Consider the following 72089-nt stretch of genomic DNA (forward strand, 5'->3'; position numbering starts at 1 on the left):
GCCAAACTCATAATCAAGCCGTTATTGATTTGTTCAAGCATCTCCTGTTTCACAATATTCCCTCTATACCTGATCCATGGTACTTAATACTTGTTTTGGATTTGTTTTTCTCCTCTTGTTCGTCACAAATGTTTCAAATTACCAATATTTCCTATTTCTGCATATCTAGGAGAATTCGCCTGAAGTGGAAAGGATGGCTTTAATATGTCAAATTTCTCTTACCAAGTGGATACCACAGTCAATATCTTCTAAGATTGTAAATCTGTTTACGGTGCCTTCTATTCCAGAGGAGATTGTTTTTTGGGCAATTCATCAAATGACAATTCAATACGGTAATTTGAAAAAATGCTATGTTGTTGTCAAACACTGTGCTCTGTGGCAGTCTACCGGATTCTACATTCATTGTAGGTCTGTATGCAAATAGTTTTATCTGTCTATGGCTCATGTCATCACAACACTCAAATACACAGAGTGGGCTCTGAAGCATGTGGCAACATGTTCTTTCAGTTCCCTTACTCCATTGCTTGTTTAAAGTATTTCTACATTTTGTACAAAACCCATAACAGTATGGTGAATTTATGCATTTTACAGTGATGATTGAGAATGGATCAATCACAAGCATTGCATATACAATGCAAATTGAAAGTGGAAAGAAGCCACAGGGTATATTTAAGTTATTTTCTACATATATTTCAAACTGATTGTGGCATTCAGAATAGAGTCCCATGCCCATGCCTTTGCCATTTCAGCCCGCATAGTTAAAACAATTAATTTTTTAAGGAAGTGACAATTAATTGGAAGGAAATACAACAGCACCACTATGTGTTGCAACCCCATGTCATAATGGTAATTCAAATAAGCTCTAAAACGATTACTTTCTGTACAGTGCTAATTAAAGAACAAGTATCTCCGTGCTTATGCCATCAGAAGGCTTCAAAATATGGAACTCCAGCAAGAGGCCTTAGAAGTGAATGGTTGCATCTTAAATACAGGTCCACTGACAGCCACTTTTGAAAGATGCAAATGTATTGCTGCTATTTTGGTTATTATGTTCAAATGATACATATTGTTTTAGATTTGTTGAAATTTTGTAATTTCACATTTTAGATTCACATTTTAGCACCACATACCAGTACCAGATGTCCCTTACAGGTTTTGTTTCATTATGTCTCTTGAGGAAAAACTGTTAAAAACTGAAACAGCTCTACACCAACCAGCTACTTAACTATTAAGCCTTTATTTGTACAAGGATTTAGAATTTCTGTAAATGCAGCAACTCTGCTATAATGCCGAACTCCTTCATCACCATCATAAAAAGGTGCGAGTGAATCCTGGGAAAAGACAATGTGAAACGTTCTTTTCCGCTTATTGCATTACGTTTTATGTTCTGCTGGGTGGAAAATATACAAAGCCAATCATCAAGATTTTTTTACAATATGTTTCATGACCAACACCACCTTTGCAGCACACTCATCATCTTAAGTTGGTATTAGTGTTTAGTTTAATTAATATTGTTTATCCTATTTTCTCTTACAGGACCGGAAATTGAACCATATCTAGATCTGATTCTCAGAACGCTCTTTCCTGTAATGAAGACTGCTTCTACAATCAACCAGAAATATTGGTTTAGCCTTGGTGTGCACCTGCGCTGGTGGAGCGGTCGGGTTTGGTTTGATGGTTGGGAGAGTGTTGGGACAGGACACCTTTATTAAGTTCACTTTTGTAACATTTCCTGAGAGCACCCTTCATGCAAAGAGATGCAATTTCTTATGTCTGATTGGTGCAGAGAATAACAGTCCCTATTCATCCCATTGTTTTCAACAACTGATTACTTATCTGCATTAAACTTTCATTTGTGGCACAAATCAGAACTCAACTGCAACAATGGTCTGCATAATGTGTAACTCCACTACTTTCTAGTACATTTGCCAATTGGACTGGCATGCTGAGCTGCTGTGTCAAGTTTGCCATGTAATGACTGGAACACATCTCTAGTCTGTATAGTGCACCTCTGGGAAAAACCCTATTCTTTTCAGTAATAAAAAACGAAGGGCTTGATTTAGAGTTCGGTGGACAAGTTGTATCCTATTGTATGTGTAATAAGAGGGACGGGCTATCCCATCACGTTTGTGATGGGATACCCATCTGCCACAGCCTGAATCAGGCCTCATGTTGGGAACTTACCTCCCTAGGAAGTGGAGCATTAAAACCTGTAGAAATTGTACATCATTTCCCAGAGGTAATTGTTCACTTCAATTGCACAGACATCTTGTTGCAACCTAGAGCTCGCACAATTGCAAACTAGTCACCGTGTTAAGTAAAGATTTAGACTGGTGTAAAGCATGGAGTAAATATATTTTTACAATTTTTGCCTCTTGAAAAATAAAGAATGCAGGAAGCAAGATTTGCTCCCAACTAAACATTTTCAATATTAGGACAGAAAAAGGGGCAATGTGATTTCACACGTTTTGCTATGCTTAATATAGGAAATTGAATGAATCAGTGTTTATTTAGATGTGAGATTAAAACCAGTGTAGTGTCTTCCTGCCTGATTAGCAGAAGAGTGCAAAATCATTATACCACTTTTTACTCTGGTGATATCTGAACCAGCACTTCTTTGTTAACCACATAAAATGATTCACTAAATTACTGATAAGGAATGCTCGGATGCATCATCTTTTATATTTTTACATACTTTTTTTTATTTTGCCAAGAGGGCAAATATCGTCATACAGTAATAACTTGTGCAAAATCTGATTTCTCCACTCTTATTTCATAAACAACAAAACTGTACAAACTAAATTGCTTTGTTGCTAATTGAATGTAAAAAGTACTCTGGTGACACATATTCTGCCTTTCCTTCATTTTAGTTCAATACAATGAGTTGCAGTAATGTGGAATTATTACCATATATTGTCTAGAATGCTTCAAAAGTGCAATAGGATGCATGATCGAAATGGATACCATTACAGTATCTATGAGAGTCATAGAATACCTATGTGAATTGAGTCTAATACCTGCTATAAATCATTTCCTATCAGCAGACGCATTGCACTGTTTTTGCTCAGTATGTCCTATGCACTACCAGACGAGGTGGTACCTGTGTAGATTAATGCAACACTTAAGCCTTTGAACTTAACTGTAATTTTTTTATTTTTGTGCAGTCATTGAGATGTTATCAGGCCAGTTTGCTTCCAGTGTAGACACTCCTCTAGTCACACTTTTCTTTGAAGCCTACTCAACCTGTAAGGTATTTCTTCTTGAAACCATCCCCAGTCTCCAGGAGGTGAGTTGGTAAAGTGGGGAAAGAAGAGAGTGCAGTGGATGAAGGTTTAGAGCTGTTACGTTTTGTGAGATAACTGATGCATACACATTGACTGCCCCTTCCTCTGCCTTTGCATATATACTTCATTTGATGAAATACAAAAAAATATGAAATTCATTCTCTTGACCCAGACTTGTGATCTCTATTTATGTAGATGAATAAAATGTGTAAAAACCTTTATTGTACCCGACCAAGTATCAAATTCCTATCAGGTCAGATATATAAAACAAAATCAAAGCTAAACCATGCTATAATACTTAAGTATTAGGGAACAGTAAGTGTAATAGGTATTTTTGAAAAAGAAAGTGACAGAATTAGATTCTAGGGCAATTTAATAAATTCGCAGCAGCAGTAGTGTATTTTCAATGTCTACCACAACCTGTCCATGAATAGGAGCCAGGGGAAATATTTTTTTTTTAAAGAGCTGGGGAGAGGGAGAAAATAGAGAGAGTGGGTGGGGAACCCTCATCCAAATAAGACAAGAGCGAAACAAATTCATGGATAACATTTCTATTTTAGAGAATCAGTTTTGTCTATGGGAATATTCTGCCAGTGACAGAAACCACTACCTTTGCATGACAGAATCACTTCCTAGTGAACAGATGTCAAGTGCAGCTGCCTCTCCAGGGAACCCTCTACTTCCACATGTGGCTCATCTTTTCTTAGTAGTTAATGTCTAGTGTGTGGAACTGAAAACCTGGTGTAATTTATCTTAACAGGTCTGGGGGCAGGTCATCACCACTCTGGGACATTTGGCCTCCATTCTGCCAGAGGAGCAACTAGATAAGGAGCTTCCTTGGTTGGTCAATGAAGTTGAAAGGCTCCAGCCCCAGCTGCCTGCTGATATGGCATTTCGTTTGCTCACGGTGAGTGTGACCTTTATTTGCTGTCCATGCTTGCCACTTCAACCAATCCCAAATGATCCACTCATAATGAACACTGTATCTCATAATGAGAGATTCGCTGCAATGAAACACTACATTATTGAGAAATGAGGGTTGAATACAGAACTACAGGATTCCATTGGTGAGTTAGTTACACCACAGGTGGAGTTGTGAGATGGTTCAGGCCTCCATCATGTGTACATTGGGCCAACATATTGGCATTCCGCTCCCAACAGTACCAATGTTGTGGGTATCAGAAATTTTGGGATGTAGGAAAAATGTATGATTCCAAGTTTGCCCCTTAGGTAACCCTGAGAAATAGAACCACCACACCTATTCGGACAGTAATTCCCCACTATTTGACACATTCACGCCTGGTAATTATTTCAGTTTTGAGCTGGTGTATTGTTTTGGGAGATGAAGGGATTACAGGGAATATAGTTTTCCAACATTAATTCCAAATACTGAACCAGCTCAATTGTGATTAGTACACAATCCATGAAGGCAGCCAGAGAAGCAAAATGCACATTTGTATTTGTTACGTATGGAATCGGGATTAATAAAGGAGAAATGTGGACCGAAGCAATTGTGCTAGATTTTAAATAAACATCAACAGTGCTGAAATTTGCTTCACCTGTTGTTGTGATACTGGGTAAGTAAAATTGGTTATAGAAGTGAAATTGAGCATACTGATGCTCCATCTTGATGCGTTAATCATAACAAAACAGCAGATCTTCAGTCACTAAAGCCCTGACATAGGTCCCAAGCAGTAATTGGGCTTACTAAAGCCCTAGTGACCTCTTATACCAAACAGTGTGCCATTGCATTTTCTCTAGTCTGAGAGGCTGCTTACACCCTGTGAAATACAAGTACATTTACAAATGACCTTCACTAAGGAGCCCCATGACTTTGCATTGCACTCCAGGTGACCGAACATACAGGTAAAACAGTGAAGTCTTAAGAGGAGCACTGGAAATGTATCATGTTGGTAATCAATAATGTGTTGGAATTATAGAATACTACTTTTAGTTGCTATAAAAACAAATATTAGCAAAGGAAAGAGTCCGTAGTTAGAGACGTGCAAACTGTATTAGCTGAAAAAGCTAGAGTGACGTAGACCTTGGTGGACACACTATTAGAATTATTACGTCTCCAATCTGCCAATTTTCATTTCCACAGAACTATTGTTTTTAAGGCTTGAGAATTGTAGATTAATGTTGAGGCTCTAAGTGGAACAGTTTCTGCTAGGTCTGAGCACTTACAGTTAAAAGGACAAGATGTTCAAATTTTCTTACAAGTCCTTCTTTTGACAGTCTCCACTTGTAATAAAAATTTGAATACCAGCTACAAACATAAAAACATGACAGAATATTGTTGTATGGCATATTGACCATATACATAATTTGAGGTTGTTCCCCCAATGAGTCTTACAAGCCTTCATTGCAGGTGATCATTCTCCTTATTAGCATCTGTGTAGCTAAATGATGTGTTCCTAAAACTGCTTTTAGTCGTCACCCATCTTCTGTGTTGCAGCTCCTGCCTCCACGTTGCCTTTGATTCTCATAAGCGAACACTATACTTTTAGGCTCCTCTGTACTCCCATGGTTCACAGTGTGCAGGGGTGCAAGAGGGACATTGAGCAATCCTGGTCCACAACTGTTAAGAGTGAAACAGATGTTGTACCTGCGCGCTCTATACTGCTGTGGCATTTTATTTGTGCTGTGTTTTAAAATGTACTCGCTCCGCTGGCATCGCGCCTTAAGAGCTGTGAAGGGCTCAGTTAATCGCGCTGTTCTTCCTACTGTCCTAGGGTCGTATTCTTAGGCCGGGGAACTAGCTTAGGCTCACCTGCATTTTAATAGGAGTTTCACCCGCTCTTGGCGGGATACAGGTAGTTTAGCGGGTCCGACCGCCATCTTGGGTTGGGGCGAAGGCTAGGAGCACTCCGGGCGCCATCTTGCTGAAGGCAAGGGACGCTGGAGGCGGACTTCCGCTCGGTCTAATACCTTATAAGGATGGAAGACCAAGGGCGCAAGAACTAGGATAACCAAGAGGATCAAGACCAGGAAGAATAGGAAAAGGATTTCTAAGAGGACTAGGAAAATAAGGAGGAAAACCAGGAGGAGGGAGACCAGTAAGAGGAAGAAGACCACAAAGAGAAAGCGGAGGCTAGGAGGTCCAGAACAGCAGCCACCACCATGACCACCATGAAAAACCTGAGGGCCAACACCAGGATTGCTAGGAGTAACAGCACCAGAGGATCCAGAGGACCAGGAAGAGGATGACCAAGATTAGCTGGACCATGAACATAAGGACAATGAAGATCATGAGGACCAGCAGGACTGGGACCAGAAGAATGAAAAGATTGAAGAACACCAGGGCAAGAGCACCAGAAGAACAACTAGGAGGGACACAGCAATAAGCACCATGGTAAAGATAATCCTTTTAACAGAAGTAGGATCTCAGGAGGATAAGGGCTACTTATGGCTAATGACCAATACCTAGAAGACCAGGACCAAGAATATGTAGATGAAGACCAGGAGGATGATTTTGAGGAAAATATGAGTTGACAGAAGGGAAAGAAGAATAAGAGGATGATCAGGAGGAAGAGACTTAGAAAAAGGAGAACGTGAAAATCAATACGAAGATTAGGAGAACTATTAAAAGGAAGACCTGGTAAACCAGGAGCATGAAGAGGAAAACCTATAGGTGGAAGACCAGCAAGAGGAGAATGACCAAGAGGAGTAGAGGGACCAGGACAACCAGGAAGTCCAGGAGCACTAGGATTACCAGGTCCACCAAGAGGACACAGCCATCAAGGGAATCACAACGGGACACGCATCAGGAGAACTAGGGACAGGAAAAGCAAAGGCAGAATGATGATTTGAAAAGGAAAGAGAGATCAACAAAACTGATGGGTACCATTAAGACCAAGACCAGCAGGAAGACCAGGAGCAGGAAGACCAAGGCCATGAAGGAAGGGACTAAGATGGCCAAGAGGATCTAGACAGTGCCATAAGAAGAAGGAGTAGCAGACAACCAAGAGAACTAGAACCACCAAGAGAACTAGAACAACCAAGGCAAGGGCCATCATCAACAGTGGCTAAGAATACAGGGCCTACGATGACAAGTGAGTCTAGGCTACATGTGTTAGGGCATGCCCCTGTTAACTGCTGAACATGTTCTCTTCTGGTTCCTTGATGGACTAAAATCCAACATCTGACTCCAACAGATAACCTCTACAGAAATCACTACGTGGATCTGAGAGATCTTAAGGCACTGTGAGTCAAGAAAACAGAGCAACCAGGAAAGAAAAAAATGGACATAAGCACGGTCCTCTGTCAAAATCTACTTGTGGTCATATGTGTTTAGAATTAGTACACAAGAGAGCTCATTCGCACACCAACTCACTCTTGCATTCAGACAGAATTTACACTTTGAAGTTTGTACTTCACCACTGACCATCATCCTTTGCACACACTGCCCTTTGGCCTCATCTCAATTTTCTTATCTCCTTGCAGACCCTTGAGTTATGCATCAAGGCAGCTGTTACTAAGAGTTGCAGAGCGCTGAATGGAACTGTGCCAACCGTGCTTGCCGTCCTGCATCACCTGGTAAGTATATACATGAGGACAAACAAAGTATTTCAGTGGGAGGCGACAGACATTTCCTGTGTAACATATTGTAACAAATAAAGTTTCTACCTTAATCCAATTTATAGTAGGAGTGTTTTTAAAGGGCAACATTTGGGAACTCTCTTGCATAAATTATTAAATTATAATCCATAAAAATCCTATGTGATCCAATTTGCTTCTAGGATGCAAAGAAATAAGACAATGGATATAAATCTGCCAGTGTTGAGAGCTCCTCTGCAAGAACCACCCATAAGTCTGCCTCCCGGCAGCTCTGGCTCTGATAATAGGTAACAGAGGAACAGAGTGACAGGGAAAGGGAAGGGACCCAGGGGTAACACCAAGGATGGAGACCTGAAAGAAAAAAGCTGTACCCAATAACAATGGTTTACAACAGATACATAATACTAACAAAGCTTATCTCGGAGGTTCAATTGTCCAGTTAGACTTTACTATCTAACATATACTGGACTCTTCATGACATTCCCAACAACAGTACACCCAATCTTAAATCTATATATTTAATAAAAATAAGGCTCTATCATATGCATTTGATTAATGCCATCAATCAAGGAAATTCAGTATTTATCCCACTAAGGTTCCTAAAGTCAATATGTGCAGAAACTACCCCACAATTTAGTTCAAATAATGCAAATACACAACATTTCTGGAATATCCTTACAATCCAAACCCCAGTCCACATATAAGAAGGCCCTCTGTAAACAGGTGCACAACTTGACGGCCATAAGTATAAAATTCCAAATAGCAATGCTGGCACGTGGAATCTGGAATGAATGGGAAACAAAAGACAAGCATCTCTGATGAGGGCCAAAGTGCGAGAACTGAATGCCGGTAAAGAAAAAAAAATTAAGTGGTACAGCAGAAACAGCAAGTGGCGGCGAGAACAGAAAAAGGCCCTAATGAAGCCACTGACAGAAACACTTGCTCCCCACTCTGCTGACTAGAGACCTGGGACGCAAAATGGGCAAAAAGTGAAGCAAAAAAGGCCTGCTCTGAAAAGCATGCAACCCACTATGCTGGCCAGACACCGTAGGACGCAAAAGGGGAACAGCTTTACCGTCCCCAGAGATAAACCAAGATGAAGGGTAACAACAGCCTTCGTCTTGATTACGTTGAATAGCCGCCACTAGTGCAAGCTTTGTTAAAAGCATTAAGTACCACTACCTTCTGCAATCTCGCCAGACTTCTGAGTCTACAAACTATCCTAAAACCATAGGAAACTAAGGCATCCATCTTAGAGTGGTATCTGAGAATTTGCACTTCCACTAATATCGGGCACCCTGAATATGCTGTATTCCACACAATTAATTTTACTGTAGCGTGGTATGGATCATGGCCCCACAAGTCCTGACAAACTCCTATGCTATCATTCCCCCACTGGAAGTTATTTGCTGTTTGGATGTATGGGATTGGCTTTCAGATAGCCTAGCTTCCATTATTATTTATTATGGCTTTGTTATTGGCAGATCTGCACACCCTCAAGTGGGGTTTCCGATGAAACAGAAGAGCCATTCAAGTTGTCCACGGCTATTATCCTGTCACTGGGTGAGTTGGTCATAAATGTATGTATGTATATATTTGTGATACTGCAAGTATATATTGGCCTTTACTAGGGATCAGGTCCTCAGTAACATTAATTTCTGTACACTGCCCTGCACGTAACTTGATCGTCTTAAAATATACTATTGCTTCAGTATTTATCTCCTCACCCAGTACATTGGTTGGCTTGCTACTGGAATATGGTGCCCAGTTTAATATATACAGCTATAGTAGTCACATGAGTACCATGTGCTCGTAAGATCATAATTAAATGTTGCAGACCATTAATAACATACCTCCTGGACATGCGTTGAAGAATGGCCTTGATGGGCTGCTCCCCGGCGTTGAGTTCCTTCTTGCATAATTTTATGTTGTGTTATTTTTCAATTATGTCTATTTTTTCTTTTCACTTTACTCTTGCAGCCCATTCTCACTCTAGTGAGGTCCATAAATATTTCGAAAGTAGCTTGATGCAGATAGGTGCAGAGTCCCGTGCCACAACATTACAGCTGCTCTGCAAGCTCCTTTCGGAAACTGGTAAGACTGTCAGTGGGTGGGTGGCAGTGTGTGTTTTAGGCAGGGAGAATAGTTAAAGGGATATAATGCTTGTCATAGAATCCGGAGCCCTAAGTTGCATTCCCAACTTACTCCCTTACTTGTCCAACATGGTGCAGCTATAAGCTAAATACTTACATTTTATATTCTTCAGCTACATTAACTGCCAACTTTTCCTGGTAGAGCACTGCAATTTACGAATAAAGTCTTGCTTACATCAACTTCAATTATGTGAATCATGGTGAAGAAATAAAGGAGTGCCACTGTTTTCTTTTCGGTTAATTGTTCCCATTGTGAGCCATTAATGGGACAGGGACACTGTGAAAACCGATCCTGACATAGACACTGGACAGGAACAAAAAGGGAAATAAAATATGGAGCAGGTCGACACAGACACGCTCAGTGGTACATGATGACACAGACTTGCACGGCGAAACAGGAAGGCATTGATAGCCCCATGGGGCTCACAGTCACAGACTCACAAACCAAAACTGAAAGACAGGACCCTCAGGGTGGTAATCACAGTTGATAGTTGAAACTTCACTACTTATGTATTAATCTTGATCTTAATAGACAAAGTCAATATCTATGTGTTATGAACATTTGGTGTATGGCTTTATTTAATAGATTCAGATGGTGCCTTTTATCTGGATGCTGTCCGTCACGTGCTTGAGGATGACAATCGCAAGGTACCATCAAGCTATTATACGTGTGTTAAAGCACTTTCATAATTAGCAACTCAATCTAATTAAGTTATGCAGTTTTTGCATAGTGCAGTAGTCCTACTTACATGGACTCAGAGCTGTGGTTTGCACACCACAATCTGTTGACTTTCTCCAAGGCAAGTCTTCAGTGGAGGTGTTGGGTCATGCAACCTCCAGCCATTTCTGTCAGTTCAGTGTGTCTTGTGTTCCATTGTCTCCCTGTCCAAGTGGACATATCCCAGTTTTCCTGCCCTAGTCTGTGTCAATGCATTATTTTCAGACCCAATCCCAGAGGTTGCTGATCTCTAATTGTTTAATAAATGTGTGTTAGAAGAAAGTTTGTGTATGCTGTTAACATATGTGGTCTGTATTTCACATTGAGTTGATCTGTAATACCCCTCACTGAGGAGGAGAATGTTGATGATCAAATAAGGGGTTTTGAAGTTCAGAATATTAATATCTCCTCAAATCTTTAACAAGCGTGGTGTAAAGTATTTCAAATGTCTCTACCAAGATTAATATTTGGGCTATGTCTCAGCGAAATCTCACCAAAAGTGAATCGATAATACAGGATAATATTCAATGTGCACGTTTGAAAAGTCTGATTGTGATATAAAAGATGTATTTTATGTAGAAATTGGAATATATGTGACTTTCTTGATGCCATGTATGTCCACAATGTGCCTAACTTCAGTGCCATGGAGAAAGCAAGTAACTCAGTATCAGAATCACCATGTTCAGCATGTTAGCAAGCACAGGACATAGGCACAAAGGAAAATCAACAAAGCTGTTTTCTTTTGATAACGAACAAAAGGCTGTATTGCCAAAACTTTGTCTCTATTGGATTCTCTTTGAGAGGTGTATTGGGTTTGTCATTTTTAACATCAGGGCACGATATAAACCAAGTTATTCTTAGATATTTTTCAGATTAAACCAGGAACATTAGAGACAGGACTCTGCTAGGAATGTTAGAATCACAGAAATCAAGCATGGATGTATTCTTTGGCAGTTGAAGCCATTGTGGCCAGATTGTGCAAATATACAGCGTACAGAACCATGTTAGGGATGTGAATTTTAACGCAATGCTGGATACAGGAGACTGTGACTATTTACGGTCTTGAGCCAAAACGACTTCTCCAAAGTGATATTGATCAACCAAACAACAAGGTGTGGGACAATGAACTCTAAGTACTGCAACCCATTTGTTATCTGCTATCTGTGTTGGGATGTCTGCTCAATCTTACAGGTGGAGTTAGACAGCGGCCATCATTCTTCCCACAGACAAATCTAGTTTTTTTTTAATTCCCTCAGCAGTGGAATCCACAGCCTATTGAATTCTCATTTGCATTTTTGTAATCAATATCAGGTCCTGAGAGCTTTTTTGTTGGTTGTAACCTACCTAGGCATATTTTGCATTTTTTTTAATCTTTTATCAAATCTCAGGCACCTATAGAAGGTGTAGCCCACCTGGAATATTTGAATATTCCCTCAATCACACTTCAGTCAGACACTCTGTAAAAACAGTTTAATTAAATTGACTCTAGTTTCATTCTCAGAGTGTCATAATAGCCCTTTTTGCAACATACTTTAAAAGGTTGCATCCAGGTACTGGCTTTCCACACATAAAAATGTATATCTGTCTACTCTGTGGACAAAAGGAAGGAGAGAATGCATGGTTTTCTCACACTCCCTTGCTACTTTCTCACTGGAATGTGTGATTTTCTCCTATTCATACACCAAAAGGGTTTCTCACTAACCATGCCTACCTTTTTTTCTCAATTACAGGTTATTCTTGCCACTTTAAGTTTAATGTCCAGTTTAACAGCCAAAGGTTTGTATGATGTGAACGGAAGAGCTGTGATGGATTATGTGCTTAAAAAAAACAGCCTCCTTATCAAAGAGCAGGTAAGTGGCAGATGCACATATTTGGGGAGGTGAATGTGTTAGGGTACAGCAACAGTAGTCAGCACACAAGAAATAAGTGGACCTTTTAGCCCCCTTGTGTCCCAACGTAGTTACTTTGCCATATAATATACATCAGCAGTGTCACATATTTGCCCCTGATGGTGGAATATAGACCTCATGTCCCTCTCGTTAGTTCCCATAGTCTCACCTTGACATTCTATGTTCTTCATTTGAGCTTGATGTTCCCCACTTCCACTCCAGTGCGTCTTTCTCCCTCCGTCACTTTTATGGGTGTCCCTTATCCATTTGTCTGCTTACATTTGCACCTGAAATTCAGCAGCTGCCCATCAGTGCCAACACTGTACCTGCCTTTTCTTCATGTCTTGCTATTCCAGGGTGCCCATGATGTGAACCAAACCACTCAAGTGAATTTACTTATAGCTTTCACTTCAAGAGTCATTCTTCCAGTATACTCAATCTATGGTTTTTCCATTATTGTGAAAAGTTTAACCTAGTGTACCCTTACTATTGTGGGGTCTGAGTTAGTGATGTCAACTGCAAGTGGAGTCGTTGTCCCGAAGTTCAACTACTGCAGCTGGTTTGATTCGTACTGTGGACCTTCTGCCAATTTTATAACTTTTATCCTGCTCTTTATGTTGTGCAAAATCGTCCACTGTTGTGAACAACAAGTTTCAGAAAGTGGTCTGATAATATCCTTTAGTTATTCTCTTTCTCCTTCATTGCCCTCCTCTTCCACAGGCCTCATGTATGATTTTGTATTGGGCACTTCTTCTGTTTCTTCTCTTTTCTTGGACCATCTCAAGTCCTTTGGGCACTTACACGTTGATCCTATCTCTAGTAGCTGGAGGAAACGCCTGTCATCTGACTAGGGGCCAGGAATGGGTATTGAATCAGTGCTCTTCACTGGTGCTTGTGGGGCTGAAGTGATATGTGGCAGCATGGGCAATGGCAGGTGGCATGGTGTCTGAAAGCTGCAGTATTCTTGGCTTTGTCAGTGTCTCTGGGAGAGTAGGCCACAGTGGTTTATGGTCTCACCAATTCCTCCATAACAGCAGAGGTGCCATGACCTTCTTGATCACTGTGAACCAGGAAGGACTTCCTCAAGCTTGGCCAATGCATCCATGTTACAGAGTAGTTGTACCAAGATGCACAACTCAAGTCCATGCTCAGTAATATGTGTGGGGATTGGGCACCACTGATGACGTCTGGTATCCATCTCCTTGGGGCCTGACCATAATCCAGAGTGTCTGCAGTCCATGCTTAGTCTTACTCTTGGGTTCCCATTAAGCTCAACTAATAGATGAGCCAGACACTGTCCATAGTTTTTTTTACCACAGGCCAGAGGCATCATGCCAGGAACAATTCAGATGCCTGTCCTTATGTTGCATCGCATTGTAACAATGGTGCTTGAATACCTAGATCCCATTTTAGTAACCAGATGCACATGTTGACTGGCATGAGTGCAAAGAAATAAGATGCTCAGACACTGTGAGAATGGGACTCGCTCCATACACGTCTCAACAGCAGTGCTCCCATGCAGTACATAGGCCTACCACACAATCCAGCCTAAGTGAGACAACTGGCCCTTAGACTTTGCCGGGGCTAACTGGGAAATTTCTTGGGTGATTGGGGAAGGCACATGGGCATTCAGCGAATGCACTGATAAGCTGTGTTTTTCACTGATAATACATTATCTAGTGGGCTCCTTCCTGTTATATACCCCGCTTTATCGTTGAAATGCCTAACAGGGCAAATTACCAAATCCTACACAAAGTAGCACAAACATACTTCAAATCAGTATTTCATATCAACACTGCCTCCCAAAAATGCAGATCCCGGTTTTGTCTTATTGAGTGTAAGAAGTACCATAATGTAGCACATACTTCCCCATCAAGCAGCAAGGGGAGGCCTCATGGGGCATCACAATATTTGTAGTGAGCAAGAGAGACTACCTTGTGGTGCCAGAGGTGTAATGTGTCAGATGTAGTGCCCAGTGCATCAGAACCTTACATATTATAAGTGAGTCCACCGGTATTTTCACTGTATATGAATGCTATACACTTCTCCGCCAAATGACAATACACTTTTATTCTCTGTAGAGCGGAGCATGGGTGCATAACCTCATTTATAAATTTTTATTTACATGTTTGCGGCTAGTGGTTTTCATTTCACATTTGAATTTAAGCCAAGAGGTTCTCTCTGTGCTTACAACCTTGATTTGAAAATTGTGATGTTTTCACTCTCAAATCTCTTGACCCTCCATGAGGAGAGAAAACACAGTGAAAATGATGTGAAAATATATGTTACTTTACTTCTCTTGCTTTTCCACATTTTCACAGGGCATTAGTCACATGGATCCTGAATCTGATGTTGAAGAAGAGACCATCCACATCCAAATCTTTCAGCTCCTCAATAAAATTGCATTACGCCATAAAAATACTGACGAGGTAAGTGAGAAGGGTGTGAAATAAGGTGAGTCAATAAACTAGAAGTGTACAAAATATAAATTGCAGAATGTCCAAAGACTCCTCAGTTCCCAGGTTATCTTCATTATCCTCTAACTCACATAATAGCATGTTTTAGTAAAGCTCTCTCTGCTGCATGTTTGTATGTGGGAAATATGCGCATAGTGATCTGAACCATGAATGCATGTTTAAAATGCATTCCTTTTTCACCCAAGTCGTTACCATGATTTGCCTTCGGGAAAGCACTGGACTTTGGAATAGTATTTACTATTCCAACTCCAGTCTGTGCAACTGTAGGGAAAGAGTTGGACTTAAAGTACAACATTAGTCCAACAACGCTTTCCTTCAGGGAAGTGGTTGTATTGGCTTGCTTGATAAAGGAATGCATTGAAAAGACACATTAGGGCACGTACAGCAATTACGAGTCTTGCAGGGCAATGTGTTGGGATCTTAAATACCTTAAAAACATCTTGTCTTCCTGCCAGAAGCTGCAAGAAAGACAGTGGTCCAGTCTTTAATCATGTTGAGACTGTATTACTGCATTGTTCTGTATCGCGGAGTGTCACAGACATGATGAAGAAGACGACAGTGGGTGCAGAATATGGCAGCTTGGCTGCTATTTCATCTGCCTAGACACTCACCATCAGCCCCAGCTCTACCAATGCTGCTCTGGCTTCCGTTAAGGCATTGGGTATATTTCAAAGCCATGTGCTATTGTCACAAGATTCTCAATCATAAAGGCCCTAAATATCTTCACCTCTGATCACACCTTATCTTCCTAGAAGAAATCTGAGATCAGCTGATGCCTCTCTTGCATCTATCCCCAGAATCAAAAATGCTCACATTGGAGGCCATTCCTTCAACTACTTGGCAGGCAAGATGTGGAACTCCCTACCACTTTGGCTTAGGCAAGAAAAATCTGAAATACGATATCGCAAGAATTTAAAAACATGTTTTTTCACGCTAACTTAGATTAGGGGAATTCATATTCTTACTCTGTATAATAGGACTGATACCCCAGTGCTGGGACACGCAGCTGACGCAGCTATGCGCTTTATAAATCTCATTATTATTATTATTATTATTAGTGGTTTGGACCAAGTTGTTAAGGCACAGCGTGATTTGAGACGCGATGTAAAGTCTGTTTCCTCTGCTGCAGGGATAGAGCTCTGCTGTCCCGTGCAGTCCTCATTCCCAGCATTTCCGGCATTCATAGAAGATTGTCGAATCCTACCTCATTTTTTTTAATGAAGCAGGTTTTCCAAAATAGTCTAAATAGCCACTTTGAAACGAGATTGAATGGCACATCAATCACATTGCAAAACATAGCTACTCAATCTGCATCTCCTATTTGCTACTTGATACATCAAGCACCAATATTTCATATCAACAGGGTCGTTCATTCCCAGCCATAGCTTTGCACACTCCGGCACATTTATAAAGATAGTTCTGTTTTGTGATTGTTATGAGGATAACAGCAGATAATGAGATCATTTACAAAGCAGCTCACTCACAGGGTTTTTGGAGAATAAATGTTGCACTCATTCTCTGCAAATAATTGCTCGGATATAGAATCATGGATTGTAGCATTGAACAGGGTTGGTGCTACATCAGTGTAATACCAGCAATCTGTCTTGGACCCCATCAGCAAGGAATGGTATCAGGAAGGGGATAATTCAAATGTAGCCCCATCTCCAGAAGACCCACCAGAAACCCTCCCACCGGGTATGACTGTTTATCTGTGGGAATGCAGCCTTATTAAATGCTAATGATACTAATAACACATTCGCTGCTCTTTCTTGCAGGGATTTTGGAAAGAGATTTTGAGCTACATGTTGGAAGATGACTATACTTCATCTGTGCCAGCACTGTGCCAGATGCTACTTGTTGTAGATAAGAAAGCAAGCATCAACTTTCATGAATGTGGTGAGTGTTAAGCATCCTACTCATTGACACAGTGGGATCTACCATTGAAGGTGGTTAATGCTTCCTCCTCCACTCCCCAGATCCCCTCTTACTTTGTCATGATCAGGCATGAGTTGAAGAACCAGTCCATTAGCTCAGGATGTGATGGTTGAGTTACTATAGAATGTGGGTGTCAATATTTCAAATAACATTTATTGCTCTCCTTTTAGAGATAGATGTGTCTGTGCTGATGTTGCTGCTCGCTGTGAGCCTTATTCATAAGGAATTAACTAATTGCTGTGCCTCAAGCCATTTGGCTGTGCCACGCTGCGTTAATTCCGCAGCACCGGGATGCTTCATATCTACAATGATATAATGGATCCCTCTGCTCTCCCAGTGCTGGTGCATAATTAGCTGCCATGCAACTATGAAGGCACCCTTGTACCATGGTGCAAGGGTGGAAGCGTCACAGGGATGATTGTTTTTGTGCACCAAGGCATATCTTTGTTTTTATGCAGTTAGGCATACCTTTGTGCACAAAAACAATCACAATAGGTAATTTCCTCTTCCTAAATGTGCTGCAGTATGCAGTATGCGTAGAAAGAGGTAAACAACGAGGAGAAATAAAAATATGTGTTCTTGTTGCACCTCCCTATACCTCCCCCGGGGAGGTGTAGCATTCTTACAGATTTCCAGGTGTACTATTTCTTGTAAATCTGGAAATGCGGCAGAAGCCTTGGGTGTTGCGCAGGAAATCTCACAGCAAAACCCATGGCACAACTGTTCCACACCAAGTGTTGCGTGTAAAGGGGCCATATTTACAAGGGCATTAAAAGCCACACAGGGTGGCTTTACCTGTCCTTGTAAATATGGAGCAGCAGGTTGCACTGCTGGTGTGTCTCAAAAAGTGATGCACAGGTGGCACAAAGGGCTTTTAAATAATCCCTATATACTTTTTGTAGTTTGCCAGACATAAAGTGACTTTCCTGTTTGTTTCAACTCTTAGTCTGGTTAATGCTCCTACCCCCTAAATGCAATGTACTAACTGTCCCAGGTTTCCACACACCATGAGGCTACTCAGGGCTCTAATGCTCCTCTTCAAACCTTGGAGTATTCTTGCTCTCCATGATGTTACTTCTGTCAAGTATGTTGATCATACCCTGCTGGGTATGGTACCTATTTATGTGTTGTTACTTTTGCCGACCGCAACAGGGATATATTTTATTTCTCCATGGAGTTATTAGTTATGATATTTGTCTCTGCAATGTTTCTGGTTCAACATTTGGGACTTCAGCTCCATACATAGTTATTGGCCCTCACTTGTAAGCAGGGATGCATGCTCAATGATGGTAAGTGAAAATAAATATTTTGACTGACTCCAAGGTTACAAAGGAGATTCGCATCTGGTGGTGAATACCTGTAATTGCTAGAATTCCAGGGTTCCAATTAGCTCTCCCCGCTCAACTTTCCAGTGGATGTGTTGATAAAGTGCAAGTGACCTGGGCAGATGGTATCATAGTCTATTTATTTGTCACTCATGTTAGGAGTCCTTAACAGAATCGAACAGGCAAAATATGTGCTTGTTCTTGCTTGCCCCAGGTCGTTAACCTTATTAGAAAATAGATATGCAAGAACATGCTCTGGAGTCCTCTTTTCTTCTGGGGTATCCGCTGTCAGAAAATGGCTCCCATTTTTCCATGGTCCTTCAGGATGTAAAGCACGTCCACGGCTCATGACGCATCCTCTCTTATCCCACTGGAGTCTTCTATCCCTCAATGAAAGCTGTAGCAGGAACCTATGCATGGCAGCTTAGGTAGCTCCTCCTCCAGCTTTCATTCCTTGACAGCAACCACTAAGGGAGGGAGGTAGACAATTGCAGCATAGGCTGTCAAGGTACTGTACACCCCTGGGCACTCCTTAGTGGTAAGGGTGCCTTTGCCAGTATTTGCAGGAATTTCAAAGCATCCTCATGACCGCTAGAGGCTCATTGAAATGCCACCCATCACCCATCATCTTCTTTACAGGTACTACTGGGTGTCTTAAGTGTGTGTGTCAGCCATGTGTCTTCCTTTGGCAAGTATTGCTCAGTAATTTATGGATTGAGTATGACATATTTTCGTTCTTTTGTACCTAAACAGCTAAAGAAATTCCAATACACAGACTCTTCATAAGATTGCTGGTGAGTGAGTATCACATTCCACCCCCCCATCATATTCCACCAGATCCCTCTTCCCAAGTTGTTTGCTGCCATTTCTATGCAACCTGCTAATAGAGATCTTAAATTCAACTCAGCTTTTTTCCTTTTGAATTTGATGGTTTTATTTCCAGTAAATTGGTTATCAGTACGACATGCTACTTGCATTGAACAGAAACAGCCAAAATGTGGTTGGTACTAAGTACTGCGTAGAGACCAAGGTAGCATTTCCAGAAGTTTTAGGCTAGAGAATAGGAACTCATGACAGAATCACTTTCTGAATTCTTTGTTGTGGGTTTTCAGGTAATTTCTTCATATCCTCGCTGGGATGTCGAAAGGGGAACTTCAGTCTTGGCTCTTCTCGCACGGCTGATTCCTGCAAATTACCCATTTCTAGCAAAACTCCTCAGAAAGAAGATCCCCCCGCTGATAACATATTTAGAAGGTGAGACCCCAAAGCATGAACCTGTGAGCACACAATTTAAACAAGTATTAATGGCATTTCAAACAACCATTGACCAATGACAAAGCCATTAAGTCTGGTGTTGGCTGCTAGCTTTTAGACCTTGTCCACTCATGTTTTTTTCACGTTTTTATAAACTTGTATTGTGGTGGGAGATGATGCCAGGTTCATACCAAGATAAAAAATAAGGTTTTGGTCTCAAAAGGTCACATTCTTAATAAATGAAAATAATTTGTGTGTGGATGTGCTCCTTGTGAAAAAGCAGAATGCCATTGTTCACAGTGAAGTTAGCCAACGGCAGAATTGGCCCATGATGTATGCTGTGGAGGAGAGAAGAGAATGTGAATGATAGGACACGTTAGACCAGCAGATGAGGAGGTCTGGCTGAAGGCTTGTACAAGGAAGTAAAAAAAGAAATAGTCACAGTTTTTCTTTGTAGCTGGCCGATGCCATACTCCAAACCGTATGAGGCAATAACTGAAACGGAGTCAGGTATCTTATTGCAAGTTCTGGGTTACTTCCGCATATAACAGAAAGGCAGTTGACACATTGGTTTGCCGAAAAAATCAGTTTAATACAAAGCTTCTGCCATGAAGCGCTTCATCTGTCAGACGCAGCCTTGATCACATAAGAATGCGGCATCTTGATTCAGTATTTTAAAGTACATTTGTGCCAAAAAATTCCATAAACATAGAAAAAAATATTTCTTCAGTATATCTAAGGTCAACATTATTTTAGAGCACTACCTGTTTTGGCACCTTTTCTTTTATTTCAATTGTGACTTATTGTAACAACTCAGTAGCACCAACTCTTCTAATGACTAAACTTGAAACAAAAACTCCTGGTGGCCTCAATACAGAAGAGATTTTGCACACACATTTATAAACACCAAACGCTCTCTCTGCGTTTGTATTAGAAGTAGGTATTAGTCAGGGTACATGGTAGGTTAGATTAGTCTACTCGGGCATAACATTGTTTGTGTGATGACTAAGGATGAACAGGGTATTTCACAGCAATTAATATGAAAGAAAATGTTAGAACTCTGGTATAACCATATGTTGCAGTTAAAAGTAATGTTTTAAATGTTGCATAATTGAATCCTACTATGTGAGAAGTTCACATGGAGGAACATTTAGAAAAGTTGGTGATATTATGTTGTTAATAAATTGATTGATACATATTTCTGTAAGGTTAGTCACCCTTGTTTTCTTAAAAACAAGATTTATATTTCAGCCTGTGTAGCAGATATCATGCGGAAGTGTTTTATTGTGTTTTTAAGGTAGAATTAATTGCAAATTATAATGTCACTTATGTGAATTAGTCGGGTAGTTCCTACAAATCTATAAAGGATCTCCACGTTTTAGACAACATAAACTAAGGGATTGGTGTCCAGACTGATTCCAGACACCCCCAAAGAATATGTTAGTATGTAGACCAGCTAGCTCACAGTGCCACTATAAGCCCCACAACCTTACCAAGTAAAGAATAGTTTCTGGCAACTATCGAACATGAGAACCCTGACCCCTCAGGGATCATGGAAACAGTACAATACTTTTTGCTTGGTCACTTGTGCTCACTTTATCTCAGAGAGATACACAGACTAAATGGTGGGGGTGTTTTCAATAAGTATTTATTGAACCAGAGTCATTCTAGCATAAAATACATGTGCTGCAACAACCACGAGACAGAAACAGATATAGACGATTACAAGCACCAATAGAGTAAATAAAAAGTAGAATTCTACCATGGTGATAAAATAGTGAATATATGCAGACATATAAATACATAAAGTTAATAGTGCGTACTCCTACGATGCAAACCCTAACTAGATGTACCTAAATGTACCTAGCATGTATGTTGGAGTATAGCCAAGAACCTCCTAGGAAAGATCAAACCCCAATACCTGTTGTGAGAAAGCAAAGGACCCCATCTTGGTCTCGAGTGGACAACCCACAAGTAATGTCAGACGACTGCTAACTGGAGTGTCTGCATGCAGGGACTTCAGCGTCTCGTGTCAGCATGTCAGCATAGAATCTTTTTCTCCTCCGGCTTGCCCAGCAAAGATGTGGTACTTATATACATGAAAGGTACCATCAGGGGTTCTACCTAGATGTGCCATGGTTCTGTGGGCATGTAAGCCAAGGATGACGATAGTGGTGACCCTTATACAGAGTTATTATGCACAAGATTGTAATCCTGCTGTGATACTAAGAATCCTCATGCATAATAAATTAGGCTAGTTTTTTGAGAAAACTACACTGCAGCACCTAACTAGGTAAAAGGTAAGGGCCAGAACTGTTATGTAGAGCAAGGTAGGACAAATGTTGGTAAAAGCTTGTGCGACTACCTAGGACTATATTGAAGTACGTTGGGTATTATAGCAAATTAAGAAGTGTTACAAAATATTTTGGTCTTTGATATAATAAAGGAGTATTTTTCTATGTGTATGTAATTTTAGAGCACATATGCACTTTTTTACTCTGAACCACAACGGCGATCCCCTATGTGATCAAGGCTTAATCTGACAGCTGAAATGCTTATTGGCAGTAGCTCTGTAATAAACTGATTTTCTGCAAACAAGTGGTGTGGTGACCTTTCTGTTATATAAGAAAGGAAACCAGAATATATAAACCTAAAATTACAACCAGATATAAGGAGCTAAGAGTGACATCAAGGGCACATGAACAACTAATGACCTTGAACTCAATTCCCAGGACAGGCTGAGCCAACAAACACATTTTGCACACTTTGAATTGTGTGAATCTACTTCTGCTAGTGCTTGGTATGTAAGCACATTGCCTTTGAAATGTTGCTTGCTATTCACTTTTACTTACATATATTTCTTTTTTACCAACTACTATTTCAGCTTCCACGGAAAGAAACTTTGACTTGGCAAAGTGGAAATGCACGCTTGTTTCAGTAAGGATGAATTGTTAATGAATGTCACACATGACGCTTGTCTCTTTGTTTTCCAAAGCCACTCATTCAGCGTGAATATATGCAGATATTAAATTCACCCCATCATAGTGCTGTTCTGCTATGAGGTTGCAATATTCTCACCATATCCCTATTATTTCTATGGATTATGATCGTTACTATGATGTTGATTATGATTGGGCACAGAGGGGGAGCAGCTGTACCCGGTACATAACATTTCCCTAATATGTAATGTTTACCAGAGGCATTAAAAACCTTATTGGCCCAAGTTGACATTCATAAAACTGGAAATTGCATGCTTACGACACCTAGTCCTACATGTATCAGAGTTTATCTGCATGTTTTACCCAGGTAAATTACAGGCTCCACAGTGATCATTGCATTACTCATAAATCTGACTGTTGTTGCACAGGGCTAAAAATGTAGCCCCTTACTGGTAATTGTTTCCTCCGACTCTTTTTATCCCCCAGGATAGTCACACTAGCACAACGTTCTTCTTTCCCTGGATTGTCACACTATCACTCTTCCCACTGCATTCCACATTATCAGTAAATTCATATTCTGCAATCAGATAGGCACATGATCCATGCTCCCTATCTTCATTTGAATTGTCACTCTGTCACTGTATGTTATTGCCGGGCCATCACACTCCACTGAGCTTCTATTGTGCTCCTGAGATGAAATTTTATGTTCCTTGTGTTCAGTCTTCACCCTTGTTAACACTAAATTTACATTCTGCTCCCTTGCTGGATACCCAAAATGTTTTTGCATTCTGCTTCTAAGTATGTGATATTGTTGCATAGTCCCAATGTGTTTTCTGTCTGCATGGCTGCACTGTTGCTCTTTTCACAATAATTTGTGGGCAGCATGGTTTTGTTGCATGTGTTTCTGTGTAAATCACGGCCACTGTCAAGGCCTCCTGTTTCTTCTCAGCACTGATATCACACCACACTATTTAAGCATTGCTGTATGTGTTCTCTGGTTCTTATGTCCAAATATAATTTCATTACAGAGGTTGTTAGCTGAAGTTTGTTTACCCTTATCTTCTCAAAATCACTGCAGACGTCAGCCGTGGATACTGCATTTACGTTTCTATTACTGCATTAAAGTCTCTCACTGTTTTTCTTGCAGTTCCTGGGGACTATCCTAAAACAAGCCCCATACAGAGAATGGCATGTCTCTTTTATGGAAGAACTCACCGAACAGATTGACAGTTTTGTCCATCATGTGAATGAGGAGGTTAGTGCTCTCAAGGGTCAGTATTGAACCATTGGAGAAGTCAATTTAACACAAAGTCGGAGAAGGGTAGAACTGTGTATTCCATTAGTAAAGGTAATTTTTATAATATGGGTACACAGCATTGGGCTTAGCCTGTTGGGAAAATCAGGTATGGTTCTCCCACTCCCTGGAAGGACTGACCTACTAAGAAGCAGATGGAGATGAACTCCCTGAGGTAATCCTCTCCACTTGAATCAATAAAAGCCACAACATTTCAGGGCTATACTCATTTCCCTAATGGATCTCCTTTAGCCAATAGGTAGTCTTCATGTTAGAGCCAATCCCCATTCAGGGGATGTGAGGCCATATTCATGCAAAAAGCAGTGGAGGTATTGTTCCTATCAAAAATCAAAGAAGAAAGGAAGGCGGGCAAAGAAGGGGGAATCTTAAGGATTATTTCTTGGTGCCCTCACACATCACTGAGGATGTAATGCTTCATAGTGGGCTTGCTTCTCATAGGTCCAGCGCTATAATGCCCTACGAGCCCCTAGAAGGGTCACTTTAGGGGAGATCTTTTTATTTTTGATGTCTGATTAGAAGTGCTTGTGTAAGGGCATTTTGTATGTGAGGGGTGATGTAAATGTGGGTACACAGTCAAAATATCGAGTTGAAAATTTCGACCTACCAAAATATCATGTTTAAAATTTCAAAGGTACAGAATATCGATGTCAAGAATATCGTAGGACAGAATATCGACCCTGAGGTAAGTAATATCGAATTCATTTATATCGATGTAAGTAATATCGAAGTTAGTAATATCGATAGCATATATATCGATGTAACTAATTTCGATGTTATTAATATCGATATTTGTATTATTTTTTTGATTTTTATTATGTATGTGTTATATGTTTTTGTTAAGTATTTAAATTAATTTTTATTATATGTGTATTATTTGTATATATTAAGAAATTTATTTTTAAGTAAATTATGTGTTTTAGTACCGGAGCGGGTTGTGGGTTTATAGGGGAATAGGGTGGGAAGTAATTTAATTGTAATTATTAATTGGCAATTAATTATTTTAATTGATACATTAATTATTTAATTGGTAATTAATGTTAATTTTTATTAAATGTTATGTTTTAGTACCAGAGCGGGTTGTGGGTTTATAGGGGAATAGGGTGGGAAGTAATTTAATTGTAATTAATTATTTTTTTATTTAATTATTAATTGGCAATTAATTATTTTAATTGATACATTAATTATTTAATTGGTAATTAATGTTAATTATTATTAAATGTTATGTTTTAGTACCAGAGTGGGTTGTGTATTTATAGGGGAATAGGGTGGGAAGTAATTTAATTGTAATTAATTCATTTTTTATTTAATTATTAATTGTCAATTAATTATTTTAATTGATAAATTAATTGTTTAATTGGTGATTAATGTTAATTATTATTAAATGTTATGTTTTAGTACCAGAGTGGGTTGTGGGTTTATAGGGGAATAGGGTGGGAAGTAATTTAATTGTAATTATCAATTGGCAAATAATTATTTTATTTGATAAATTAATTATTTAATTGGTAATTAATGTTAAATTTTATTAAATGTTATGTTTTAGTACCAGAGTGGGTTGTTGGTTTATAGGGGAATAGGGTGGGAAGTAATTTAATTGTAATTAATTACATTTTTATTTAATTATTAATTGGCAATTAATTATTTTAATTGATAAATTAATTATTTAATTGGTAATTAATGTTAATTATTATTAAATGTTATGTTTTTGTACAAGAGTGGGTTGTGGGTTTATAGTGGAATAGGGTGGGAAGTAATTTAATTGTAAATAATTAATTTTTTATGTAATTATTAATTGGCAATTAATTATTTTAATTGATAAAATATTTATTTAATTGGTAATTAAAGTTAATTATTATTAAATGTCATGTTTTAGTACCAGAGTGGGTTGTGGGTTTATAGGGGAATAGGCTGGGAAGTAATTTAATTGTAATTAATTACATTTTTTTATGTGTAATATATTTTGTAAATATTTATTAATTGGCATTCCCTACTGTTGCACCCTTTGGAGTTGGAATAGTAATTCTTCTCCCTACGCTATCCAACGCTTTCCCTACTGTTGCACTCTCTGGAGTGGGAATAGTAATTTCTCCCGGGACGCTTTCCAAAGTTGTCCGTACTATTGCAACCTCTGGAGTTGGAATAGTAATTTTCCCACCTACGCTATCCAACGCTTTCAATACTGTTGCACCCTTTGGAGTTGGAATATTAATTTTTCCCCATACGCTATCCAACTCTTTCCCTACTGTTCCATTCACTGGAGTTGGAATAGTAATTTTACCTTTACGCTATCCAACACTTTCCCTACTGTTGCACTCTCTGGAGTGGGAATAGTAATTTTTCCCCCTACGCTATCCAACGTTTTCCCTACTATTGCACCCTCTGGAGTTGGAATAGTAATTAGCCAATCTACGCTATCCAACGCTTTCCTTACTGTTGCACCCTTTGGAGTTGGAATATTAAATAATATTTTTACGCTATCCAACGCTTTTCTTACTGTTGCACCCTTTGGAGTTGTCATAGTAATTTTTAGCCATACGCTATCCAACGCGTTCCCTACTGTTCCACTCACTGGAGTGGGAATAGTAATTTTTACCCACCCGTTATCCAACGTTTTCCCTACTGTTGCACTCTCTGGAGTTTGAATAGTAATTTTTACCCACCCGCTATCCAACGTTTTCCCTACTGTTGCACTCTCTGGAGTGGGAATAGTAATTTTTACTCTTACGCTATCCAACACTTTCCCTAATGTTGCACTCATTGGAGTGGGAATAGCCATTTTTACATACCCGCTATCCAATGCTTTCCCTACTATTCCACTCACTGGAGTTGGAATAGTAATTTTTACCCACCCGCTATCCAATGCTTTCCCTACTGTTGCACTCTCTGGAGTGGGAATAGTAATTTTTACTCTTACGCTATCCAACGCTTTACCTACTGTTCCACTCACTGGAGTGGGAATAGTAATTTTTAACCACCCGTTATCCAATGTTTTCCCTACTGTTGCTCTCTCTGGAGTGGGAATAGTAATTTTTACTTTTACGCTATCCAAAGCTTTCCCTAATGTTGCACTCTCTGGAGTGGGAATAGTAATTTTTCCCCCTGCGCTATCCAACGTTTTCCCTACTGTTGCACCCTCTGGAGTTGTAATAGTAATTTGCCGATCTACGCTATCCAACGCTTTCCATACTGTTGCACTCTTTGGAGTTGGAATATTAAATATTATTTTTACGATATCCAACGCTTTTCTTACTGTTGCACCCTTTGGAGTTGGCATAGTAATTTTTACCCAAACGCTATCCAACGCTTTCCCTACTGTTCCACTCACTGGAGTGGGAATAGTAATTTTTACCCACCCGTTATCGAACGTTTTCCTTACTGTTGCACTCTCTGGAGTGGGAATAGTAATTTTTACTCCTACGCTATCCAACGCTTTCCCTAATGTTGCACTCATTGGAGTGGGAATAGTCATTTTTACATATCCGCTATCCAATGCTTTCCCTACTGTTCCACTCACTGGAGTTGGAATAGTAATTTTTACCCACTTGCTATCCAATGCTTTCCCTACTGTTGCACTCCCTGGAGTGGGAATAGTAATTTTTACTCTTACGCTATCCAACGCTTTCCCTAATGTTGTACTTATTGGAGTGGGAATACTCATTTTTACATACCCGCGATCCAACACTTTCCCTACTGTTGCGCTCACTGGAGTTGGAATAGTAATTTTTACCCTTACGCTATCCAACGCTTTATCTACTGTTGCACCCTCTGGAGTTTGAATAGTAATTTGTACCCCTATGCTATTCAATATTATTTATATTGCTTTTATGTATTTAAGATGTTACATAATGTTGTATTTAATTAATTTTAAAAATATTGAAAGTATATTTAATTGTTGTTATTTATTAAATATAATTATTTATTATTATTTATGTTATTATTTTATGAGTGTTGATGTATTTTTTAATCGTAGTATTTGTTAATATTTTATAATTATTTAAAAAATATGTATATATTATAATTAATTAAGTATATATTATATATTTTATTATTCATTTTAATTAAATGTTTAATAGTAAATATGTATTATTTATTCATTTAAACATTATAACACATTTTAACATAAGTTTAAAATATATATAAGTACTATTTACTTAATTGTATCTTTTTTTTAAAAACGATATTTTTAATTACGATATTTTTACCATCGATATTTTTGTTTCGATATTTTTGTACTTACCATGTTGTAGATAGGGTGTCGATATACTTGCCTTCGATATTCCACCGTCGATATTTTGTCTGTCGATATTTTCAGCCTCGATATTCTGTCAGAGATTCGTAAATGTGTACAGTGAAGTAAAGGGAGACTAAAACTATCTAAGAGATACCAAACTGAACTGTAATGTGATGGTTCCCTTGGTAGGATTAAAAAAATATAATTTGGTTGGGGCTAAGACAGGGGTGTGATGTACCCAAGTAGACTAAATCTGTGAGTGTGGTCATGTTTCGATGGCCTAAAAAGGTTCCACAATGATTCGTCAGGACCAAAAATATGGGGGATAGTCCGACCCCACACCTAAGACATGATATGATGCTATGGTATTCCTTTAGAAGAAAATACCTGGTTCAAAATGTTTAGAATTGATCATCTAACCTAGAAAATAAATGAAAAAATAAAGAAAACACAGTAAACAAATGTTTTGTATGTTTGGTTCAATGTGTCACCAGAATCGATTTTCCAACTCACTGTATCATAGTGTCTCTAAAGGTAGACATGTGCATGCTATTTTTGGCGCTGACCAGTCACCACAATGTGAAAGTAGTGAAAAACACACAAGTACATATAATATAACAGAATAAGCAAGTGAACATACATGGAACATACAAAATAAACCAATCTGTGTTCGTGTTACTCAGCGTATCATAAGTGATTGGTTGTCCTCCATTGTGAGTGACGGGTCTTACCCTTTGGATCAATTAATTATGCCCTATAGGTCAAAAGCAGAGGGTAGTGCTCAGCTGCTGACAGTGGAAAGAGCTATGATGGTCAGTAAAAAGAAACAGTAAATCAAGTGGACCCAAATGACTTAGTGTTAAAAGAAAAAGAAAACGTTTTCAAGAGAAGCAACCATACTCACATGGTTTCTGCACGGAGAGCACAAGAGACCTACCCTCCTCTGCTCGCCTGGCTCAAGACTGAGCAGAGGAGAAGACCTGTCATTGAAGGTACGGGCAATTGGAGCGATTGTCCTCAGGTGTGGTGTGGGCAGCAGCTGGAAGGAGTGATGACCTAGTGGACAATGAGGAGAGGAGAGGAGGGGAGGGGCGAGTTTGAGCCAAAAGGAGTGAGCTTCTCACGTGCTGATGTAACAGAGGTATCATGCCTCAGTGGCGCCTATCTCAGAGTGTGCAGTGGTTAAAAGCTGGGCATCCCAAAGTCATCCATGGTTTTTGTAAGGTGGCCTCTAAGTCGTAAACTAAGACAGTTGAATGTTTTTTTAATCAAAGGTAATGGTCAGAGAAAAGTATAGTAAACCTAAGTACTCTTGCATATACAGTGATGGAGAGCAAATCAGGTGCACATAACTCCTAGCGATCCCTCATGGTGGAATCTAGGCATATTGCCATCTGTGTTCATGTTGGAAATCTAGGCCACCTCATGTAATAAGTAACACGAGGCGGCCAAGTGGTCTATTCCCAATGGATTAGGATGCTTGGGAATTGTCAAATGAGGAGAAGAGGGAAGAGAAGAGGTAGGCTGGAGCCAATAGGAGCATGTGCTTGTGTAGCAAAAGTATCATCCCTCTGTGGTGGACATCTTGGAGTGTGTAGCGGTCAAATGCAGGCCGACCAAAGTTGTCAATGGTATTAGTAAGGCGGCTTCTGATGGATACAACTGCCAGTGGATTCCTCACCTTGTGAATATCCCCCTGCGTCAGCAACGTTCGGAAAATTCTTTGTAGCTCGCTGGTGTGGACGACGTTACAGGAACGCACGACATCGCGCGCGGCTCCGCTGACGTCACCGACTCCATAATATGCCTACGCCGGCGTGATGACATCAGTTCCCTTTTTTCCACGTCGTCGACGCTAACGGTTTCGGAGAACCTCTGTAGCTGTTAGTAACTTTGTTACTGTTTTTCTCTGTTTGGTGTCTTCTTGCTTCTTTGTTTCTCACTGAAGATGTCGTCTAAGAAGACCGGGTTCAAGCCATGTGGGGAGTGCAGCAAGATGATGTCGATTACGGACCCGCGCGAGGATTGTATCTGGTGCCTGAGTTGGGACCACGATGTCAAAGGCTGTTCTTCGTGTAAGAAGTAGAACCCGAAGGCTCTTTGAGAGAGGGAAGCAAAACTTCTGGTGGTGAAGTTGAAAGGTAGAAAGGAGAAGAAGACTTCGAGATCGCGTTCGAGTAGGGCGAGGTCGAAGTTGAGGTCGAAGTCCCGCACGGCGTTGCCTTCGAGGTCGTCATCTGGTCATGCTTCGAGGTCAACGAAGAAGACGCATAAGAAGCGAAGGCATGGATCTCGACATCACTCCGGTAAGGACTCGGAGTCGAGACCGAAGTCGCCTAAGAGGAGGCATAGAAAAGATGAGGTGTCTCCTTCACATGGTGTTCCAGAAGGTGTGGCTACGCCCTTGAAGTTGCCAGTGCGTTCTCCGGCTCCAGTATCGGATCCCTCTCCACGCCGTCCCCGGCTCGAGAGGAAGAAGAGGCTCCATTACCTGAGGGCTCGATGACTCCAGTCCATCCGCCTGTGGAAGAGGAGGCGAATCTGGAACCTCCGAGAGAGCATCCAGTGGGTCCTTACCCGCCCTTCCCAGCTCCAGGTCAAGACCCTACTTCGTTTTTAAACGCAATGTATGGAGTCTACTCGAGTGCTTTGTATCCCTCTGGTGCACTTTCGGGTCCCATGGGTCCATTGGCATATTATTTAGTAGTTCCCCACTCCTATGCTCCAGCTCCTTTTATGCCATTTATGCCGGCGCCGGCTCCGCCTTGGCATTTCTCGGCGCCTCCGAGGTAATCAACGCCGATTCCATCGTCGCCGGCTCCGACTCGACCTCGTGAGCAGCGACCTGGGCTTCCAGATCCGATCTCGACGCCGGCACCGGCTCCATCGGAGTCGGTCACGGATCCGATGGCGCGACTCTTGAAGGAGAGATCGAGGCGAGAAGCTCAGCGCCTTATAGAGGAGCAAAGATTTAGAGAGGCTGAGGCTGAGGTGGAAGAAGGTGAGCTTCAGGAGGACTATTTTGATGATTTGAGGGATGCTAGTGGTTTGGAGCTTTCCCCTGAATGGGAGCTGTCCTCTGTATCTGATGCCACTTCAAAGGACGTTGCACCATACCATGTGGTCATCAAAAAAGCTGCGGATCTTTTAAATTTGACTTTGCCTACAGCTGAATACAAGTCTAATCTTTTGACTTAGGTCCTCCATTCCCCATCTTCAGTTGTGGAACCATTGCTTCCTTTTAATGAGGCTTTGACTGAGCCTATATTGGAGGTTTGGAACAGGCCTCTTACAGCTCCTGCAGTGGCTAAGGGTGTTGCAAGGAGGTATAGGGTAGCACCTGGCGATCCTGAGTTTCTATCCTCACATCCTTTGCCTGGAAGTCTGGTTATACAGGCAGCCTGTTTGAAGAAGACTGTTGGTGCTTTCCCTCAAGTGCCTGGGATAAGGAGTCCAAGAAACAGGATCAGACTGCGAAGAAGATTTTCTCTTTGGCAAGTATGGCTCTAAAATCGACCAATGCCACATGTCCACATGTCTCTTGGGGAGATATATACATGCCCTGATGGACTCTGTACGTCAGTTGGCTCCTAAAATTCCTGAGGACAGCAGGAAGGATTTTAATGCGGTGTTGGCCGATACACAGGCGGCTGCACATCAAGTGATTCAAAGTGGTCTTGACACTGCTGATTCAGTTGCTCGCATTATGGGAACTTCTGTTGCCTCTAGAAGGGCTGCCTGGCTGAAGTCATCTGACTTTTCCGAGGACGTTCAGGCAGCCTTGTTGGATTCCCCATTTGATGGTGCTGGACTATTTGGCAAAAAATCTGATGCAGCTTTGGAAAGATTTAAGGACAGTAGGGCTACTGCCAGATCTTTGGGGCTGCAGTCCAGAGGCTCTGCGACTAAGAGGTATAGAGGTTTTGGATGTTCGTCCTTTCGTCCCTACCGTCAAACTCAACAGCAGCAGCAAAAGCAAAATCCACTATATAAATCCTACAGGGGCAAACAAAGAGCTTGTCCTCGAGGACGTCAAGCCTCCTCCTCCTCTTCCCAACCCCCTTCACCATCAGCAAAGCAGCCCTAGATCCGCCATTCCGGATCATGCGGGTCCTGTAGGGGGTCGGCTTACCCATTTTCTACTGGATTGGGAATCGGTTACATCAGATCTTTGGGTTCTCAATCTTGAAGAGAATGGGTATGCTCTTCCCTTTCTGGAATTTCCTCCAGATTACCCTCCTTGCCAAGGATTTTGCTCAGAGGACCGCCTACTTCTCCTGCAGGAGGAAGTCCTGTCACTGTTACGAAAGGGTGTGATAGAGGTGGTTCCGGAGCAGGAAAGGGGTCAGGGATGCTACTCCCGGTATTTCCTGATTCCCAAGAAGGGTGGCAGACTTCGTCCAATCATGGATCTTAGGATCTTGAACCTTTACCTGAAACAGGAGAAGTTCACATGCTCACCCTTGCTCAGGTTCTTCAGGTGCTGCTGGAAGAGGACTGAATGGTGTCGATCGACTTGCAGGATGCTTATTTCCATATTCCTATCCTGAAGTCCCACAGAAAGTATCTCCGTTTCATGGTGGGATCGCAACATTACCAGTTTGTGGTCCTTCCGTTTGGTCTTACTACTGCACCCCGAGTTTTCACCGAGGTGATGGCTGTGGTGGCAGCACATCTCAGAAGGTCGGGGATACCTGTATTCCCGTATCTGGGCGATTGGTTGATCAAAGCAGAATCTTCAGAGACAGTGCTCCATCATCTGCAAGTCACAACTCAGTTGTTGTACAGGTTGGGTTTTTCAATAAATGTACCCAAATCTCACCTGGTGCCCTCCCAGCGCAACCTGTTCATAGGTGCGGTACTGGACACAACTGTATGTCGAGCATTCCCTCCACCTCAAAGGATTCTCGACATACAGGGAATGATTCCTTTATTTCACAATGGAGCGGTCGTTCCAGTCCTGAAGGTCCTTCGCCTGCTCGGTCTGATGCCTTCCTGCATTCTGTTGGTCAACCATGCACGCTGGCACATGAGGGCACTCCAGTGGTGTCTCCGCAGGTAGTGGTATCAACACAACAGGGATCTCAGGGAGTCTGTGAGGATTTCCAGAGAAGCTGCAGCGGATGTATCTTGGTGGAGCGTGGAAGGCAATCTGTCTCAAGGAAAGCCTTTCCATCTACCTCCATCGGTTGCCACGGTGATAACGGATGCATCCACTCTAGGGTGGGGTGCTCATCTGGGGGATCTGGAGATCAAGAGGAAAGGTTGCTTCACATCAACCTTCTGTAGTTGCGGGCGATACGTCTAGCACTCAAGGCCTTTCTCCCTTCCCTTCGCGGGTGGTCGGTTCAAGTCCTGACGGACAACACCACCGCGATGTGGTATGTCAACAAACAGGGAGGAGTGGGGTCGCAGTGTCTCTGCAGAGAGGCTCTGCATCTCTGGTCCTGGGTTCTGGACCATCAGACTTGTCTGATGGCAAATCATCTGGCCGGAGTTCTGAACATTCGTGCAGACAGTCTCAGTCGGCAGTTCTTGGCCGACCACGAGTGGAGGCTTCATCCAGAGGTAGTTTGTCACGTCTTTCGGACGTGGGGAACTCCTCAGGTGGACCTGTTCGCCACTCACGAGAATGCTCACTGCCCGTCATTCTGCAGTCTTTAGTATCCGATGCTGGGAGCTTTGAGGGACGCGTTTCAATTGAGTTGGGGCTCACAACTCCTTTACGCGTTTCCTCCCATACCATTGATTCCTCGGGTTCTGAGAAAGATTCGCCAAGACCGGACCCAAGTCATATTGATCGCCCCGGATTGGCCAAGAAGGGTGTGGTACACAGATCTTCTCCACCTCTCCTCGTGCCCGCCGCTCTGTCTCCCTCTCAGGGCAGATCTCCTCTCTCAGATGGAGGGGCAGGTTCTACACCTCCACCTCCAGACCTTACATCTTCATGCCTGGAGATTGAAAGGGGAAACCTGAATTCCTTTTTTCTCCCACATGATGTGGTGGGTGTCATTCTATCGGCCAGACGTGACTCCACCAAGTCTATCTATTCTTATAGGTGGTCTCGGTTTGTTTCCTGGTGTGGGGAGAAATCCATCGATCCTTTGAGGGCTTGTTTATCATCTATACTTCAATTTGCTCTTTCTTTAGCGCAGCAAGGGCTTGCTGTTCCTACAGTCAAAGGTTATCTTTTGGCTTTGTCGGAATTTCTCTGCCTGCCGGATCAGCCGTCCTTATTTGAGTCTCCTGCTGTTTTAAGATTTCTAAAGGGCCTTAGAATACATTTCCTCCTACTCCCTTTATTGTACCTCAATGGGACTTGAATCTGGTGCTTACTGGGTTCTCCTTTCGAACCTTTGCACAAGTGTCCCTTGAGACTCTTGTCTTTTAAGACGGTCTTCCTGGTTGCTATTACCTCGGCAAGGAGGGTAAGTGAGCTTCAAGCTCTTAGTTCGAAGCCCCCATTCTTGACCATTCATGCTGAACGAATGGTTCTTAGGACCAGGGCTGCTTTTCTGCCTAAGGTGGTAACTCCCTTCCATCTAAGACAGTCTATTACCCTTCCTACCTTCTATCCTCCCCCTCACCCTTCCAAGGAGGAGGAACAGCTTCACCGTCTGGACCCTAAGAGGGCGGTGAGCTTTTATCTTGATAAGACAAAGGACTATCGGGTGGATGACCAGTTGTTTGTTGGGTTTGCTGGCAGTAGAAAAGGAAGAGCTGTGCACAAGCGCACACTTTCGAGATGGATTATTCTAAGCATCAAGATCTGCTACGCCCTGGCTGGTAAGGAACCTCCAGAGGGTATAAGAGCTCATTCTACTAGAGCAAAGTCATCAACATCTGCTTTGTCTAGGGGTGTTCCTATAGAGGACATTTGTAGAGAGGCAACTTGGGCCTCCCTCCACACTTTCGCGAAGCATTACTGCTTGTATACCGAAGTGAGGAGGGACGGCCACTTTGCGCGTTCTGTCCTTCAGGACTTTCTGGTATAGAGGAGTAGACACCCTCCTCCAGGAGTGGGGACTGCTGTGGGAATCTATTCACAAGGTGAGGAATCCACTGGCAGATGTATCCATCAGAAGAACAAATTACTTACCATCGGTAACGCTTTTTCTGGTGGATACAGTATCTGCCTGTGGATTCCTCACATGCCCACCCGCCTCCCCGTTGTCCACTCTTCTATACCTGAATTTCTGGTAATGTTTTTTTAATGTATACATGTTATCCTCAAAGGAAGTGTGTTCTTGTACATGATTTACTATGTTATATTCACACTATGTGTGTTAACTTGACTAGTTTGTACTGTGTATACTGTGTATATATCTATTGTTGTTGGTCCGTCCGTGTGCCTCGAAGGCACGGAAAAAAGGGCGGAACTGATGTCATCACGCCGGAGTAGGCCTATTATGGAGTCGGTGACGTCAGCGCAGCCGCGCGCGATGTCGTGCGTTCCTGTGACGTCGTCCACGCCGGCGAGCTACAAAGAATTTTCCGAACGTTGCTGACTCAGGGGGATATTCACAAGGTGAGGAATCCACAGGCAGATACTGTATCCACCAAAAAAAGCGTTACCGAAGGTAAGTAACTTGTTCATCTCAAACAGTAGACTAAGACAGTTACATGGTTTCTTATTGGAGGGTACCACCTCATTGGTATCAACAGAATCATTTGTGTTACTGAAGAAGAGACCAATGCCAAGTCGCAAAATGCTTATCATAAGCACTGCTTAGTGTGGTGTCTGGGACTCCATAGCCGGGCATTCCATATGTGACATGGTGTCAATGGTGATATGGTATATCAGGTCCCATGTATGAAGAAAATGTCAATACAGCCATAGTAAGAGAGTATCTGATTTCACAGGGGACTGAATTACACCTCGCACTAGAGGATTTCATCTTTCAAACCTTTGCTGTTGGTGGAGAGGCATAAAATCCACCCTTGCTCCATTCTGAAAAGGTTTAAAGGGCTCCATGAATTAATAGCTTCCCAAATGATCTGCCGAAGGTCATCTGGAGAGTGGTTGGAGTTGGAAAAGTGATGGCACATTTTTGTAGTGCTGTGTCTGCAGCATATGTTGCTCCAGTGCTCCATTATTCTTGGTTCGATAGCGCTCGTGGTCATTCCCGCGTAATAAAGGCCACAAAGGCAGGTGATCAGGTAAACACAGTTTTTTGTACTGCAGTTACTGTGACTTTTTTGTTTCCAGGCGAATTGGGGACCCAACCTGACCTCTTAGGAATGTTTAGTCAGTGGGCATACCCCGTAGGACCCACAGGGATAGTGCCCTGTGACAGGTGGTAAGGGCCACAAGGTGTTCTGCATGTGGGACTGTTGAATATGAGGTCTGGTGTTTACCAGGAGGTCCTTCAGTTTCTGGGTACACTTAAACGCGAATCATGGCTCTGGAATCTCAAGGGGCCCAGTGCGTCATCACTCCTTCCCACGGTCGCATGCACCCATCCAAGGACAATCACTACAATTACCTGCACCTTAAAAGACGGGTCTTCTCCCCTGCTCAGTCTCAATCCAGATGAACAGAGGATGGTAGGTCTCCAGTGCTCTCTGCACAGAAACCACATGAGTATGGTTGCATCTCTTGAAAACTCTGTTTTTCTTTTTTTTCTCACCCCAAGGCAATTTGGGTCCCCTTGAACTTGCTGTTTCTTTATGTTGACTATCATTGTTCTTTCCACAGTTAGCAGCTGAGTGCTACACTCTGCTTTTGACCTATGGGTCACTGATCCAAAGGGTAAGACCCTTCACTCACTCCTGAGGACAACTTGTGATACACTGTGTAACAGCAACACAGATTGGTTTTATGTTATCTGTTGCCTGTATGTCCACTTGCCTGTTCTGTTATATTGCATGTACTAGTGTGTTTTTTACTTCCTTCACATTGTGGCGACTAATCAGCCATAACAATAGCATGCACATACAGTGTCCCAGAAAAGCGATCCTGGAGACACATTGGCCCATACATGCAAAACATTTGTTTACTGTGTGTTTTCTTCAATTTCTCTTTTTTTTTCTAAGTTGGACTATCAATTTTAAACTTTTTGAACAAAGGTATTTTTTTTTAGGGGATTACCTACACTTTATATCACATCTTAGATGTGGGGTAGGGTTAGCTCTCCCTTTTTTAGGTCCTGAAGAAGTGGTACAGATACTTTTTGGGCCAACAGGCAAGAAACACGTTGACCTGACCACATTCACAGATTTAGGCTACTTGGATACATTACCTCCCCGTAGTCGCCCGTACCAAATTATGTTTTTTTTAAACCTGCCAAGGAAACCATCAGTTTAAAGTCCAGTTGAATACCTCTTTTTAGTCTCTCTTCATTTCACTATACACATTCACTCAACCTCACACATTCAAAACGCCCTCACACTGGCACTTTCATCAGATGGCAAAAATAAAAAGATCTCTGCTAAAGCGACCCTTCGTGGGGCCCATAGGGCATTGCATTGCCAGCCCTATGAAGAACACCCTTGATGATGAGACTTTACATGCTCATGGATTTGTGAAGGCACCAAGAAAAAATCCTTAGGATTCCCCTTTCTTTGTCCGCCTTTCTTTCTGAAAGGAGCAGTATTTCCACTGCTTTCTGCATTAGCACTTTCAGAGCCTTGGTACTGGACCTTCATTGGCTCACATTACCCCTCACTTCCTTGTTTTGAGTCATATTAAGGCCATATACAAATCTCTACAATGTCCAGAAAATATAACTATACTATACATAAGATAACAAACATTTCACTCAACTTATTGAGTGCTATTTAAAAGTGGGAGACAAATATGTGTGTAGAGTGAATCAAAGATGAATACTCCAATATAAGTAAGACTTTCATAGAGTGAGCAGGAGATGCTGTTTATTCTTAACTCAGACTGTCTTTAATTCACTCCCATATTAGGGTTTTATTTTCCAGTGCCTTGGTAAGTGCATGGCCAGCTGTGATGATACTGCACTGATTTTACCCTTTCTTCGAAGCATGTTCGAATCTACTAGGTTCATCGCTACGCCTTACCATGCAGTAAGTATCAAGTGCATTTCTTACAATTATCATAGATTTATTTCCCTAGGGTATTTCACCCTGTACGACCACAACAAAAACAAGTTGAGAAGGTAGTCATATGGGCTGTGGAGCATCTGGATGTACATTGTGTAGGTTTGTAACTTCATTCATAGAGCTTGATGGTAAATTATTGATGACCGGTGAAACATTCCTCACTCAGTACTTCCTCTCACCCAAAAGTGTGATTTTGTACTCCGTGCATAGCCAAATTATAGTAGAGTGAAACCCCTCTACAGAGTAGATGAGGACTAAGTTAGCAGAAACTAAATGTAGAGCTCCTTTTTTCAGGTGACTAATAATGCATTTCATCAGGGATAGTTAGGAGCCTCTTTAGGTGATCTCTCTTGATAGGAGCCAGTGTTTGAACAAGATAAATCAAGTTTAATCAATGTTGCAGATAAAGTGGTGAAAGACATAAAGCTATGTGAAGGCTTTGAAATGACTCTCTCAGAAAGGCCTTCAAAATAGACAACAGTAGACATGAGGAAAAAAGGATAAGCACCGCTTCTAAAGAAATCGCACTAAGTGACAGAAAACAAATAGTGACGAAACTCTCATCTTATTGTCCAAAGATGCTTTTTAAGTAGCATGGTAAAGGCCCTCCAGCATAGCTGTATAAAGGTATCCTTAAATCATGCTTTCAGGCCACTGAATATATTTGCTTTACGGTTGTATGTTCTTACAACGCATTCCGTTGCAACGCATGCCTTTACCACGCATGCGTTACAACGGTATGGTTTTTCAACGCATAACCCTTTCCTCTAATTCTTGCGTGGTGACGTTGTACGTCGTTAAGAGGAAGCGGAAGTTTCTTTCCGTTTCCTCTTAAACTACGCTGATTTCCTACACTTTCTTACGTGATTTCAGGTGAGGTTTTTGTTTGGGGGGAGAGCCCCCAAGCCCCCCTTTTTTATTTTGAACCTTTACCACATATGCCTTTACTACTTACCTCTTAGTAAAGGTATGCGTGGTAAAGGCTTTCGTGTTAACCATGCATGCGTTGTAATGCATGCGTGGTTAATGCATTCGTGGAAACGGCCGCGTTGTAGTGGCCGTTTCCCTTGCTTTACTAGTTGACAATCATTCACCAATACCAGCTGTAAACACTGAATGTGAAATCAAGAACCAGCTTTATCCTTTCTTTCAAATATGAAATCTCTTGTACTAAATGTCTGTGTTTGGTTAATGTCTATTGTCTCCCTGAGGCTGTGAGTTGTCTTTCCTTATTTGCAGAGCATAGTAATTGGTTTCCAAACATGTGCCAAGGTTCATCCTTTCGCATGCCGGCAGGTACTTGAAGCGTACAAGGGTTGTCTTTCTGATATTAAGCTGGTAAGAACCATGCATCTCTTTCTGTCTCATATTTCAAACTTTCCTCAGCAGTGGTGGTTCACATTTATTAAATGTATTTTACAATTAGATAAAAGTTTACGAGAAAGAACAGCTAAAATATGTCTAAAGACGTAGGCAGTCTACAATTCCGAAAACAAAACTGTATCAAATAAATGGCCAGTGCAGCTTCCATTCCTCATGTGTATATAACATTTGTTGAAGAAATTTAGAAATTTGTTTAGAAAATTTATTTTGAAGGGGCTTATGATACCAAATGCAACACTTTCTTAAATTTACCATAAAAACAAGTCATTCAACCTTTACTTTCTCCTTTGATTTACTCATGACTTCAGAAGTAATAGAGCACCAACGGAAATGCCACCCTCCAAGACAACTTACATTTAGGAATGTGGGTGTTCAATACAAGACCAGGTCTAAGACCAGGCCCTGGACTCAAGGGGGAGTGGTACTCGATATCAAACAACAGGCCTGTGTAAAGGCGGGGCTCTGTATCTACAGAATACAGTTACATTGAGGAAAGGTATGCGGCTGAGTCCATATTCTATAGCACACAGCTTACTGTGCTCTAAACTCCTACTGAAATGGTGACTGGCCCGGGCCAGGAGGCAACCGGCACCAGCACTGGTGTGTTGTGTTAAAGGACTACCTCTCCTGTCTGAGGATGGGCCTTCATGAGGCCAACGTGAACAACTCACCCTGACACATGGGTAAGGCAGTGTGATTGCGTTGTAGGGGCAGAGAACCACACATATCCTCTATGCCTACTACAAGGCCAGGGAGGATCATTGTATTTGGGGGCTGGGTGACACTGAGGCCCGGGTTGATTTAGGCAGCCGGGTAAGGCAATATTCACTGGATCATTGGTTTTGCAGGGCATTTTCTTCGTGGCGTTCCTGCCGCCTTTGAGGTTGTGTGTGTGTGTGTGTGTGTGTGTGTGTGTGAATAAGAGTTAGGGTAAGGGTAATGGTACACATTAAAGTTAGGTGTAGAGTTAATGTAAGCATAAAGGATAGATATTGACTTCAGGTTGCGTATATTGTGCCAGTTACGGAACAGTTCTTGATTAATGTTAGTCTTAGGGATAACTTTATGGCTAGAGATGAAGTATGGGCATGATACAGGGTTAGGGTAAAGAATTTTGTTCAGCATACTTTTCTGGAATGAACTAGGTTCAGGTCTGTGAAAAGTGGTGGGTATATTATCCTCCTAGTGTTAGGGGGTTTGGGTTTCGGTTATAGTACATAATAGTAATGGGCAAGTGATAGTGATAGCATTATGGTTAGACATAGGATTTTGGATTTGTGTACCTTACAACAAGAATAAAATCCTACAAAATTATTTTCACATACTTATACAGCATTAACATTTGAAATATCAGTTTCTCACTTTTCTTTTTGCATTTTTTTCCTCTATATTTAATTTCTAAATTTTAACCTAAATACCACTGGCAGGGGACAAGTGTCTTTTGAGCAGACAGGTGCACGAGGTAGTGCTGCCCAAAAGTTCTTTGACACCATAATTCAACTTTGAGTGAATAATTTATGTTGCCTGTGCCACCACAATTGTATAGCACAGAAAAAGAATTGTGTTTAAACTTTATCATACCCAACAGCCATTACACATCCCTCACTTATTTCACAGTACATTGCGTACCAGTGCAAGTGGAAGCTGCACTCCAATAAATGCGCCAATAGCTATGACAAAATATGTGTTTGTTAAGGCATGAAACCTATGAGCTGCACCCTTTAAATGAAATAAAAATAAGCTGTATAAGTTTATAAATGATATTAAGTGTGATGGATCGATATCTGAAATTTAGGTTTTCGTTTGAAGTTTAGCAGTGCCCAGAAGCTGCATGAAGTCGTCACTAGATGAATGAAATTACTTTTTCCGACAGGTTAAAGATCCGCTTTCTGGCAAACCTCTTAACTTACAAAAGTGGTTACTTCATAGGTCTCTGCTCTAGACAGCGCGTGTGCGCTGCTCTAACCAGCCTGCCCATAGACCTCCCTTTAGCTGCCCCAATCGTCACTCCATTCGTCCGTGGCATGAATACATCATGCCTCTTCCTGTATTGAACCCCCCCTGAAAGCACCAGCCAATTACTTATCTGTTAACACAGTGGCCATTTTAGGTACTCATTTCGGGAATACTTTTTCCATTGGTTAGAACTACTGTGCACGATGTTTACAGGCGCACTCTCTCGTTGATCTTGGAAATACTTGTTTTTTTATTGTTATCTTGTGCTTTTATCTCAACACATTATTGGCTCAGGTTTGTTTTCCGTTTGTCGTGTTTCCGTTGTTCAGCAGGTACCCCTTTATGGCAGCTGCTTCATTGATCTAAGGGGTATCGCAAAGAAATTGGAATTTAAACAGCACAATGCCTGTCATCTAAAAAGCTGTTTTTCTGTAGTGAGAGCATAATTCTGACAATGCCCAATGCTGTGTTGGCTAAAACACCGCTTCTAAGTTGTGAAAATCAAATAGGAGCGCTCAGTCATATCACATTGGAAGCAAGCCTGCCTATAGGACCTGGCAGTAAGATCATAGATGGGACCAAGCAAGATGTGAAAACATGGGGCACACGCTGCATAGGGCTGCAGTCTTCTCTGCAGGTTTCGTTCTCACCCAGCAGAAACATTCAGTTTACTCGTATACTTTCTTTCTGCTCTCCTCCTTCTGACTCTGCGCACATGTTCATGTTTAACAGCCTGAACACCGTAATAATAATAATGTATGTTTTCATTTATAGCTCATGTAACTGCATTTTTGTAGTTTCATAGCATTGACGCACGTCTTGCAGATAATGTTTTTAACAACCCAGGCACAAATAGATATCACATAGGCCGAGGGCTTTAAGTGGGCTGGGTATTGCTGGTGCGCCCAGCAGTTCTAAAAAGCAAGTGCCGGGACGTGTCCTTAACGGGGTCTCCATTTTTGCCCGCACCCTCCAAGCAGAAACCTCTGTTTTGTCTGATTCCTCTTTTTTGCTGGAATGTCTGCTCTGATCCCGCTGCTTAGGGGAAGTTCCTTGCTACAGGGAAGCATGGGTCTTTTACCATTGCAACATACTCTGCAGAACAGCAATATAATGCAGAGTATATTATTACAGTGTTCACTACAAATGACATTAACTGTCATTGTCCTCTACTAGGGAAGGTTTCTGCCCTTCATGTGCTTGTATACTTCTGCAATTAAGGCAACGATTATGCTTACATGCTGTTGTTGCACAAAAGGACATATGACTTGCCAGGCCACACCAAGGTCACGTTATGCTTTTTTCTTTCTTTTTTTTCTGGCAGTTTATATAGTGTAAACTTGGCCCTAGGGCACTAAAGGGCTTTACATGTAAACCATATATTTTTACATGACAACTGTTCTGCAGGAAGAAATGCTTTGAGTGTGTAATCGAGGTATTGAAGCATATATTTTGTTAAACACCAAGGTTGTTAAAAATAAGTTGTGCAGGAAAAAAAGTTATGAGAGAAAGGCAAGGGCTTTACTTGAATATCCTGCGTTAAACTCGGCAAAAACAGAAGATGGCCTATTTAAACTAACCTTTTCAAATCCTCCCTTTGATAACCAGCCCCCATTGAGAGAGAAAAGACTTAAAAGGAAACAAATTATTTGAAAAGGGCATGGAAATGTTCACCCTCAGATATAGCCAATGGAAATACACACCATTGACAAAGCTGACAACCTGGGCTTGTTGTATCAGCCATGTAACTTGCTGTATTATATATCTGGGTGCAATGACAGCAGCTCCAAAATACTAGTGGGGAGGCACACTATACAGAAGCACATATTTTTTGCTTACATGTTTTAAGCCACATCCGTAATCTTCTTGCCACGCCCCTTTGAGGGACCCACCAGTTTTTTCATACCACTTGAAGCCCTGCATAGGTCTTTCGTCGTAGGCCAGGGTTTATTTAATGAAGCATGCTACAAACAGTAACTTGCTACATTTAATTTTTTTTCTTTCTGAGCATGATGAGCTGCCAACTGTGGTAGACTTTTATGTTTATGGTAATTCAGCATTAGTCGTATCATGTTGGAAATTTGTATAACACGCCCTGGCAGCCGGGGCTGCCGCAAATTGCTGGACTCTTTGTTTCAAATTTTTTGAGGCTAGTCTTGTTCATTATTCTATGATTCTAACTCCTGTGGCCTTGCACCCCTCACACTGCAGTGGAATTGAAAGTGTGAGCATTTCATTGTCCCTTTCCACCGCCCACCTGGGCTCTGCAGGTAGGGCCTTTTCCTGCAAAGTGTGGCCCGCACTGAAGTGGCCTCCCACTCCGTGCACTGCCTGGTCAATAAAACATGAGCATTGCCTATTTTTCTCAGAAAGTAAATGTAGGTCAAACGGTTAGTATGTGTATGGAAATGAGTGGCAAACTGTAAGGTACTACACAATAAACATTTTGGTAACTGTCATAGTCATTTTACACTCATTATCTGATCCAATTAATCCTGTTACATATGTTTCTGTTATTATATTGATTATACCGTAATTGCATTTACATGGGATTTTTCTAGGATTACCTTCGTGGGCATTCTTCCAAGGGCAGGATGACATATTGAACATTTAGAGACACCCATATTTTCTGCATCTACAAATCAGTCAACTGCCCCCACACCGTGGTCAAAACACACACAGCCATTTTGTTTGTCGGGAATGCTGCTACCACCAATTCATAAACTACAATGTCTGCTTGCTCATTCAATCTTGCTCTCTGTCTCACTCTGAGAACACGGAAGAGAACACATATGCCCTTGTACAGGCAAAGCATTGCAGCACTATTTGGTATCTCTCTGATGCTAAACCACGCAGCTGGATAAAGTCATGTTTTTTAGTCCTCAGCTCTAGACGGAGCATATGGGCTGTCTCAAACCGAGACATGCTGCATCTACTGGATGGGCTTTAGCCTGCCCATGGGCTTCCAATTTGCTGCCACCATCATCACTCTTCAGTTATATCCACATATTCCAGAGCACGCGATGCCACATATTTCCTCTACACAGCTTCACACCATGCCATACAATTCCACAACAAACAATTCCAATCTAACACATCACTCACTCCCTTGCACTATCATCAACCCTGTCATCACTTCCCTACACACCCACTGCCTCTCTCATCTCTTCCTCAGACTCCCAGTACCCCCTCTCATCTTACAATACTGCTGATCTCTCCCTCCCTCACGCTCCCTGTCTTCTCTCTATACTGCCTGCTCACATCGGCTACCTTCCTGTACCTCCTCACGCTCTTCACTGGTCCACCTTTCGCCTCCCCCCTATTATTGGTGCCCCTTCCACTTGTACCTCTATCTCTCTCTCTCTTACTCTCTCTCACTGCTCTCTCTCGCTCTCTCATGCACTCTTCCTGCCTCTCTCATACGGTTCACTTGAGTTCTCAAGCACAGTTTCCATACCATGCCTTTTCACAAATTTCTGTCCCTCAAACCCACACTCTCCTCTTATTCTTTAACTGTTTTACTTTCCTGCATACATATGTGCCCCCACTTTATGCATCTATGGCCTCCTCTCCCCTTCTTTCTCACATACACTTTCTGCTCCTCTATCTCAAATTTCTGTCCCTCAAACCCACACTCTCCTCTTATTCTTCAGGTGTTTTCCGCATACACGTGTTCCCGTTTATGCATCTGTGGCCTGCTCTCCCCTTCTTTCTCACATACTCTTTCTGCTCTTCTATCTCAAATTCAATCACCATTTCCAGCACAAACTACCTATCCCTCTCTATCATCCATTTCTATCTATTTTGTGCAGCTCTCACCCCTATCTATTCACAATGCACCGCGATTCCACTACACAAATACACCACACACTTCCACCCCACACAATTTCAAAACTAACAACTTGAATACAACCAACATAATTCCACTAGACACTACATACATCCACTACACTCCAAACCAAAAAACATAAGTAAAAGACATTGTCATTTACGTCTATAGCTCTAACCCGTGCAAATTCGAGACCTATTGTAAAATCATGCAAGCTAATATATGTGAAGGTCTCTGCTCATTGGCTGGGGGTATGACAATGGTGATTAAGTTGATCAGTGGCTAACAAAAGCAAGACAATGAAAGGCTCAGATTAGATGAATAGTTTAGAGAAATGCACCAGCACCAAAAAAAGGGGGAAGAAAGGTGTCTGAGAATATGTCAGTCACAACAGCAGTCCCAGCTCTAGCTAGTTACTCTAACACTTTACACTGGTATTGCATGTATGTATGCATAGATATTTCTATAATCTGAACTTCAGAAATATTGGAGTGTTGATAGATGGGCCAGCCCATCAAATAATGAACTCCATTTGGGCAGGGCAGTGGAAGCATGTACTCCACTGACCTGGTAGCCATACAGCTCACCGTATTGAGGGATTTCTGACAGCCTGAAAATCCCATAATAGGTTGTAGGACTTCAGTCAATAATATTAAAAGTTGGGGAAAAGTCCAGCTGGCACAATTGCAGGGTCAGCTTTGACATCGAAGTGAACAGATTGGTTGAGTTTCATTGCTGCAATTTCACACTGGTTCAAGAGCAGTTATTGCGCAAGAGGAAATTCTTGTTGAGTTTTCCTGTAGCTGGATAGTAATTTCTTTATTTTTTTAAAATTCTTTTTATTGAGTTTTCAACACATTTAAGATCACACTACTGTATCACTGCATAGCACTCCATCCCATGCCCCCCTTGCACAACATCCCATTTAGTTCTGGAATACCATGAAGTAGATGTCAGTTAAGTCTGCTGTTACCAATCCGGTTCACCATAGATGGATATGTGCCATGGACAACTGTGCACATTCCACCAAGAACTTCCTATGGGTGGCCAGCTCTGGGTGTTTTGGGCTGTACTTTCCACTGTCCCCAGATTCTATCATACTTTTGTGGTTACCCTCTGGATATGTACACTGCTTCCACAGCTAAAGAGCAGTTATACCATCCCTCTTGGCTACTTTGAGATTGTAGGGGGCCTGCCTCTCCAATGGCCCGCTTTGTGACGTTTAGCAAAAACACAACTGGTCCCAATCATCAGTTTTTGTCCCCTTACCCATCCCATCCCAGAAATACTTCCATGATAGCCAACGTGGGATTGTGTTCTATCAGAAGTCGGCATACCCTTTGTAGGTTAGGGTATTGCAGGATCCAGTACACCTGAATCACCTGGCATTTCCATACCACATGCATGAAGGAGCTTCTGGTCTGTCCATAACGAAAATATTCAGGGCAGCTGTCCCTCCCCATCCTTCACAGCCTCTCAGGGGTTTAGTATATTCTTTAACTTGGTCTAATCTCAGGTGAGGCAATATTACCCATTTTCGGCTGCCATTGTTTACCTTAATCCATTTGTCATCATCCAAGGGCTGCAGGTCTGACTCATATCTTTCCTGCAATTTGTTTAGCCGGTCTGGGACACCAGACTTCTGTATAAGCAAGATCTGCCTTTCCTACCAATAGCTAACATCATGAGTCAGATTTCTAATGGACTGTACTATTGTGAGCGCTGTTATGTGGCCTGTGTGCCTAACCAGTGCATGTCCGCACAGTAGGTGAATAAACAACTGGGATCTCTGTAAATCCTCTTTAGCTTCAAGTTGGTCGTAGAACATCATATGGTATGTCTGCCAGATGTCTCCCTATTTACAGATCCCAAACTTATCTCAGGGCCCATCAGCCCTACCGTTTCCGTTGGGCATGTACCCATGCACAACAGCTTCTTCCTAGTAGGCAACTCCAGTTAATCAATGGAATGGCTGTAACGGCTAAAATGGCTGGAATAGTGGGCAGGAGAAACTCCCCATACAGCCAAAACTCTGGTGCTTACCCGGTAAAGGGAGTCTGCTTAAGTTTCGTGGCTGGGTCCCCCGGTCCCCAAAGATCCAGTCATTAACCGCCAGCAGCTGAGCTGAGCTGCCCAGTATTATAGTCTGATGTCTACTGCCCCTAGTCCGCCATCACAAAGGATTGAATGCACTCCTTATGAGAGATTCATGGCACCGGTCCTCCCTACTTGTAGCTATTGATGTTGAACTGTAGGGTTGTAAACCAAAGGGTAAGGATTTTCTGGAGGTAGTGTGGCAAAACATGCAACAGCTGTGGCAATGCCACCATTTTGAAGAGGGCTATACAACCTCATCATGGAAGGAAGCAACAGTGGTCTCAATCTTTAAAGAAAGGTGCAAAACGTGACCTGGCATGCCAAAGGCCCATTTAGTTGATAGATGCCACAGATAAGGTTTTGGGCCTCCTTGCACGCTTGAAAGATTGGGCAACAGAAAATTGGATTCTGTCCAATACTCAATATGGTTTTAGGAGAGGGCGGGGTACTACTGAACAATATCTTAATTCATCTTTAATCATTAATAAGCACAGAAGGTCCTTGAAGAGTTCTATCCATCTGGCCTTCATGGACCTATCTGGTGCTTTTGACACTGTCAACCGAGATAAATTATGGGCTATGTTGGAAGGTATGGGTGTGGAAAAAGCGTTAGTAACCCTACTCCCCAGTCGTCACTCCGGTACAACAGTCATAGTAAGATATGGCAGTAAAGGAGAAAAAACACATACTTAGATGCCTGTCAGGTTTTAGCACATTACACAGAAAAGGTAAGTAACTTCTCATACTTGGGCAATCTTTTTAGCAAACTGTTGAGATGGGAACCTCTTTTAACCATAAGGGCACAGCAGACAAGTAGGGTGATGGATGCCCTATTCCGTTTTGCTTCTAAATTGGGGACAACTTTTTGTCTTTATTGCATTGTCCCTAGGGAGCTGGGGGTCTTGTTCTTTTTCCTGTTTGAAAATGAATAAAAGATTTAAACAATACATTGGGGCACAAGCCTGTGAAGGAACTAATTACCCTTTATAGCCAAATGTCTCTCTATTGCCAGGTATGGAGCTGGGGTTTGGGGCTACGCTAAAAACCAACAGTTTGTAGGAATCGAAAATAAATTCATGAAAAGATTACTGATGCTCCCAAAAAGTGTTCCTACCTCTTTTGCCATACAGAACTTAACTAGAATTTATGGAAGACCGTATAGGCAGTGCCCCTTTTCTTCTATAGGCCAAGATAGGGACCTCTGAGGATTTAATACTTTCATGTGATGTTATTAAAGATTCCCAAAAATCAGACAATGTTTTAAAGGTTCCATGGTTTTAATATTTAGAGAGGATTTACCATGAGATTGGTCTGGAATACTTTATTGAAAACCCTGAAGGAATTCCTCTAAATGTCAAAGGAGTTTTCAAGGAGGCATACTGTTCCAGGGGCAATAGGCTTATTAGTTACCAACATGACAATATTGGAGTCCCCTGTTTGCTTCCTGCCCCTGCACAATGTTATCTATTTATTTCTAATAAGTTCCAGTTCTGATTTTATCTAACCAGGTTCTGTTTATGCACTGTGCACTTTGTTGCCGGCATTTCCTCGCCAAGGAGGGTGATCAAACAAGGTTATGCTCTGCCCATGTGATAATGTCTCAGTTTAAAGGACTATGGACTTTGTATTATTTTGCACATTGTATAAATCAGAGAGAACTAGATTTCTGCTGCCATTACTAAGAAATACTCACTCTTGCTCGTATTGATGGTTTTAACTTCTTACCGTCTTTGGCTACGGCTGAAATCTGTATTGCAGTAGCTAATTACATAAGAGACTCCATTGCGATCAGATAGCCTTAGGAGTAAAATCTGTACAGAGATTTTACCTTTTTATGATGAATTGTGTATGTATTGTATTTTAATCATATTAATTTGTAAATCTTTTCATGGTTCTCTGAGTTGAAATAAAGTTATTCTTGACTTGACTTGCTCTATACTCCATTATGATCGGGGGGAGATCTATCTCACCATATTTCCCTTAATTTTGCGTGTCAACGGGATCATATTCCTGTCCCAGCTTTCCTATGGGTCTCATGTGTTAGAAATTGGGTTTCTGGTTGGCAAAAGAATGCAGCCTGTCCAAGCAGAAGCAGTAATCCTAGTCAGGGTAAGCTAGATCCACACTAAAAGATAACCTGTGTTCACCCTCTGGTAGCTTGGCACAGAGCAGTGAGGCTTATATAAAGAGGCAATGTGTAAAGTGTTTGTGCAACACACAAACACACAGCAACAGAAAGAATACCACACAAAAAGACTCCATACACGTTTAGAAATACTAACACTATTATAAACAAAACAAGACCAAAATGACAAAAATCCAATGTATAGAAGTTGAGATATTAAATGTTAAAGGAATACATGCAGTGAAACGCTTAGAAGCAAGTAGCATTAAAAAAGTTACTTTACATCGTGCTGGACCGGGTCAAAGTCAACGTTCAGGCTGACCGCGTGAAAGGGCAGGCCAGCTACAGGTCCCATGCAGGACCAAGTGATCAAATTACCTTTCCTGGTCACAAACAGTGAGATGAGTCGATCTGTTCCACGTAGTGATGGCGATGTGTCAGTTCGGAAGATGGGTGCTTGAGTCGAGAGGTGTTGAGTGATGTGCCTCACCAGATTCTGCCACACAGTCGAGGGGATGCCTCGATCTCACCAAGCTGCAGTGGCGGAGATGCGCTGTCCAATGCATTAATCTCTAGAGGCAAAGTGCTGGTTCAAATGTGATGTGGCAATTAAACTCCAGCAACATTGTTGATCGCCGGTTCTATTACACACAGACAGGAGATGCGCCAAATTCCATGTTGCAAGTATCTGGGCCACTTCCAGTAAGCTTCAAACAACAAAAGAGTGTAAATCAATAAATGTATAGAAGCACAAAATGAGAGAAGATGAGTATGCAAGTCTTATTAGATTTGTATAGGAAGCCCTCACTCACCACCCTGGTTGGTGACATGCTTCATTATCGGGCCCACCGGGAGAAGCTGAATGCCTCCCCGGTGTGCTACAACGCCAGGATTACTGCGGAGCTGGTTAGTTGTGAAGATTATGTAAATGTGAAAAGGGTTTAAAAATGTCCAGATTGTGTCTCACATAAAAACTTTATTCTGTGGCCAATCTGACATATTAAAAGCAATGTGTTTAGGAAACTACCAAGTTAATTGTTTGGCTATTTCCACTTAAAGTGGGGTCAACATGTTTCTGCCCTTGATGTGTGATTTACTGGGCATTCGTCAGGACCATGGGGAGTGTACCTCGGCGGTATGGGCACGCTAAGGCCCACCCTGACCAGAGGACGTGAAAGTTAAAAATCAGTGTAAAAAAAGGTGCAAAATGAACAAACCAACAAGGTGTGGGAAAATTACCTCATAATCAGAGGAACCTGTATAGTTTGAAAAATAAAAGATCCACGCCCCATAGGTCTCGGGAGGGGGGTGGAGGCGAAAATGGCACACCGCCTGCAACGCCTGGCACCCGTTCGATACCTGCGTGTAGCCTCTAACCGGACCACTTCCTGTAAGTTCAGGCACAGGAGCAGGGGTAAGGACTTTGATATCCCTGATTCTCAAGCAACAGGAGGCAAGCCACAAGCACCTGGAGATCACTTGGCGGTAAGGCAGAGTCAAGCTCTCCTTCAGCAGAGTCCGAGAACAGCAAACAGCAGGGCAATGCAAGATAGAAGCAGGCCTTTCAAGCTTGCAGTCTAAAATGAGTCATTTGAGCACCACAACAGTCCTTCTGATAGATTCAGTTCAAGATCTAGAAGTGTCTGATTTTCGGGGTGGGGGTCAAAGACCTACTACTTATACCCAAAAGTGCCTTTGATGTGAGGGTGTGACTTCAAAGCAGCCCTCTGAAGTGCATGGATTCTCCTTTCAACTCAGTCCTGTCCATCAGGGATAATCTGTCCTTTTAGTGAGGACAGGAGACTGCCTATTCAAGTGAAGTGTTGGACCCTCCCTTCCACCCCGCCCAAGCAAGGCCATCAGAATGCAGACATATTTAGATGGGTACTCAGATCCATCTATCCTTTATGTGTTGTGGCGGTCTTGCTTGAATGCACAAAGTGTAGCTGTCACCCACCCCAGACGTATATTAGAGACGGGCTGTCACGCACAAAAAGCAGTAAGTGCAATGTCTACTTTCTAATAGTGCTGTAAATAAATAGAGCCTAAAAAGAGCCCGTTTGACTAGGGCCTGTGCAATGTGTCTTTCATGAGACGTAGTATTGTGACCTAACTCAACCCTAAAGTACCCAACTTTTCCCCCAACAACCCTCTAATCAACACTTCTAAAGAGGAAGCATCTGTCGCCCCAAAAACAAGCAACCTGAATAGGAACAACATACAATACAACATAGTACTCTATCAAAATAAAGAAATCACCATAGTCTTGTGTAGCAGGGAGTGATTTGCCCCAAGACAGCCCCTCTTTACAGATGCAATGTGTCTCTTCTTTGTCAGCGAATGAGAATAAACTTGTAGCTCTACATAGAAGAAAGGAAGGAAAGGGACCAAACTCTATACCACTGAATAACATCTCATCATCCACTGGTAGCGTCTCCTCCCCCATGAGCACTAAAGCTCTCTGAGGAGGATGCCCTATGTCTGTCCTCCAGTTGTGACCACAGTTGGCCTCCTATCAGTCTGCTGAGTTTCCTCCTAGAGTGGGATGGTTGATCCCCTTCGGCCTCCCAAATTGTCATTGGCTCCTTAGTTGATATGGGCAGTTATTTCCTCTCCGCCGCTCAGTCCCAGAGCTCTTCCGGACTCTTAAACAAAATAGTTCTCCACTGATACATTACTTTCAGTTTGGCAGCAGCATATATTGAATGTCCTTAGCCCTAACTTTTCACTTAACCTCTAAGAAAGATGTAAGAAGGGGCTGCACTTTACCTGCATAATCGGGGGAGAGCGTAACCATAGAGTTGGTGCAATGGATGTTGTTGTGCCTGCCGCAGGATATAGTCTGTCCATAAGGTACAGTATACTGATGGTAATGCCTCTAGGTGGTCTCCCTGGCTATGGCCTTAGGGCCAGTGCCCTGTGTGCCCTTTCCAGAATGAAGTAGGAGGATAGCTCACAATCCATAATGCAGGTTCTGAAGTATTCTGTGGGGAATTTCTCTCATGTTGCCCACCCCCTCTTTTCTACTCTGGGCCACCAAATCAGCTGGGCTGTCACAAGCCCATGGGGGTGCTTTAAATGAAAGGTGGTCCCTACCACTCCCCTCCCATGTGGCTGTATCCTCTCCCTTGCGAGTCAAGAGTCAATGCAGAGGTAGAGGTAAGTCGCTGCAGTGAGATTGCAGCTCCGGGTTGTGTCTGTTGGCGGCATGTCCATCTCCCGGCAGGTCGTTGTTTGCATAATAAGTTTCTCTCATCCCCGACTCCCTACATGGGCTTAGGTTGGCCAAAGGGGACAAGTGTAGCGGGCACCACATGGATGTTTGCATCCAAGAAAAGGTTGCCCCATAGTTGGCTCAACCAGGCTGCAGTTTCAGTCCTAGCCACGTGTGGTGACCAGTCCATCTCCTCCACTCTAAGGTGCCCATTACATTGTTACGGGCCACCACCTGGAAGTGAAAGCAGCAATGTGCCACACCTCAGCCACGCGCCTGTCTTCTCTCCCTCTCACGCTCCAGGAGTCGATGCAGAGAGGGTTTGCCACTATGGGTTTACAGCTCCAGGTGGTGTTTGCCTCCCATCTACAGGTAGGCCGTATGCACACCCAGGCCGTCGATTGCAGAAATTGGCTCTCTCATCCAGGGCTCCCTGGATAGGTTTGGGTGGGCCAAAGGGGGTGATTATAGGGCCCCTGCACTGGTGCCTGCAACTGAAAATAGGGCACCTAACGTTCGGATTCAGCAAGGTTCTAGGAGCTGGCATGTAGCTCGCTCAAAATGCGGCTACCATCTTCGGCTGCTTGGCCACGTCCTCCAATAATTTCTTTCTTGATTTCTTTACAATGTAGTGGAGGTGAGTGATCTGTCAATGGTAGGCGAGCCCTTTGGGAGCCAGGATGGTATCTATCAGATAAGGTAGAAACTGTATTGTTTAGAAAGAGCCATACAAGATTTCTTAGGTAATGAGCAGAGTGAGCACTTATGGTAGCAGCACACGTATACACTGCCAATCACTATTATTCACTGTTACTGCATCTTTGATCCATTACTCACATAAGCAATATTTCACTCACACATATGTTCTGCTTTTAGGTGATGAGTACAAGGTGATAAGGATGTGAAATGCCAAAATAGGAGTGAACATAGTATGCTGTTTCTTGTACATATGTTTTTTATTTGCTTGAGGTGTGCAGCCTTTCATGACTTTCATCTTCAAGACTCATGACAGTCTACATTTGTTTACAACGGTCTTGGTAATGCTGATCTTTTTTATTATATTTTCAGGATCCAGACAATCTGCTTAAAGAACTACCACCACCAGAATACAGGGATGACTTCCACATCCCCAACTTTTCACCGGAGAAACATGTGAGTTTTCTTTAAAATACAATACCATCATGTTCATGTGCCTTCTCTCTCAAATTCTGTTTCTTCCATACCATCTTCACAAACAAAGTACATCCACATGATATCACACGAATAACTTCCCATGGAAACTATCCTCCATTCTCAGAAACACAAGGAATTCTTTACGTTATTAACAAGGAGTGAATGGTGTAGCAACTCAATCCGTCTCTCATCCACTGGTACCCTTAGAGAGCTAGAGCTGATTTCTTAACTTCAAAGCTGGTTTTAGTGCACAGTGTAAATGTACAGAGGTGGAATTTATCTCCTGAAGGAAAAAGAGATTATTTAAAACAATTACCCTTCTGACTACTAGACTAACCTCTTCTGCGAAACAAAATACACTGGGGTTGATCCAATTTGTGGGCGAGCAAGGATCCATGGGCTAAAAATTCCCTTTCACAATAGGAGCAAATTTAGCTTTTTCTATCCTCACTTCTAGACTAGACAAAGAATTTGGCTGGCCTTGGCTTTACTCAATGGAGAAAAAAGCTCCTATTCCTTGGGGTCAACCATTTACTGGCAATGCCCACAATTTGAGTTTTTTGAGAAAAATAAGTTAACTGTTATACATGTTGTCATGTCTAAATAGCCTTCTTGTTTCCATTCTCTCTATCTACCAGCTTGAGGACATGATCAAAATGATGAAAAGCACTCTCAGGTTGTGCGAGTTCATACTTTCTAAGTAGGGTGAGGTAAGATTTTGATGCTTTTTTCCTGTCAATGTGAGTGAGAGTGTGAGTACTATCAGACTGAAAGGATCACACAACAAACCATCACTTATCGATAGGGGTCACTGGAATGTAATGTAAATGTAGGGTGGATTTGTAGAGAGCTGCTTGTCACCCGTGAGGGTCTCCAGGCACTTCTTCCATACAATAATGGGTTTACTATACTTGCCAAACAATCCACCCTATGCTACATAGTTTACAGTTTTTTTTACAAATAAATGTTTTGCTAGTTTAGAAGAATCAACAATTACACATGGTGTTGCTCTGTGGCAAATGTTAACTACTCACCTGAATTTATCACCCATGTGTTATACTGGTACTAGAGAGGCAAAACATTTTGCGAGAACTGCATTAATATTTGATAAAACAGCAAAATAGTATTGTCACAGAATGTACTACATTATGCTGCATAATTTGCACTGTGTTCCATAATTTGGCCTTCCTATGTGTCTCATGAATAACAATATTGTGGGACACTAATATCATTGATAAAAAAATCAAGAGACAAAATATCAAAAGGTAAGTATGTAAAGATTCTCTGTACGTAATTCAACATATGTGTACCAAAATACATATACATATATCTTTATTTATTTGGAGAAAAGAATGGCAAATGTATATGTCCCTTTGTGCATTTACCCTTTAATATTTTGTCCCTCGATATTTTGTCCAAAGTATTACTGTGTCACGATATTCTTGTACTAGACGTTCAAGAGTACAATCGGCCCTTCTTAGTCTCATAATTCCAGAGCCACTTATAATATAAGGACTTTGGTTACTGTTTTAAATTACACTACAGTTATGAGGGTTGAAAAGGAACGAAATACATAGGTTTTCAAGAGCCTAGGGAAATATGTAACCAACAATGGAACTAGCGAGACTGAGCGATCACATCCCATTGGTGCTGGAGGAGGAGAGATTTTGGGGTAGGGTTGTCCAAAGAACTTGGAACTTGGCATGGAAAGTCTGCCCCGGAAACCGTGCATCATAATTAGGTCTCACGGTTTTATGGTATTTATTATTTGAACATTTCCGTCTGTATTTGTCCATATTTCTTTTTTGGCCAGCTTATTGGTATTTATCCATATTTAATTTGTGTTGTTTAAATAGATGAGGTGATAACTGGTGTATTTATGCATTTATTTAACAGATAAATGTGGACTCATACTTAAATGCCTGTCAGGTTTTAGCACATTACACAGTAAAAAATATAAACATAATAAACTCACATTAAAGAAATAGTGTAACAACACACATACATGTTGAGATATGCAGTAATTTAAGGACATATCATTGAGTTTGGTAGCTCCCCTTGCTGTCATTATGTACAGCTACTGGCCTGAAAGTGATTAATATCAGCATGATCAATCACTCAAAAGAAGCTAAATTATCTGTATTTTTCCACTTTCAAAAATAAATACAGACAGGGGAGGCAGTGTTTTCTGTCTGTGTTTATCTGTAAAAATCAGACAAAGCGGAAATCAGGGAACCCTAATCATAATATGGACAGTATAAACATGCATCCATATGAATTAAGGGCCAGACTCCGACAGGCCGACTGGCTCCTTGAGCCTGTTGGAAGCCAGCTGGAATGACTGGCCAGTTTCATTTCCGACAACTGAAATTGTATTTATGGGGTCAATAGTGAAACCAACCATCTCGGTCGGAAAGCTTCCGTTTCGACCGAGATCGTAATCGACCCCTAGGACTGACATTTATCAGGCCTGTTTCACATTGGTAAAAATAATCTGTATGATTCCAAAACAACAGGGTGTGACACTGGAGAAGACAAGAGGCACCTGCTGGAGTACAATATTGTATGGCAGCACATTTTTATAAACTGCCTTACCTCTTGTCGTGTTTGAAGAGTCACAATCTCTTCAGTGCTGACTCCCCCGTCACCTTGGTGAACGTTATTCAAATTCTTTGCAAGCCAAAGTTGAACACAGAGCAAAATATATTTTATGAGCTCCTGGTGCGAGGATGGGCAATTGCCTACTTGACCTATCTGACCTTGTACTTTTTCAACTTTCAGGTTTCAACCTACTTACCATTTCTTTGGCCTTTGATTCGACCACTGCGACTGATACCACTGACAAAATGTATTGAGGATCCCTAACCATCTGCCTTTCTCATAAACATTCGTTGCTGAAACACAATATCCCACCAGAGGACATCCAGAGAACCATTAGAAATCATTGAACAGTAAAGCTACACCAGCCATAGAGAAACATGAAGATTTGACTTTTGTGATTTGGCGAAGGACGACAACCGCATCTCAGGAGTATGGCTGAGGATCACTTTGAATGATAACGAAGCACTACTTCCCCCTGGTCTGGTGCTCCTACATGAAATCATTCACCAATATCATCCATGAAATGTTAGTTCATAATAACGAGCAATACTAAGCAGTTGTTCAATAGTCACTGTACAGCCATGGTGAATTTTAAATTGCTTACTATTTGTAATGTAAATCTTACTGTTTAACATGTTTGTATTGCAAATGGTCTTGTGCAAACTCTCGGAATGTGAACATTGTACATTATTTTATGTAATTTAATTTAATTTAAATGTTTTAAAAATTAAATCACTCTTGTCTTTAATGATGACTCTCATATATTCTTGGTTACATGACTGGCATAATCCTTCAAGACAGAGTTTCAAAACTAAGTAGGTGTGGGGCATGTTGCATCACAATGCGTCACTCTTGAAAAATCACTCTCAGCAATGTTTTTCTATGCAGAATTTAGGATTTGGATGGAACATGCTTCTTCAATCACATTCAAAAGTTTGAAACACAGAGACCCACTGGTCTTTGTCTATTAGTTCGCTTGGCTCAGATCTCTGCAAGGGAAGTAATATGAAAAAAACAATTCTGTTCATTAGACTAATTTGTAGGCCTGGGTGGTAAACTCTGCTACCCTTGAAGAGTTTGTGGACTTTTTCTAACTCTGCACTCCGCATGGACCTCAGAGCTTCTAAAAACTCAGCATAGAGGTGTGCAGCAGATTCTTTCCTCTCTCATGGCTCGCCAATATTGAGTTAGGAAGAGCGAGCTAGGAAAATCAAATGCTAGACTATCTCCCGGCGAGATTTCTCATTGCGAGGGGTCGCGGTAGATCATTACTGCTCATGTTGAGAAACATGCCACTTGCATTGAGGAAGCTGCCACTCGAGTAGAACATCTCAAGTGGCAGAAGGATGCACCCTTTTGAGCTAAAAATCAGCAGTGCAACTTACCTCACTCCATCGCTTGCGGAACTCCATGGAGAGTTTTTTGGTCACTCCGCAAACTCTGGCCAGGCCTCCTACTTTGTCCCTTGTTTACGAAAACGCTTATGCCAGCCATTAAGAATCTAGGAAACCGCATTTACACAAACCACTATAAAAATAAATTCCATGTTGATTACATTTAGGAATCTTCTTTGGCTATTCTCAACGATCATCGTAATTTGGGGTGTTCAACGGACAAAAAGAATCTTACTGTTTAAACATACATCTTTCTTAAAGAAATAAATAAAGGACAAAGCTAAAAAAGTGGATCTGTGCACAAGCCCCTAACTTGCATGAGATCTTTACCCCAAATTATTTTTTCTACTCCTGACTCATTCTAAGAAGGAAGATATATACCTCAGGGTCACATGACTTCTCTGTCACAGGTCAGAGACGAGATAATTATAAAACAAACCCCTGCCACTGTGTGTCTCAAAATGTATGTCTCAAAATTTGCTTGTTGTTTAGCAAAAGTGGGAGGGATGGGATCAGATAAGCAGGATGAGCGTTTGGTGCTTTTTATGGCAGGCTTAATACTGCAATCTCTGGAGGGATTTCTTTCCTCATGATGCCCCTCATTACTTCGTCTTTACTTGATACATGAAAACTCATGTCATATGGTATAGTGCGTCACTAAAGGCCTTTACTAACTGACTATTGGGGTACAAGTCTTGAAGGCCTAAGGAGATTTGATTGTGTGAAAATTGTCATAACAATATGATAGTGCTACTTTTATTCACTTAATCTCCCTGTGCCTTAAAAAATGAATACGTCCCTCTGTAATGCAACTGGTGTTCATGTGAGGAGCTCTGATACCTTTGGGTCAAGTGTGCCCTATATACAACTGAAAAGAAAGTGCTTCACCCAACAACAGGTTGCCAGGCTCACTCACCAAACAATGGGTTTTCATGCCGTTCAAATAGGAAACAGCCATAACCAGGCGAAAGTACAATATAACCCTTTCTCTCCTAAGGAGAGGGAGAAAGGCTTTCTAGAGAACTGGGAGCAGTACTTGTTCACAGGACATCCCATCTGATGAGGTAGAGGCCATTCTTGGGTGGTAAAAAGGAGTGCAGGTGGTTTTACATAGCTTTACTGATCTGACAACAATGGTAGGCTTGAATTCACTAACAAAATATAATATTTAGTATTTTTCTTCTTTTATCCCAAATTTATTGTGACATTGTTAGTACTGGTCTTGTTGAGATGACTGTTGTAATACTTAGATAATACTAGAGGATAGGATTTAATAAAAACCCATTATATTAATTATCTATTGCCTGTATAATGAATTGAGTAGACACAATTGGGGTAGGCACACCATGGTTCCTCCAACTACTCTGTTAGGTGTGCTCACAAATGGGCTTTCTTCTAATGTGTATGGTCCTCGGGACGGGTATGAGATGACTGTGTGCTTTCCCTTACCTGCAGTAACGCACACATATTCCTACAGCTCTGGGAACTAGCAAAACCTAGCCAGGTGTGCCTTTAGAAATGAGTGATATGAACCAGTGGTACCCTATATTGGCCAGTTCACTGGTTGCTACAAATTTCAAATTTGAGTGACATACTAATGTGTTTGGAAGACCCATGTGTACTTATAAATCTTCCATAGAATCAAGTCCCCTTATCCCTTAGGGCTTTTTAAGTGTAACAGATACAAAAGAAACCTGAGAGAAGAACCAGTACCTGAATGTTACTAAATTGTGGCTGATGAAGTAAATATTCCACAGAAAATGCACCCTGTGGTTACTATCTACTTGACAGGGAATAGAGATCCTGCTGACAGAAGAAGAGGTCTCATTCATTATAGGGACATCTTCACTCGTTAAATCTATCGTTAATGAGTAGCTGTAGCTGCAGCTGACAGTAACACCTGATGAAAAAAAATCACTTGCTATTACACCTGCCCAAAATCATCCTTACTAATGCAAAGAGCTTCTCTTAGCATATTCAGAGCTCACAAAGTAATACCAGGGAGGGTTACCACATATCATGGAGCCAGGGTGGGTGAGTCTATTAATGCTAGCAGTCAGCAATGACGAGCTTTAGTGGAATACACCTCTCACCTAGCAAGAGACCAACAGTAATTAGTGGTCAGCAAGAACATTCTACAAGAGGTTATAAATGTTTACTGACAGCTGAGACCATATGTATTCATGAACTAAGACTGCAGCAGGCCTACTTCACTTGTTACTCCTACCCCGATTAATTCATTGACTATAATGGTTACAGGGTACAATGAGATTTTCAGGTGTCACAAATTCAATTACAAAGAGTACCTGGGGCATCGGCATGCACCAGTTTACAGCTGCACTGCATACAGACAATCAATCGTCTCAGTAAAAAATTCAGTAATCTTATGAGTAATCCTTTTCATCTAATTTTATCTGTGTTCAATTTAAAGTTCAGACAGAGAGAATGTGATTTAAAATCTTTCAACGCTCCAAGAATGCCCATCTGGGCTTTGTCCAACAGCTCCGTGTATCACATTTCAATTTGAGTAACCAGATTTAAAGTCCACCCAATGCATTTTGGGCTACAGACCCTTCGTCAGGGGTAACTGGAAATTTCGAAAAACCCATCAGGAACCATGTATAAATTGTTAGACTCTTCAAAATTAATGTAAAATGTTATGCATATTGTACTCAAACATATATTTTCTCAAAATATGTGTGCCTATTATCAATTACTTAAAATTGAAAATTAGTGAAAAATTAACCATGCTGTTCATATATGTATATGTGCCTTTACACCGCAAAATGAATAAAGCACCAAAAAGTGAATGAAACAAAAAGTGAATAAACCCTGTGTTAAAATCAAACACTATTTATAAAAAACCTAGCCCAAACACCCAGCTCAAGAATTCTATGAACGTTGTTTTTAGTCATCTCTGACTCAGCCTTACAACCTTCAGTGGAGCCGCTTGTTAAATAGTACATGCCTGTAACGAATTGAAAGAATAACCTTTGGGCCTCACGCGCAGAACGGACCACAGTCAACTCTCAAGCTGTGTGAAAAAGGCTGCTTTATTGAAAACAGGTGCATCTAACAAAAAAAAAACCTTGGCCGTTGCCTCCCAAAACTAAACCTCTATATACATGCTTCATCTACGTATCCCCCTCGACCACCCCTAAGGTTTCCACTCCCTTCTCCTGTCTTTGCAACTATTTAGCAACCCCAACTCAGTCAATCACGGTTGTCCCTTTAAACCCTGTAACCTCTTCTCTACCTGTCAAAAGATCTACCTAACTAAGTATCTCTTATCCTACTCTTATTACCTGCTCCTGGAGTAACTTGTTCCCAACTATAAAGTGAACTGTAAAATTGAACAGAGCTAGCTTCCAGACGCCATGAACCTGCTTCAAGTGACAACCAATTACAATGCATTTTCACTCCCCCGATGCACCTGTACCAAACAAATTCGGCCATCCATCCCATAATAACCAAAATAACCCCCCCATCTTACCTTCTAAAGGGTCGGTAGGAGGGGATCGGAAACTGTCCCTAACTGCCGGCTGCCATGTCACCTTACAAAATGGTAACACAGCCTCCAACATTTTCCAGCTAAAACACCCAAGCACATAGCCCAAGTGCAGCCCATAGAAAGACCAATTTGTCGCAGGCTGCACCAATGGCCCAAAAACCCTGGGAGTGCGAGCCTCCCCAAAGCCCCATTGGGCCACATGCCCAGAATGGACCACAATCAAATCTCAAGATGTGTGAAAAAGGACACTTTATTGAAAACGGGGGCATCTTACAAAAAACATAACCTTGTCCTATGCCTCACAAGACTAAACCCCGCTATAAATCTTTCATCTACATATCCTCCACCCATACCCCTAAAGTTTCCCCGCCCTTCTCCTTTCTTTGCAACTATTTAACAACCCCAACTCAGTCAATAACTGGTGGCCCTTTAAATCCTGTAACATCTTCTCTACCTGTCTAAATATCTACCTAACTAAGGGGCATATTACCAAGCAATAGCGATAATTATCGCTATTGCTTGGTTAGAGACAAAAATTTACCGCTGCGCTGCGGCGATTTTTATCGCAGATAAACCTTGGTACTACCAAGTTTTATCGCAAATGCGATAAAAAACGGCTGCAATGCATGAATATCGCTGAAAAGTCAGCGATATTCATGCATTACCGAGCTAATGCTCTTAGCCATGTTATCCACCTCCCATTGGATAACATGGCTAAGAACTGCTCAGGGCAGGTGTTAGCTTTTGGAGATATTCGCGCTTAGCGCGAATATCTCCAAAAGTTGGTAATAGGAGATAGCGATGTTAGCGACTGTTTCCAGTCGCTAACATCTTGGCACGCCCACTTTGCATGTCATTAGTGATAAATATCACTGACATGCAAAGTGGGGACCAAGATGGTCGCTATCTCCTACTAGCTGTCGCTAACTGGTGTTAGCGACAGCTAGGTAATAGGGAGATCATTTTATCTCCGCTTTCTTATCTTTTAAAGCCAAAAAAGCGGAGATAAACCCCCTTGATAATATGCCCCTGAGTATCTCCTATCCTACCATTATTATCTGCTCCTGGAGTAACCTGTTCCCAACCATAAAGTGAACAGGAAAACTGTACAGAACCAGCTACCAGACGCCACTCAGAAACAGTCCCTATAACGTTCCTGCCAACCCCTCCCCCCCCCATCACCTAGGCTATTCTTGGGTATCTTCGTATGTATAGTGCTTTGTCTAAAACTTCCTTTATTTGTATATCAGGTAAATATCCATCCCGTAGTGAGACAAATGAACGCCATCAACCCTGAAAAAGTACACTGCAGCATATCTTAGTTCTGCTTGTTCCACTCTACTGAAACCTGACTCACCACAAAAGACCCTCATGTCCCTGTTTATCTTCCTCCCGGCTTTATCAATGGCGGCACCCTCCATTGTCTTCCAGGGATGAATTCAGTCCAAACGACAAAGCACCCCGACCACTGCTGCCTAATCTCCCTCAAGTCCCTTTTCATTTGCTTTAGTAGGGCCAAACCCTTGCAAACCACTAAATCATTCTCCCCAAAATTAATTATTAGAACATTCGGGCATCAATGTATTCAAACTGGGATTGAGCTTGTGCCAGCGCAAACCCCCTTTCCCATGCCAACTTATTTTAAACAAGGCAGGTTCCAATCCTAAGTTAACACCTTTCCCTTTTTGAAGCTAGTGTCTCTCTGCTAACTTGACGAATGAATGCCCGACTATGCAAATGGCTATCGCCTCCGACTCTGGCCCTGCTACTGCACCTGAAAAGACACATGTCCATGTTTGTAATACGTACCCCCATCGAACTGGACATATCAAAGCCTCTTCATTGGCCCCTAGTAATACTGTCTTCTACACATCCCTTTGGTCCGCCTTCGAGTGCGTGAGGAGGATCATGACCGCTTCACTCCATGTACTTCCCTCAATGAAGGCCTGCAATCCATTTCCTCCTCAACAACTCTGATACACTGAATGCTCTGAAATACAGCCATTAAGGCAGCAAATAAATCTGCTTCCTGTAAGCTAATGCATATCCTGGGTAGCTCCTCTATCATCCTGCCTAATAATGCTTTTGACACCGGCATCCTGGCCCGCTGTCCTTTCCCTGCTTGCCTGGCCCAATCTTCCAGCATACACTTTCCTAATTCACCTGCCGAAGGGGCATATCCCACCACAACTTGTCCATGAGTGCTATCCCCGCTAGCTTGGCAGCAACAGTGAACTTCACCAAACCCCTATCAGAGACATAATCAACTGTATGACATTCTCCTCTCTGGCCCAAGTCCCTGTCCTCCTCCTTGCCCCTCCTGTTATAAAGGCCTGCCAGATCCTGGCCATATGCCCATCTCGTAGAAACTTCTAATGACCCTACCACCAGTTGCAGCATCCTTTGTCTCCTTTGGACCACTTTCCCACAGGCACCAGCGTCTTCTGAAACTCCCTCTCCGTGGCCAGTCCATGGAACCTCCCCCACTGCGAACGAGACAAAGCATCGGCAATGTCATTGTCCACTCCCGGGTTGTGCTTCGGCCGCAACTGTATATCACACTTCAGACAACTTAGAATGAATACTCTCATCAACTTCAGGACCTGCTCATCTCTTGCTAACTGCTTGTTGGCCACCTACACCACTGCCATGTTAACCACCCCGAAAATAACCTTTCTATGCGCTTGGCTCTGCATCCACACTGTGACCACTATGACTAAAGGAAACATCTCCAAGAAAGCAATACTCCTGCCCCCATTCTTCCATTGTTGCGGGCGTACCACTGGACACCACCTGCCCTGCCAGTACATCCCAAACTGGCATGCTCGGACAGCGTCGGAAAATATCTGCATGTCCCATTTGCACTCCTCTGGTGCGGACATGGGAATCTCATTGAATTCTTCTAAGAACTTGCCTCACATGTGTAAATCCTCTTTCGTCCCTGCGGACAGTCACATGTGATTGTGTTTCAACATGAGTCCCGCTAATGACCTGCCCAATCTCCTGCAAAATGCCCTTGCTGACCTAACTACCGTGCATGTAAAGTTCAGATGCCCTAGCAGCACCTGTACCATCCTCACCATCCCTTTTGTCTTGGCCAACATGTCATCAATAAATAATCTCACATGCATTTTCTTATCCGCCGGCAACCTCGCTTGGACCCTGCGTCTTCTCTGGTGCCAGGAGCACACCTAGTGCCCCATTGAGCTTTTGGAAATATGCCAACTGTTGCCGACAGTCTAACGAACCAGGCCATCCCAACAGGAAGAAGTCATCAAGGTAGTGTGTCACCGTCTCTTTGCCCGTTTTCCAAGGGAAGACCCATTGCAAGAAGGAACTAAACTTCTTGAACAAGACACATGATATTGAACAGCACATGAGAAACTCCTTATCCACAAAGATGTTCCCATCCACTTGGATGCCCAGCAGCTGAAAATCCTCTGGGTATACTGGCATCAGATGGAAGGCAGCCTTAATGTCACATTTTGCCTTCTAGGCACCCCTGCCAACGTGTTCCACTAGGTCCCTCGATTTGTCCCCTGATGAATAAGAAACTAATGTCAGGTCCTCGATATGTAATCATTCACTAACCCTCCCTGTGGTCATGACAATTTCTGAATCAACCAATACTAGCCTGGTTCTTTCTTTGGCACCACTACCACCGGAGAAATAATCAAATCCATTAACAGTGAATGAGCCCTCCATGCGCCCTGCTTCAACTTCCTTTTTTAATTTTCCCCAAACCACTGATGTATGAGCCACCACTGACTTCAGATTCTCTGCCTATCTTGCTGTCCGAGGGGCCTCATACCCCAATTTAAAACCTTCCTTGAAACCCTTACTCAGTAACTATGCATCCTGCTCCCGTGGGTAGAATGTCAGCCAGGCATCCACGCAGTCATTCTTAATGGATGTATGAGCATTTGCCCATGTAACCCTGCGCCCTTCTTCCTCCCCTGCCTCTCAGCCCCCTGTTGTCCCTGCTGTCCACTATAAGCATTCTGTTGTTGGAAACCTTGCCCCCCTTGCTGTCCCCTTCCTGCATATCCTGCCCCGAAGCATTGCACCAATGGGTGCCTTCCTGCGCATTTTGAGCATTCATGACAAAATCTATAATATACCCGCGTACAGGTTCCTTTATTGTAATCCCAACATACCCCCGGATCCCCCCACCTCCTTCGGTGTGTATCCTACCCCTCCCCTGGTGGGGCGATTTTGAAAAGGGCGGTAAACTAAATGTAGCCCACTGGCCGTATACGTTTTCTTCCCAAAGCTGACTGCCCCCATCATCTGGTGATACAATACCTTCCCAATTTGCCTCGGGATCCCAAACTAGTCTGGCTCGGAACTCTTTGTAGTAGTGCGACCATGCATAACCCCGTATGTCAACTGTGCCCACCTAACCACGTCCATGTATTTAAACAAGGACACACACCTGTCTGGGTATTTCTCGCAATATACACTAGCGAAAATCAGAAAAGCTGCTGTCCAGTTTTCTATGGTCCTCTTTCGATCTCTCTTTGGGCCACAATTCCATATGCAGGAGCTTCAACATGTCCCCATATTCTCCCTTCCAAATATTTTCTTTTGTGGCTAACATGATGTATGCTCCCAAACGTTTTGTTAGTTTCATTGGTTTAGTTGATTTTAGGCACTCAGACCTCTTTGCTCTCTTTGGCCCCCATCGCTTGGCTTTTTCCTCCATCTGTTTTGCCATCTCCTGTGTCATCCATCTCTGTCACTGCTGTCTGAGCCTTCCCGTCTACCTTCCTTGTGTTTCCACTAGACCCTGTCTCCCCCTCTGTCTTCCGCCCTTCTGTACCTACCCCTGTGTCCTGCACACATTGTCCTTTGCGCAGATTGATCTCCCCGTCCTCCCCTCATGCATCAGTTTCCGTGGACACCTTCCATCTTGGACTAACTGCCCAGCCTTTTCCCCACTTTCTTAACAGGCTTCAAGGTTGTCATCCTCACTGGATCCCGCTGCCTAACCAGTCCTGCAGAGGGTTGAGTTGCATGAGGCTTGGCCGGGACAACCACTTCCTGCTCTGTGTCCTGCAACATACTAGGCACAAAATTACTTGTCCCCTCCTTTCTTCATCTACTATCTCCCCCTCCTCTATGCTATCTTCTTCATAATCCAATGGTATTTCTTCCCATAGCCCCCATCTTGCTCTATTTGCTCCCCCAAATGTGCCTCTGCACACTGTCGCATACGCTGAATAAATTCCTCCAAATTGTGCTCCACATGTGGCGGGAGCTTTCGCTGCCGTTCTGCCACCTCTTGCTGTCCCTGCATTGACCATGTCACCGCGGAGCTAGAGGCCGCATCTTCCCAACCGGGCTGTCACCCCAACGTGACCATATCAAACCTCCACTTATCACTGAGTCCGTAGTCCCTGGCCGTGGTCCGGATGGCCTTCCAAGACCCTGCCATCGCTTCCACTTGGTACTGCGGAGCAGCATCTGGCTCACCCGAGGTGTGTGCCTCTCGCACCCGTTGATCCTACAATGAAATGGCAAGGTCCGGCGGACAGGGTTTAGTATCGATATCCGTCCCTGTCTCCCATTGGGCCGGGCGCAACTGCTAATGCCCCCTGGACCTGTACTGCTCTTCAGGTAACTGTCAGTGCCCCCTCACACCCCTGCCCCCCAAACCGTCTGCCTAAAACCTCCTCTACTCGTTCCCGCAGAGTACCCCTTCTGTTTGCCTGGGGCCCCTACTTTTGACCCATACGCTCATACAACCTTACCAGAAACTCTTGATTTCACTCTGCCTCACTACCATAAAACTAAACGGAAGATCTCAACGTTTGGAAACTGTGATCGAAAACTGTCCTTAACTGCTGGCTGCAGTGTCAGCTTACAAAATGGTAACACAGCCCCTAATATGTCTGCCCGAAGCCCAAATGCAGCCCAAAGAGAGCAAAATTGGGCCCGGGCTGCACCCATGGCAAAAAAAAAACTAAGGGTGTGAGCCTCCCTACTGGACAGCCACCCCCCCAAAGCCCCATTGTGAACACCGCACGTGCAACCTTTTCAAACCTGCCGTGCAACTATCCTAACGTGTGAGAACCATGTGACTTAAGTAATCATTCTTAAACTAACTTAGAAAAAACAGATCTGCTAATGAAAATAAAATGAAAATAAATCATGCTGTTTACACCAACAAAGAAGTAATGCAAATCAAGCAATAAACCAAAACAAATTTGTGATAAACACATCAAGGAATAAACCGAAACAATTTTGTGAAAAACACATTTTTGTTTTTCAATAAAACACAATGTTTGTTATCTTAATATGGCTGCTTGGTTATCTCAAATAGCCTCTGAGAGGGTGCTTTTTCCTTTAAAACATTTGGGGTGCAAACATTGTTCATAGGTGAAAGGTGAGAGGTGGATCCTCTGGGTTCTTTTTGTGAAGAAGGAGATGATCGATCTGAGCGCGTCCCCTTAGATGCCGATATGTTAGATCCTTTTGATCAGAGTGTGGTGGGATACGGTGTCGAAGGCTGCTGAGAGGTCGAGGAGGATCAAAGCTGCTGTTTCTCCATAGTTGAGGAGGGTTCGTATGTCATCAGTGCTTGCAATTGTGCTGTGATTGCTGCGGAAGCCAGATTGGGAGGAGTCGAGTAGCAGGTGTGGCAAGAGTGGATTGTTGATAATCGTTTCCAGTACCTTCACTGAGAATGGGATGGGAGAGATTGTCCAGAGGTTTTTGAGTTTGCTGGGGTCAGTGGAGGGTTTTTTGAGTAGTGGTCTGACATCTGCGTGTTTCCAGGTGTCGGGAAATGTTGCGGAAGTGATAGAGGTATTGAGTAAGATGGTGAGTTCCTGGCTAAACCTTTGGTTTATGAGGTTGAAGGTTTGGTGCAGGCATGGGTCTGTAGGAGCTCCTGAGTGGATGGATTTCATGGTGGAGGTGGTGTCATAGGTTGAGAGGATATTCCAGATGGTCAGAGTGTGTTTTGTGTCAGTTACGGTGGTGTTGTATTTGTCAAGTAAGTCCGTAGGTGTGGGTTGGGGTTTGCAGTTCCTGTATAAGGTTGCGATCTTGTCAATGAAGAAGTGGTCGAGGTTGTTGCACAGCTCCTGTGATGGTGTGATGTTGTTTTTGCCGGCAGACAGGTAAAAGAATTCGTTAATAATGTTGAAAGATTCTTTGGTGTTGTTGATGCTGGTTTCCATGTGTGCGGCAAGAGCTGTGTCCTTTGTTGCCCCCCACAGGTGGTGGTAGAGGTTGAGGGAGGGCTTGAAGGCTGCCCTGTCCGAGGTGTCCTTGAACCATCTTCTCTCCAACTGTTTGCTGTCTCATTTCACTGTCCTGATTTCTTGGATGTACCATCTGGCCTTTTTGGAGGATTTTCTCTGGATGTTGCTCTTGAGAGGGATGATTCTGTCTGTGGAATTTGTGATCCATGCATTAAAGTTTTTCACTCACTGTGCGAGGTTGGTGTCGGTAGTAAGCTTGGAGGAGTTGAGGGCATTTGCACAGCGGGTCTCAGAGATTTTGTTCTACCTCCAGTGGGTGGTGTTGGTCATCTTGGGGGTGATGGTGCGGGGGCTGGAGATGCTGAAGTGGATGATGGAGTGAGCGGTCCATGTGAATTCTATGACATGGCTGTATTTGATACGGTTGCTGAAGGTGAAAATTGGGTCCAGTGTGTGTCCAGCAGTGTGTGTAGGGTGGTGAACAATCTGGGTCAATCTGAGGCTGCTCATATTTCGGGGGGTGCAGTGTTTTTGTCATTGGAGTCGTGGAAATTTAGGTCGCCGAAGAAGAGGGGTTCGTTGTAGTCAGGGATGGTGCTGCAGAAACTGAAGGCAGGGCCATGGGTCAGAATGTAAGGGTACCTCTGATAGTTGTCTTGTCATCCATGTGGAGCATGAAATTGAGATGTTCCATGGGAGTGGTGGTGTTGTCTGTGGTGCTAGTACACTGTATGGTTTTGTTGTGGATAATGGATGCCCAGTGTGAGGGTGGCGATGAGGTCCCATAATTCAAAAGAATGCTTGCATAGTAAGCGTGGGTTGAGAATGGCACATGCGAGTTGGTGTTTTGTACAGGTGGTGTCTGTGATGTGTTCGGGGTAGGGCTGGTTGGTGTGCTGGTCCTTGTGCCGTGGCTGGTAAAGTAGCAGTGGGTGCACATGAAAAGTCCTAGTTCTAACATAGAAATCTAAACAGTTCATACAATTGAGAGCAAACAAATAATACAAAGTTGTGAAAGCAATAATCGCTGTGTGCTGAGACTCATGGAACTAATCTATGCCGCTCATCTGAGAAAGGTATAACATAGTTCTAAAATGAAAGTTAGGGCATTAGCCCTATTGAATAAGTGGTGGGTACAATTCTTATTTGTACTCTTTTAAGTCCATCTATTCGTTCTCAAGTAACTGTGGTAAGGTGGATCGTGGATAGTACCCAATGAAATTCTCTGTGGGTGACATTAAATTTCTATCTTTGTTGTTCCTCAGGCAGACCAAGGCTGTGAGTGCCAGTTGCTCTGCCTCAGCCCAGTTGATGTTGCCTCAGACCAAGTCTTCTGCATGTGGTGCACCTGCCCCTTCCTGACGAAGACAGGCAGCACCACCATCAACGATGAGGAGTTTGCACTCTGCTCTCTGGTTGTGCTCCATTGAATTTTCACTGGGGCAATCTTTCTCGGACCCAAACACAACCCAGTCACCCAAACAACCAGCCCACCATATGTCGCAGCAGTGACCAGGAGATAGAGACTGAGGCCACCACTGATTCTGGAGAGTGGTCTGACCTAGTGCTAAGCTGCCTAGGGCACTTTCAGATAAGGCTGTCAAATGTGATCACGGTTTTCTCAGTCCAATTAATCACAGGCTCTATGTCTTCATGGGAGGGATACCACAAAATACATTTGTGGTATCCTTGGGCATGTCTCAGCTACAGGAGATACTTTCCTGGACACAAAGCAGTAATGCTGGGGTCTCGAAACCTCTCCACACAGCCTGAGGTGCAGATACTTCTCTGTTTAGCAGCACACAGCTACAAGTTGTTCCACTCCCAGTTCCTCACAGTTCACTCCTTATAGGTATGATCTTCTTCAGGCAAGAGTACCTCTACCACTCTTCCTCAGCAGTCAGCCTGCTGCATTCTTCAAGGCAGACTCCTGCATCTCTTTTCCTGACAGATCACAGAGCACCAATTTCCATATTTCCACACATGACAAATGGTAGCTGGCATTCAGCAGCCCCAACCTTCAAGTAAAAAATAATTTTTGGGGTGCGGAAAAGATGTGCATACCCATGGGGCCTGGGTTTCAAGAAAGTGGTCCGATCAGGCGTAAGACTTATGAGCTATTGAGTAATGTGTATAGTCTCTATCACTGGGGTGGTGGCTCCGCCATACGTCCCTGATCCCACAATCCTCCTACCACTCCCTACCACTCCCTGACATAGATCCTGCCCCCCCAGTCCTCGGGTTAGAGCGGTCCATCCTTGCATCCATGACCAAATTTAAATTGCCACCCACCACAACCAAGGAGTCGGACGTGTGGAGAACCTCGGCCAGGGCCTCAGTCAGGAACTTCTCCTGATGTTCGTTTGGGGAATAGATTGAGGCTACTGTGAGGTTATAGGTGCTGATTTGTAGCCTCATCGCAAAGAGATGCCCCTTAATCTCTGCCACTGAGCCTTCCATGGAACCTCTAAAGCGTTTGAAAAACAGGATGGCCACCCCACCCTTCTTACTCTTCCCTGAAGACCAGAACTGCAAGGGTAACCCCCTGGATTGCATACGGTGTCTATCTTTGTGAAGCAGGTGGGTTTCTTGAAGTAAAAATATATCCTCCTCCGAATGCTCGAGTAAGGAGAGCACTGCTCTCCGCTTGGTAGGATTGATAAGGCCTCCGACATTATAGCTGACTACCTTAACTTCCATCAGGTTGTAAAGAACCATGGAGATATATGTCTTATGCTATGGAGCCGAGAAAGGGGGACAGACCATGGAAGGGACCACACAGACAGATGTGACTGGATGGACCCTCCCAAAAGGGCCACAAGTAAAAAGCTCACCGGAGAGAGGACCCCCATCCAATAAAAATATAAACAAACCAGAAAACAATAAACCACCAGCAAAGGCAAACACACAAAGTCCATCTCAACTTTGCTGCCACTTGATGATCGGCAGGCTTTGGCAAACACTTTTTCCTTGTGCTGGCAGGTCACCTCCTATATTCAGGGTTGCTATATTTACTGCAGAATATATTAGGTTACTTGATAGGCATCTTGAGTAACACATCACTTTCTTCGCTCACTGATTAACCAGTTCTATTTTGATGGGGCAGTGGCTAGAGAGGCTACCATGTAAGCAGCACCCACCTCTGATAATTCAAGAGAATGCTCTAGAGTGAGCATAGCCAGTAGTGTCATTTTCACTTGGTGTAGAATTCTCTCCTTAGTTTTTGCGATTAACAGACCTGGATTATTTCAGCTCCAATTTCTTCATCTGTGTGGTCTAGCTCAGGTGTGCTGGCAGGATTGCACAGGCGAGCATAGAATGAGATTATAGTTTTGTCCAGACCTTGCTTAGTTTGACAATGAACCTCTCGCAGTCAGATTTTGACTGTGTGCTGTGCTGCCCATTTATGGCTACTATTGTGGCATTATAATTATTACCCCAGCGTTT

At 42.5% G+C, this 72089-nt stretch overlaps 1 protein-coding gene and 2 long non-coding RNA genes across 3 annotated transcripts; all 3 read left to right on the forward strand.

The window, feature by feature from the left end:
- The first annotated feature begins 3875 nt into the window (after nt 1-3875).
- Nucleotides 3876-9372, forward strand: LOC144819764 (uncharacterized). Its single transcript, XR_013607556.1, has 3 exons — nt 3876-4191; nt 7731-7823; nt 9329-9372. It is a non-coding gene; the product is annotated as an uncharacterized LOC144819764 (long non-coding RNA).
- A 499-nt stretch (nt 9373-9871) lies between these two features.
- LOC144820257 (maestro heat-like repeat-containing protein family member 1) lies at nt 9872-38433 on the forward strand. The gene is made up of 10 exons (XM_078677847.1): nt 9872-9938; nt 10584-10645; nt 12446-12565; nt 14926-15033; nt 16857-16977; nt 19095-19135; nt 19454-19595; nt 22480-22532; nt 23682-23789; nt 37993-38433. Exons 1-10 carry the CDS (start codon nt 9872-9874, stop codon nt 38206-38208), a joined length of 1038 nt encoding a protein of 345 aa, XP_078533973.1. The 3' UTR covers nt 38209-38433.
- Nucleotides 38434-53841: 15408 nt separating this feature from the next.
- On the forward strand, nt 53842-57274 carry LOC144819765 (uncharacterized). The gene is made up of 3 exons (XR_013607557.1): nt 53842-53904; nt 54564-54630; nt 56707-57274. It is a non-coding gene; the product is annotated as an uncharacterized LOC144819765 (long non-coding RNA).
- The last annotated feature ends 14815 nt before the right edge of the window (nt 57275-72089 follow it).

This window comes from Lissotriton helveticus, chromosome 2_1 (genome assembly GCF_964261635.1).
Source record: "Lissotriton helveticus chromosome 2_1, aLisHel1.1, whole genome shotgun sequence".
In the NCBI taxonomy this organism is placed as follows: domain Eukaryota; kingdom Metazoa; phylum Chordata; class Amphibia; order Caudata; family Salamandridae; genus Lissotriton; species Lissotriton helveticus.

What these genes read in the sequence shown, in the direction of transcription:
- LOC144820257 (XM_078677847.1), top strand. Translation starts at nt 9,872, where the DNA reads ATGCAGATAGGTGCAGAGTCCCGTGCCACAACATTACAGCTGCTCTGC. An exon ending in GCCATAAAAATACTGACGAG is followed by an intron (nt 15,034 to 16,856) that starts GTAAGTGAGAAG and finishes TCTTTCTTGCAG; the next exon opens with GGATTTTGGAAAGAGATTTT. An exon ending in CATCAACTTTCATGAATGTG is followed by an intron (nt 16,978 to 19,094) that starts GTGAGTGTTAAG and finishes GTACCTAAACAG; the next exon opens with CTAAAGAAATTCCAATACAC.